This window comes from Erythrolamprus reginae, chromosome 2 (assembly GCF_031021105.1).
Source record: "Erythrolamprus reginae isolate rEryReg1 chromosome 2, rEryReg1.hap1, whole genome shotgun sequence".
NCBI lineage: Eukaryota > Metazoa > Chordata > Lepidosauria > Squamata > Dipsadidae > Erythrolamprus > Erythrolamprus reginae.
This window is the reverse complement of record NC_091951.1, coordinates 28,081,634-28,153,505: the sequence shown is the minus strand read 5'-3', so window position 1 is coordinate 28,153,505 and position 71,872 is coordinate 28,081,634. Positions and strand designations below refer to the sequence as shown.

The following is a 71,872-nucleotide window of genomic DNA, read 5'->3' as shown; positions in this document are numbered from 1 at the left end:
TTCCAAGTGTCCGGATTTTGATCATATGACAATGGAGAAGGTGCAGTGGTTGTAAATGTAAAACATGGTCATAAGCCCCTTTTTTCAGTGGCAGTGTAACTAAATGGTTGCTGAACAAAACGTAGGTTGAAGGTATATAATGGGGTATTGTAGGATGGGTGGCCTCTACATGTAGCTGTTAAAAAGGGGTGGTGAAAGGCTTGGACTGTGGGGCACCCCAAAATTCTAGGCCCAAGATTAGGCCTCTCATATCTACTGGAACCCGCCATGGAGATTGAAGTAAAATCACCATAATACAGTGGTATACCTACAAACACCTCTGCTTACGAACTTTTCTAGATAAGAACCGGGTGTTCAAGATTTTTTTGCCTCTTCTCAAGAAAAGGCAAAACCCAAGCCTCCAAAACTATAACCGGAAAAGGCAGGGAGAAGCCTCCGTGGGGCTTCTAGGAGTCTCCTGGGAGGAAACAGGGCCAGAAAAGGCAGGGAGACGCCTCTGGAGCCTCTCTAGGAATCTCCTGGGAGAAACGGCCAGAAAAGGCAGGGAGAAGCCTCTGTGGAGCCTCTCTAGGAATCTCCTGGGAGGAAACGGCCAGAAAAGGGGAGAAGCCTCCGTGGGGCCTCTCTAGGAATCTCCTGGAAGGAAACTGGGCCAGAAAAGGCAGAGAGAAGCCTTTGTGGGGCCTCTCTAGGAATCTCCTGGGAGGAAACGGCCAGAAAAGGCAGGGAGAAGCCTCTGTGGAGCCTCTCTAGGAATCTCCTGGGAGGAAACGGCCAGAAAAGGTGGGGAGAAGCCTCCGTGTGGCCTCTAGGAATCTCCTGGGAGGAAACGGCCAGAAAAGGCAGAGAGAAGCCTTCGTGGGGCCTCTAGGAATCTCCTGGGAGGAAACGGCCAGAAAAGGCGGGGAGAAGCCTCTGTGGAGCCTCTCTAGGAATCTCCTGGGAGGAAACAGGGCCAGAAAAGGTGGGGAGAAGCCTCCGTGGGGCCTCTCTGGGAATCTCCTGGGAGGAAACAGCCTCCACCATCCCTGTGGTTTCCCCAATCACACGCATTATTTGCTTTTACTGTACATTGATTCCTATGGGAAAAATTGCTTCTTATAAACTTTTCTACTTAAGAACTGGGTCATGGAATGAATTAAGTTCGTAAATAGAGGTACCACTGTACAGTCCCCAAAGCCAGTCCGGAAGGATATCACATCAGTGATATTGGAACCTGATGAGATGTCTTAGGAGGGCCACTAAATGAAATGTTGTAAGTCATGGAATGTATTGGGTTAAATTTGCTCTTAAAAAAAGAACAGCCTCAGGATATTCTTACAGGTAACAGACTGCTGTTGTAAGTATAAAGCTGGCCAGGATGCTGTTCTGCCAGCGTGTCTCAACCACCCTTAATTACAGGGTAATTAGTCAAGGAAGACACACACCACACGACAAAAAGAAAACCCAAAAGTTTTTATAAACAGAAAAACAGAAACGGCTCCCTTTTTAAATGTCAAAGGGATTTTCTGGTACACACAAGGCACAGGTTAAATGCAGTCCAATTGCTCATCCAATAACTGGGAAATTGAGTCCAATTCTAAAGTCCAGAGAGTCCACACACACAATCATGAACAGCAAAAACCACGATCTTGACGAAACAATAAATCAGATAAACTGCCAGGAGGCTAAAACACCAGGCTGCACTTTTATCTGTAGCACTAATTACAGCAGCCCCACCCAACTACAGGTGGCCTCATTTTCTCTTGTAATAATTCTTCAGTTGTTGTCTCCTATGCATCACTGTACGCATGTGTGGATGTGTCATTAATTGTTGTTCAGAATCCAAGGATGATACAGATGATTGATCTCCTCCTGGGCTCTCTGCCAAACTCCCCTCTTCCCTGTCACTCACGCTTCCTTGGTCAGAGGAGACTTCGTCGGCAGATTCTACTGGGAGCAAAACAGGCCTGCGGCATGTGGATGTCTCCCCCACTTCCACCTCCACATTCCTTGGGGCAGGAGCTGGGCCAGAGCTAACCACAACAGATGCCAACTGTTCAGAAGGAGGGGAATTACTCTCCTGAACTTGTAAAAGAAATATGGGCAGTTTTCAGGTTGCAACAGCAATTGCCATCAGAGTTTCCATTGCTAAGCAATGGTGTTATACAACGTGATGCCATGTGAACATATTGCTTAGCTAGGGCCATCCTGGCTGTTCCAGTTGCCGTTACAACTCCAGGACCTCGTGGGTCATTAAGCGAGGACCTCATTGGGACTGTGATATGGGAAGAGGTAGGAATCCCAGGCAAGCAGACCAGCAAATGAGAGTTGCAGGTGGGTGACCAGACCTCATTCTTTCTGGGGCTGAGAGGGGAATTGGCCCAAAGATCCCCAAATGACTTTATGGGGATAGAGGTTCCCTCTTGGGTGTTCTCTAGGGCTCTCTGGTAGACTCCTCCCAAAAATTCACAGGTACAAATTTCAGAAACACACACGTTTGAAAATTCAAAACAATGTTCTTTATAATGAAAATTCACTTAACCTAAGCCCTCTTTTGGTATAGCAAAGAGCACTCGTCTCCAAACAAACTGGTAATTTGTACAAGTCCCTTATCAGTTCTGAGATACTTAGCTTGCAGCTGTGAGGCAATTCACAGTCCTTCTTTCACAAAGTGAAACACACTTTGCTCTGGTTTAGTTTCAAAGCGGGGAAAATCAGCACACAAAAGGTCAAAGTCAGTAAAGCAGTCACGAAACACAAGGATCAGATAATCCTCCACAATGGCCAAACCCACAGGCTGCTATTTATAGCAGCCTCCCTAATTACCACAGCCCTACCCAACCACAGGTGGCCTCATTTTCTTTGATAATAATATCTCAGTTGTTGTTGCCTATGCATTGCTCTCCGCATGTGTGGCTGTATCATTAACTCTTGTTCCGAATCCAAGGAGGAGCTAGATAATTGATCTCCTTCTGAGCTGTCTGCCACACTCTCCTCCTCCCTGTCACTCATGTCTTCTTGGTCAGAGGAGCCTTCATCAGCAGATTCCACTGGGGGCAAAACAGGCCTGCAGCATGTGGATGTCTCCCCCACATCCACAGTCCTTGGGGCAGGAGCTGGGCCAGAGCTAACCACAACACCATCCCTGGCACCCAGTCACATGAAACTGGCTACTGTTTGATGGAGGACACCCCAAATGTTGCCATTGTTCTTTGCAACACCAAACTCCCAGAGCTGGTACCGCTCTTGTCTATCACCTTGTTGTGAATCCCATTGATGCAACAATACAAATTAGGCTGGGGAATGAATCAAGTTTGAGGCAATCACCAAGTAGACCCAACTGCCTCTTTTAAAACCATATTCGGATCACAGAAATCGGTTTGAGATCCCAGATCCAAGCAAAATGATAGGGTTTCTATTTATTTTTGTGTTTGTTTGCTGCGTTTTCCACAACAAGAATCTTGTTTTGCAACTGTACCTGGAAAGCAAAAGGTGCCGTGAGCAATGTACCTTCTAATTTTTTTTCGGTGTGGGCGGAAAAGTATAGTGTCTGAGCGACAGTCCCTTTGGGACTGGGCGGCATAGAATAATAAATGAATGAATGAATGAATGAATGAATGAATGAATGAATGAATGAATGAATAAATAAATAAATAAATAAGAAAAAAATCCCTTTTATTAAAAGAAATTAATAATTTAAAAAAACCAAAATCCATTACAATTAAAACTAAATCAACCAGCAAAACCAAAAACATAACTATTAATAAAAACAGGTGAGGGCTGGTTTTTTTTTCTCTGTTATTATTTAAGTGCTTTTACCATATGCTTTAAATCAAGTCACTTCTCTCTCCTGTCATTCTCTGCCTCAATCATTTTCTCATTTCTCTTTTCTCCCCTTTTTTCTATCATTTCTCTCTATCTCTTCCTTCCACTCTTCTCTCTCTTGCTTTCTCTGTCTCTCTCTCTCACTCTCTTCCTTCCTCTCTCATCTCTCTCTCTCTTTCTTTCTTTCTTTCTTTCTTTCTTTCTCTTTCTCTCTCTTTCCCCCTCTTGGTCTCTTTCTTTTTCTCACTTTCTCCCTCTCTTGCTTTCTCTCTCTCTCTCTCTCTCTCACTCTTTCTTGTTTTCTTTCTCACACTCTTTCTCTCTCTTGTTCTCTCTCTTGCTATCTCTTTCTCTCCCCCCTTTCTCTCTCTCTCTTTCTCACTTTCTCTCTATCTTGCTGTCTGTTGCTCTCACTCACTCTCGTTCTCTCTCCATTCTTCTCAGCGGAGGCTGGTAATATTCAATGTCGGGGGGGGCGCGCCGTTGCGCGCGCTCCCTATCTCCATACCAGGCCACTCGGAACATTCAAAATAAGAAAAGCCTTCGCCGGCAGGCGTTCTCTCATCAGAGGCCGGCGAAGGTGATATTCAATGTCGGGGACGTGCGCGCGGTTGCGCACGCTCCGTATCTCCATACCAGGCAACTCGGAACATTCAAAATAAGAAAAGCCTTCGCTGGCGAAAGTTTTTCTTATTTTGAATGTTCCGAGTGGCCTGGTATGGAGATAGGGAGCGTGCGCAACCTGCCCCGCCTCTCCTGCAACCCCCTTGCTGAGAGCCCGGGATGAAAGTGCTCTCAGCAAAGGGACTGAGACGGGCAAGGCGTGCGTTCCGGGTGTGGAGGAGCCGCGCCCAAAGGTAGGAGGCGGCGGCGGAGCAGAGGGGGCGGATTGGGCGGGGGGCAGTGACGAAAGGCCGAGGGGGCCGGAAGCAACATGGGGAGGCAGGGGCAACTGCGCCTCCCTTCCCTTCTGCTGCCGGCGCCTCCCTGCCCCCGCCCCGTGGGACTGCGTGCCCATGGAAAATGGGGACTGCACGCCCATGGAAAAGGGCGCGCGACCCGGTATTTTGGAGAGAGCGCACGCGCACATGCGCAGCCTACAGGGAACGGTGGCCGTGAGAGTGCAATGGAGACAGAGATTGCACAGCTGCCCCCCTTCCTTTCTCTCCTTTTCTCTTCTCTCTTTTTATTTCTCTTTTTTCTCCCCCCTCTCTCCTCCCTCTTCTAGGTGGCACTGCAGCCTCACTGCCTCCTCCTGATCCTGGAGTCCACTCTAGGAGGTTTAGCTCTATGGCTTTTACACTATTGTGCTTCACTTGGGCAATCCAGTTCTCAAGGATGGAATTACATCTTTACGGAGTAACAGAGTTTCAAGGGACCATGTATAGGTCATCTAGTCCAACCCCATCGCCCAAGCTGGCCTATGTCATTTCTGACAAGTGGCTGCCCAGTCTTTTCTTGAAAACCTCCAGTGATAAAGCTGCCACAACGTCTGAGAGCAAGTTGTTGTTATTATTATTATTTATTATTATTTATTAGATTTGTATGCCGCCCCTCTCCGAAGACTTGGGGTGGCTCACAACAGTAATAAAAAACACAATAGTAATGGAACAAATCTAATATTAAAAAACATATAAAACCCTGTCATTATTTTAAACAACCAAACAGCACATTCATACCAAACATAAAACAAAGTATAAAAAAAGCCTGGGGGAAAGGTGTCTCAACTCCCCCATGCCTGGCAGTATAAGTGAGTCTTGAGTAGTTTATGAAAGACAAGGAGGGTGGGGGCAGTTCTAATCTCTGGAGGGAGTTGGTTCCAGAGGGCCGGGGCCGCCACAGAGAAGGCTCTTCCCCTGAGGCCCACCAAATGACATTGTTTAGTCGACAGGACCCGGAGATGGCCAACTCTGTGGGACCTTATTAGTTGCTGGGATTTGTGCGGTAGCAGGCGGTTCCGAAGGTACTCTGGTCCACTGTTATTGTTCTCACTGTCAGAAAGTTTCTCCTTGTTTCTAGATTGAATATCTCCATCATCAGTTTCCATCCATTATTCCTTGCCTGATTTTCTGGTGCTTTGGAAAATAGGTTGACCCCATCGTCTCTGTGGCAGCCCCTCAAATATTGGAAGGTTGCTATCCTGTCTCCTTTGGTCCTTCTCTTCCCTAGACGAGCCATGTCCAGTTCCTGCAACCGTTCTTTATATGTTGATGCCTCCAGGCTACTAATCATCTTTGTTGCTCATCTCTGCACTTGAGACTCAACTTTTTTATATGGTAGCGAGCAAAACTGGATGCAGCATTCTTGGTGTGGTCTTACTGAGGCTTTATAGAGTGGTATTAGTACCTCACTTGATCTTGAAAGAATTCCTGTTAATGCAATTTAGGTTTGCATTGGCTGTTTTGGCTGCTGCCAAACTATTATTATTATTATTATTATTATTATTATTATTATTATTATTATTATTATTATCATCATCATCATCATCATCATCAGTACAATACAGCAAATGAGATCACTATGCTGGATTTCGTATTTCATCACCAGTCAGGCACTTCCCAAGCACCTAGGACTGTGTGATGTAGTGGCGAATTATGTTTGCCGATCCCAGTAAAGCGGCCTTTTGCAATTGACAGATGGAGATTTTGTCAATTCCGATGGTTTTCAAATGTCCACTGAGATCCTTTGGCACTGCGCCCAGCGTGCCAAGTACCACTGGGACCACTTTCACTGGCTTATGCCAGAGTCATTGCAGCTCGATTTTTAGATCTTCGTATTTCACTCATTTCTCTAGCTGCTTCTCCTCAATTCTGCTGTCTCTTTGGATTGCGATGTCGATGATCCATACTTTCTTTTTCTCCACAATCACAATGTCTGGTGTGTTATGCTTCAGAATTTGGTCGGTCTGAAGTCAGAAGTCCCACAGTAGTTTTGCTTGCTCATTTTGCTTGCTTATTATTATTATTATTATTATTATTATTATTATTATTATTAATAATAATAATAATAATTTATTTATTAGATTTCTATGCCGCCCTTCTCTGTAGACTCAGGGTGTCTCACAGCACAAATCTAATATTTAAAAATATCTAAAAACCACTTATTTTAAAACAAGATATACACACAGACATACCGTACATAAAATATAAAGGCCAGGAGTGACATCGCAATTCCCCCATGCCTGACGGCAGAGATTGGTTTTAAAGAGTTTACGAAAGGCAAGGAGGATGGGGGCAATCCTAATCTCCGGGGGGAGCTGGTTCCAGAGGGTCGGGACCGCCACAGAGAAGGCTCTTCCCCTGGGTCCCGCCAGACGACATTGTTTAGTCGACGGGACCCGGAGAAGGCCAACTCTGTGGGACCTAATCGGTCGCTGGGATTCGTGCGGCAGAGGGCGATCCCAGAGATATTCTGGTCCGATGCCATGAAGGGCTTTATAGGTCCTAACCAACACTTTGAATTGTGACCGGAAACTGATCAGCAACCAATGCAGACTGCGGAGTGTTGGTATAACATGGGCATACCTGGGGAAGCCGATGATTGCTCTGGCAGCTGCATTCTGCACGATTTGAAGTTTCCAAACACTCTTCAAAGGTAGCCCCATGTAGAGAGCATTACAGTAGTCGAACCAAACTGTTGTGTGCGGCGGCAGCTAAAATCTTAAGCTTGGGAGTTTTGTTGCAGCGTGTTATGAAAAATCCACAGCCCTCCCTTATTATTTTCCCACTACTAGTCAATATTCAGAGATACAGTACCTAGCTGCTTGGCAGATTCACTTTTGTTTCTTTCCTGCAAAGTTAAGTCTGCCTGTAAAAGCACTGTGAAGCAGTATACAGTAGAACAAGTCTATCCCAACCTTGGCAACTTGAAGATATTTGGACTTCAACTCCCAGACTTGCCAAGTTTGGGAAACACTGCAGTAGAACCCCTGGTCACGACCATAATTTGGTCCATAACTTTGGTCGCAACCCAATTTGGTCTGACCCAAATCTAATTTTGGAAATTTGACGCTTACCAAAAAAAAAAAAATGGCCCAAGGGGGAAAAAATTATGATTTTTTAAAATTAGAACCAGATTTGGTCATAGTAAGAATCTAAATCGGACAATGCAAAATTGGTATAGGTACATGGTGGACCATATTCAATTTGAAATTATGGATAAAAGGATACATTCGGAAAATGAAACTGAGTTGGGACAGCTGATGGGACGGTGGGACAAGGTAAGACGATATATGACGAGCAGAATCCGAGACCAAGCTACAAGAAATAAATTGGAATCACTCTATAATATGTAAATAGATATATTGCTCTTGGGTCAAGTGGATTATATAAGAAACACCCCCCGATTTGGTGGTGGGGAATGTGTGTGTGTCTGGGTGGTGGGCACATTTCACTATGCACTGTTTTATGTTGTGTGTATATTAAACTTGTTAAAAATTAATAAAAATATTTTTTTTAAAAAATGGTAAGAATCTAAATGCTATTGCTATTGGTTCCCTCCATAATGTTGTGGTTGGCTCTGGGCCAGCTGTTGCCCCAAGGACTGTGGGGGTGGATGTGGGTGAATCCTCCCAGTGTCAGAGACCTTTTTTACTGCCGACTGCTTCGGGCAGCGAAGTATCGTCGGAAGCAGGGAGTGACTGTGAGATGGAAGCCATTCCTCCTCCTCATCTTCACTGGACTCTGATGAGGAAGCAGTTATAGACCCACGCATGCAAAGAGCAATGAATAAAAGAGAGAGCAGCTACGTAGGTATTACAAGAGGTAAGAGAGTTCACCTGCGGTTGGGTATGGTTCAACTAATTAGGGCTGCTGTTAAATGGGCAGTGTGCAGGCAGTGTGGAAGATTATCTGTTTGTGATTGTGAATTTGCCCTGACTCTTTGGATTCTCCAAGGACCCTGTGCTTTGATATCTGGACTCTGAATTTAAATCATAGTTAACCGTGTGAGTTAAACAAAGTCTGAAGGAGAGTAGCTGTGACGACATTCACAGCTTTTATTTTATTTATTTATTGGATTTGTATGCTGCCCCTCTCCGTAGACTCGGGGTGGCTAACAACGATAAAAACAGCATGTGACAATCCAATAATAAAACAACTAAAAACCCTTATTATAAAACCAAACATACACACAAACATACCATGCATAACTTGTAATGGTCTAGGGGGAAGGAATATCTCAACTCCCCCATGCCTGGCGGTATAAATGAGTCTTGAGTAGTTTACGAAAGACAGGGAGAGTGGGGGAAATTCTAATCTCCGGGGGGGAGTTGGTTCCAGAGGGCCGGGGCCGCCACAGAAAAGGCTCTTCCCCTGGGGCCCGCCAAATGACATTGTTTAGTCAACGGGACCCGGAGAAGGCCAACTCTGTGGGACCTTATCGGTCGCTGGGATTCATGTGGTAGCAGGCGGTTCTGGAGGTAATCTGGTCCAATGCCATGTAGGGCTTTAAAGGTCATTACCAACACTTTGAATTGTGACCGGAAACTGATCGGCAACCAATGCAAGCCACGGAGTGTTGAGGAAACGTGGGCGAATCTTGGAAGCCCCGCGATGGCTCTCGCGGCCGTGTTCTGCACGATCTGAAGTTTCCGAACACTTTTCAAAGGTAGCCCCATGTAGAGAATGTTGCAGTAATCGAACCTCGAGGTGATGAGGGCATGAATGACTGTGAGCAATGACTCCCTGTCCAAATAGGGTCGCAACTGGTGCACCAGGCGAACCTGGGCAAACGCCCTCCTTGCCACAGCCGAAAGATGCTGTTCCAATGTCAGCTGTGGATCGAGGATGCCCAAGTTGCGAACTGTCTCTGAGGGGGTCAATAGTTCCCCCCCCCCAGGGTAATGGACGGACAGATGGAATTGTCCTTGGAGGCAAGACCCACAACCACTCCGTCTTGTCTGGGTTGAGTTTGTTGACACCCATCCAGGCCCCAACAGCCTCCAGGCACCGGCACATCACTTCCACTGCTTCGTTGACTGGACATGGGGTGGAGATGTATAACTGGGTATCATTGGCGTATTGATGATACCTCACCCCATGCCCTTGGATGATCTCACCCAGCGGTTAATTGCTTTGAGGTTTTTTTTTTTTTTGCTATTTCACTGCCTTCAAGTCTGGTTTACCCGTGAGCCCTTTGACTACAAAAAGAGGGGTTTGCTTCTATTTTTCTGTGGATAAAGAAAGTATTGTTGACTTTTCCTGTGTGTGTGTCTGTTTTGGCTACTCTTGCATTTAATTAGAGCCTTGTGCCAAGAGCCGGAAGAACACATAATGCCCCTTCTAAAGGTTTTCTTGGTGGTCTCCCATCCCAATACTAAGCAATATCTCAGTATGGTTAGCTTCCTAACCCAGCCAAAATCAACCTGAGCTTGCATCTGTGAAGAAGTCACAAATTGAAACATTCAGAGCAGACCCAGATGAAGAAAATGAATGCAACTGTGGAGGAAGAGAATGAAAGTGTGCATTTTACATCGGCAATAACAATTTTATTTCTATACATTCTTTTCCCCCCCTGCAAATAAGTGCAAAAATATTTTCCCAGGACTACATTATGGTTCTGGGTCTGTTTCCAACATGTTTAAACATTTAGCAAGTTTTGCTTTTCAAACAAGCCCTTTAAAAACATTTCAGTATATTAGTATTACTTATTTTCCCCCCGATGAAAAACAAGACCGTCCATAAATAGTAGGGGGGAAAAAGAGACAAGATTGCAGGCACAACAGTGCAGTCCATGTCCTGCCTGGTTTGTAGTTGCATCTCCTATTTGTTAAGACTCTTCCTGCGGGTCAAGACCAGCCCTGACAGCAGCAAAAATCTTGTGGGCAAAGGAACCTTTTTAAAAAAAAAGTAATCAGGAAGTAGCATGACTAACGTCTGGTCCCAGTTCTCCTCTCATTTTGCCTGCACAGCCAAGGGCTGCCTGGGGAATTCTGGGAATTGAAGTCCACGAATCTTCCACTTGTCAAGGTTGAGAACCCCCCCAATACAGTTTATTGATTTTAAATTGTTTTTATTCATTTCTTGTCGACCGGTTGTTATTTCTTTTGAGAAAAGCCGCCATGCAAATTACGTAAACATAAAATATCACCAAAGAAAATTACTATGTTGGTGTTTTTGTGCCACCTCTCTCTCTCAATGGCCCTGGATGGTATTTTAACCACAGGATTATCTAACCACAGGAGAGATAATCAAGCAGGGCTCGATGAAATTGTGAGGGTGAGGAATGAGTGGGGGCCTATGAGGGCAATTCTACGGGGGGGCGGAATCCCCCTTTGACACTCCACATATTTCCTACTAAATAGATTTTGCTGTGTTAGATTGCAGCTCCTTGCCCAGAGCCTATACATCCCTTATGGAGATCAACCTCCTGATCTATTTTATTTATTTGTTTTATTAGTATCCTGTTAAGTCCTCAACTTCTGACCTCGCCAGAAAAGCCAAGCCGGCATCTTGCGTTCTCGCTAAGTCCTTGACTTATGACCCATCTGGAAGGCTGCGGCTACAACCTAATTGGCTAAATCACAAGAAGCCGAGGAGCATGAAATTAAAGCATTCAGCTGTGGCGAGGGGGGCGTTTGCCCAGGTTCGCCTGGTGCGCCAGTTGCGGCCCTATTTGGACCGGGAGTCATTGCTCACAGTCACTCATGCCCTCATCACCTCGAGGCTCGACTACTGTAATGCTCTCTACATGGGGCTACCTTTGAAAAGTGTTCGGAAACTTCAGATCGTGCAGAATGCAGCTGCGAGAGCAATTATGGGCTTCTCTAAGTATGCCCATATTACTCCAACACTCCGCAGTCTGCATTGGTTGCCGATCAGTTTCCGGTCACAATTCAAAGTGTTGGTTATGACCTATAAAGCCCTTCATGGCACTGGACCAGAATATCTTCGGGACCACCTCCTGCCGCACGAATCCCAGCGACCGGTTAGGTCCCACAGAGTCGACCTTCTTCGGGTCCCGTCGACTAAACAATGTCGTCTGGCGGGACCAAGGGGAAGAGCCTTCTCTGTGGGGGCCCCGACCCTCTGGAACCAGCTCCCCTCTGAAATTAGGATTACCCCACCCTCCCTGCCTTTCGTAAACTCCTTAAGACACACCACTGCCGTCAGGCATGGGGGAACTAAAACATCTCCCCCTTGCCCATGTTGTTTTGCCGTTGATTGATTGACTGTGTGCCTGTTTTTTTATATATATTGGGATTGTTTTATGAAATTACTAATTTTAAATCATAATTAGATTGGTGGGCATTGGATTTGTTATTATGTACTGTGTTTTTATTATTGTTGTGAGCCGCCCCGAGTTTGCGGAGAGGGGCGGCATATAAATCCAATAAATCTAAATCTATTGGTGGGCTGTTTGACAGCTCCACTATACAAGGAGCTGTCAAAGCCAGGTTGCTGTCCGTTTTACTGAGTTGAAGCTGTGGTGCTGAAATAGAGAAATAATGGATCCTGTTTAAACAGAAGCCTTGTCTGTGTCCCTCAGCCGGACTAACCTCTAATCTAACATATCCCATCTTTATTACATTTACAAACAACTCAAGGTGGTAAACATATCTAATACACACCTTCCTCCTCCTATTTTCCCCACAATAACAAGCCTGTGAGTTGAGAGGGTGACACTGGCCCAAGATCACCAAACTAGCTTTCATGGCTAAGGTGGGACTACGATTCATGGTCTTCTGTACCAAGATTTGAGAGGAGTGTCCTTTCTCACCTGCCTGCTATCCCAAAGGTTGAACAAATTACTTCAGTGTGAAATAAAATGCTTCTTTATTACACTTCAATGTATCAATCTTTTTCAAAGCCACCATACTTGTTCTTTACGCTGCCTCTCTGCTGTCTGATGCTTCACCCAAAATGGTAGAATCGTTTTTCAGTATCTCCGAGACTGATGGTAGGCCCAAACACCAACCCCCTGTCCTCCTGCAGCAGTGTTTCCCAACCTTGGCAACTTGAAGATATTTGGACTTCAACTCCCAGAATTCCCCAGCCAGCGAATGCTGGCTGGGGAATTCTGGGAGTTGAAGTCCAAATATCTTCAAGTTGCCAAGGTTGGGAAACACTGCTCCAGGACATTATGGAATGGCTTTTCCTATGTTTACGAAGCAAGGATGAATTTCGGAATATTTCTCTCTCACTGAGCATCTTTTATGGTTTCTCTCCGGGATGAATCCCCTGGCGGGCCACCATTTTCTAATGGATGTTTTCCCACCATGGAAGAAATTTATGGGGCTTCCTGTGCACTACGCTTCCTGAAAGGTGAGCTAGGAACAAAGTCTTTTTGTGTTGTGGGCACCCCTGTGGCCTCTTCTGTGTGGGCTCCTGTGTAGAAACACAAGTTGTGATTCTCTCTAAGCGCTGATACGACTCAATCATCATTTCACCAAGCGTCCTCTCTCCTTGAAGCTTTTCACCAAGATCTAAACAAATGCTTGCGCAAGTTTCTCGCCCTCGTGTGTTTAAAAGATGGTCGATGATCCGGAAACTTGGGAGCATCGGTACCACTTCTCTCCTTCGCATCTTACCCGATGAAACTTTTGCTGCACTTGAGAATAATTTTTCCCGAACGCCTTTTTCCCCGAACGGTTTTTCCACATTCAGTGCATCTGTACAGCTGCAATCGCGCGCAGAACTTCTTGTGTTTAATTGGAGCTGATTTTGTGTTGAAACTTCCCCTGCAGTTCGAAGGTTTCTGCATCTTCCTTCCAGTTTGGATGGTCTGCTTCAAAACCAAACCTTTTCCCGCGTTCTGAACAAACATGATCTTTTCCCCCCTTCCTGAGGGGTTTCCTGCGGAATAAATGTTCTCAAAGAGTATATAATTTATGCAGTTATCCTTTACTTGCATATTCGAACACTGATAGCTCTACGCCATCTCTGATGCCTCTTAATTCCAGGCTTTGGGCCCCGAGGAAAGTTGGCTTCGTTTTAAACTTTGATCGCCATCTTCAAACAGGGACGTTTCCTATCTGGCTTTCTTTGCTGCGTGCCTTTGTGTTCCTGGTGGATCAACTGGCTTATCCTTAATCCTGGAACCCCAGAGAAGTGATCGTTTGACTCCTTGTTAATGGAATCTTCCAAAATCTATTTCTTCAGATCTTCCCACCTGGAAGGTCTTCTCCTTATGAGTTGTCCCGTATCCATCATATTCTGAGAGAAACAGAAAAAGTGTCACAACGAATGTCATAAACCCCCCAAAAAACTCCGTTATAAATTCCAGTGCTGATGGGTCACCTTAAGCAACTAGTCTTCTCTCTTCCATTTGACCTTGTCTCTAAAACAATGATGGCCAACTGGTGGTTCCTGGACCACCGGTGGTCTGTGAGAAAACTTTGCTGGTCCGCAAAAACGTTATTTGCATTTTTTATTGCACTAAATACTATTTACCTTTTTAAAAAAAATCATATTAGTGGTCTGCGGAATTTAAAAATTATGAATTTAGTGGTCCCTAAGGTCCGAAAGGTTGATGACCCCTTCTCTAAAAGACCAGCTTGTCTTCTCCCTCCTGTTTGACTTAGGAAATTCCTAATTCAAACAGAATAAGAGAGTTGGAAGGGACCTTGGAGGTCTTCTAGTCCAACCCCCTTGCTCAAGCAGGAGACCATATATTAGCGATGGCGAGCCTTTTTCCCCTCAGATGCCGAAAACAAATGTATGTGCGCTTCTACCACATGAATCCCAGTGGCCGATAAGGTCCCACAGAGTTGGCCTTCTCCGGGCCCCGTCGACCAAACAATGTTGTTTGGCGGGCCCCAGGGGAAGAGCCTTCTCTGTGGTGGCCCCGGCCCTCTGGAATCAACTCTCCCCAGAGATTAGAACGGCCCCCACCCTCCTTTATCTTTCGCAAATTACTCAAGACCCACCTTTATCGCCAGGCATGGGGGAACTGAGACATCCTCCCCCAGGCTTTTATATTTTATGTTTGGTATGTATGTGTTGTATGGTTTTAAATTGTTGGGGTTTTAGATATGTTTTAGTTTAATATTAGATTTGTCTCGCTCTTATATTGTTTTTGTATTACTGTTGTGAGCCGCCCCGAGTCTTCGGAGAGGGGCGGCATACAAATCTAATAAATAATAATAATAATAATAATTATGCATGTGTGAGTGCCCACACCCATAATTCAATGCTGGGGAGGGCAAAAACTGCCTCCCTCGCCTCCTCCGAGGCCCTCTGGAGGCCGGAAGCGGCCTATTTCCTGACTTCTCGTGGGCCTGGTAGGCCCATTTCTCACCCTCCCCAGGCTCCAGAGGCTTCCCCTGCCCCCTCGGAGGCCCCCAGGAAACCTAAAAGAGCCTCTTCACAAGCAGAAATCAGCTGGCTGGCACACACATGCGGGCAATGGCTCGTGTGCCAACAGATATGGCTCTGCATGCCACCTGTGCCATAGGTTCGCCATCCCTGTCATATATCGCAGTGTTTTTCAACCAGTGTGCCGCGAGACATGGTCAGGTGTGCCGCGGAGAAGGAAGCTCAGGTTCCGGTCTCACAACTTTTTGCTGAGGGCGCGAAGAGCAAAAAGTTGCAAGACCGGAAGCTGAGCTTCCTTCTTCGCGCCTTCCAAGTTTTCTGGCAGCTGCAGCACCCCGCCCGGTTGGAGTTTCCCTGGCGGTGGCGGCAGGTGAGCTTTGGGGGCTGGTGGGAGGGTGCCGGCAGCGGGAGCAGGAGGGTGCCGGCAGCAGTGGCACCGGGCAGTACACCATGCCGGTGGCTGGACGTGTTGCTGGATGCCGTATATGCTGGTGCTGCGGGGCTGGGACATGCCCGCTGGCTGGGCTGGGACAGAGTTGCCAGCCGCACACCCGTGGCCAGTGCAGCGCCACCATATACGACGTCCAACAACACAAGGGGGGGGAATTATTGACCCCCTCGGAGAGGGTCCGCAACTTGGGCGTCCTCCTCGACCCACAGCTCACATTAGAGAACCATCTTTCAGGTGTGGCGAGGGGGGCGTTTGCCCAGGTTCGCCTGGTGCACCAGTTGCGGCCCTATTTGGATAGGGACTCACTGCTCACAGCCACTCATGCCCTCATCACCTCGAGGCTCGACTACTGTAATGCTCTCTACATGGGGCTACCTTTGAAGAGTGTTCGGAAACCAGATCGTGCAGAATGCAGCTGCGAGAGCAGTCATGGGCTTCCCTAGGTATGCCCATGTTACTCCAACACTCCGCAGTCTGCATTGGTTGCCGATCAATTTCCGGTCACAATTCAAAGTGTTGGTTATGACCTTTAAAGCCCTTCATGGCATTGGACCAGAATATCTCCGAGACCGCCTTCTGCCGCACGAATCCCAGCGACCGATTAGTTCCCACAGAGTGGGCCTTCTCCAGGTCCCGTCAACTAAACAATGTTGGTTGGCGGGCCCCAGGGGAAGAGCCTTCTCTGTGGTGGCTGGAACCAGCTCCCCCCTGAGATTAGAACTGCCCCTACCCTCTTATTTATTTATTTATTTATTTATCTATCTATCTATCTATCTATCTATTTATAAAATAAAATAATGAACGAACAAACAAACAAACAAACAAACAAACAAACAAACAAAACACAACCAGCCACCGCCGTCGGTGCCTCCACCCTGGAGCTCCCTCTCGCAGCTGACCACCCTTCCACCACCCCATGGTTACTGCTGCTGTTGCCGACGTGGTGTACGAGAGAGAAAGAGAGAGATAGCAAGATAGAGAGAGAAAGAGAGAGCGAGACACAGAGAGATATAGAGCAAGAGAGAGAGAGAGCAAGAGAGAGGGGAGAGAGAGAGAAAGAAAGAGAGAGAGAGAAAGTAAGAGAGAGAGAGAAAGAAAGCAAGAGAGAGAGTGTGTGAAGGAGAGGAAGGGAGAGAGAGAGAGAAATAAGAGAAAAAGGGGGAGAAAAAGAGAAATGAGAAAATGATTGAGGCAGAGAATGAGAGGAAAGAGAGAGAAACAAAAGAGAGGTGACTCTTGATTTAAAGCACATGATAAAAAGCAACCAAAGAGAGAAAAACCCCCCAGCCCTCACCTGTTTTTGGAAATGGTTCAAGAATGTGAACACACACACACACACACAAGGGTGGGGAGGAGACAGGGATGGAAAAAGAGAGGAGAGCGTCTTAGAGTGTCATTGTGTGTCATTTTGGTTGGTGGTGTGCCCCAGGATTTTGTAAATATAAAAAAAATGTGCCGCAGCTCAAAAAAGGTTGAAAATCACTGATATATCGTTTCAGGCAAGTGGGTGTCCATTCTCTCAAGCATCCTCATTTAATGGTTTTCAGCATCTATCTCCTCATCAAGAAGACTCTTTTTGGAGCTGGCCAAGTTCACATATCACTAAGCAGCCACTGATTTACTTAAAACATTCATTTAAAGCATTCGTTTAATGGGCTCCTTCACCAGCATTTTACATACCAGGGTCATATGGTCCATGCAATGTTCTAAGACAGTAGTTCTCAACCATGTCTTCACCATGCCACGCCTTTAAGTACCTTTTGTAGCCATGGACCACGGTGCGTGGTGAAGACATGGTTGAACACCACTGTCTTAGAATATGGCATCGACCATTTATTTAGCCGCCCCGAGTCTACGGAGAGGGGCAGCATACAAATCAAATAAACAAACAAACAAATAAATAATGTAAAATTTATTTAAAATGTTTAACGTTTATTCGAGCCTTTGCAGACTCCCTTGTGATGACCACAGGACCACAGGTTGAAACCCCCCCCCCCCCCACTGTTCTTTGCTAATCAAACCCACCTTATAACTATGTTCACCTTCCCTAGATGGCCACACTACAGTTCCCAGAATCCTTCATTCTTGATCTGTGCAATACAATAGCAATACAAGAGCTGCAGTGGCGCAGTAGTTAGAGTGCAGCACTGCAGGCAACTTCAGCTAACTGCTTAGCTGTAGTTCAGCGGTTCAAATCTCACCACCGGCTCAAGGTTGACTCAGCCTTCCATCCTTCCGAGGTGGGTAAAATGAGGACCCAGATTGTTGGGGGCTATATGTTGATTTCTGTAAACTGCTTTAGAGAGGGCTATAAAAGTACTACGGAGCGCTATTTAATTCTAAATGCTAATGCTATTGCTATGGGCCAGAAGGCGAAAAGCTCCCCTATCTATAGTAAAGTGGTATTAAGACCAGGGAAGTCTTAATACCACTCTACTACATCCTGGTCAGACCACACCTGGAGTACTGTGTTCAGTTCTGGTCACACTTCAAAAAAGAAATTGAAACTCTGGAGAAGGTGCAGAAAAGAGCAACCAATATGATCAAGGGTCTAGAAACCAAGACTTACGAAGAGAGACTGCGGCAACTGGGCATGGATAGCCTAGAGAAAAGGAGGGCCAGAGCGGACATGATAGCAGTCTACAGGTATACGAGGGGATGTCACAGAGAGGAGGGGATCACTTTATTCTCCAGGGCACCGGACGAGGAACAATGGCTGGAAGCTGACCAAGGAGAGATTCAACCTGGAAATAAGGAAGAACTTCCTGACGGTCAGAGCGATCAACCAGTGGAACAACCTACCAGCGGACGTTGTGAACTCCAATACTCTGGACATTTTAAAGAGGAAATTGGACTGTCATTTGGCTAGGATGCTATAGGGTTCCTGCTTAGGCAGGGGGTTGGACTTGATGACCTGCATGGTCCCTTCCAACTCTAACGATAAATAAATCTTATGCCCGGGTGGAAACTAAATAGCTATGTTGGCGATGGCTGAATGTGGATCCACACCCAAAACAATAATGAGCCGGGGTGGCGCAGCAGGTAGAGTGCTGTACTGCAGGCCACTGAAGCTGACTGTAGATCTGTAGGTCAGTGGTTCAAATCTCATCACCGTCTCAAGGTTGACTCAGCCTTCCATCCTTCCAAGGTGGGTAAATGAGGACCCGGATTGTGGGGGCAATAGGCTGGCTCTGTTTAAAAAAGTGCTATTGCTAACATGTTGTGAGCCGCCCTGAGTCTGAGGAGAAGGGCGGCATAAAAATCGAATGAATGAATGAATGAATAAATAAATAAATAGTTTGGTGGGCCATGAGAAGGACTGCACAATCAACTTGTTCTTACAAAATTTTGGCATTTCCTGGGGATTTCAAAATAAAAGAGCAGAAAACCAGCTTGAATGAAAGCGCTCCATATTTACAATGACTGACAGTCTACAGTCAGAGGTGTCAAACTCGTGGCCCGCGAGCCAGATGCGTCACGCGCCGGCCACACCCACTTCCGGTTTAGCCAAGTCATCATACGTCATGTGATAACATAGTGACAACAAACCGCTCCAAACTTGACTGTAAAAAATATGATTTCAACAATCGAGTTATCGAAGCGTGGAACTCATTGCCGGACTCAATTGTGTCAACCCTTAACCCCCAACACTTCTCCCTTAGACTCTCCACGATTGAGGCCAGTAAGGGGCGTACATAAGTGCACTGGTGTGCCTTTCGTCCCCTGTCCAATTGTCTTTCCCTTCTCTCACTTATCATATATATTTTCTTCCTTTCATATATCCTCTCCTCTAAGTTCCCTTTTACCCTTATATATATTACTACATGTCTATTTTTCCTCCTATGTATTTGTGTATTGGACAAATGAATAAATAAAATAAATAAAATAAAATGTGAGTGTGATTGACACGCCTTACCTAGTCAGTTGGCTTCCTCTTCATTCACTTGCTTTATCTCCAGGGAACCCTTCGCCTTCCCAACCTCCAAGGCCTCTCCCTCCAATTTGGGAGATATTAGTATCGTATAATGCTGGGATTGGGATGCCTGGAATCAAAACACAAGGGAAAGTTGATTTGGTTCAAAGAAGTCCTGCACAAAGCTTCCTCTAGAACAGTGGTTCTCAACCTGGGGGTCGGGACCCCTTTGGGGGTCGAATGACCATTTCCTGGGGGTCGCCTGAGACCTTGGGAAAAGACAAATTTCCCCTGGTATTAGGAACTAAAGCTTCTATTCTGGCATCTTGGAACATATTTTTACAATCCGACCAATCAGGCATTTACAGTGGGGGCGTCTCTCTGACCTTCCAGAGAGCCTCCAAGGGGTGGGGAGGGCGTTTTTACCCTCCTCTGGCTTCAGAGAAGCCTTTGGAGCCTGGGGAGGGAGAAACATGAGCCTACTGGGCCCACTAGAAGTTGGAAAACAGACTTTTTCCGGACTCCAGAGGGAAGCTGTTTTCACCCTCCCCAGGCATTGAATTATGGGTGTGGGCACTCCTGCAAGCGTGATAGCGCACAGGCACGCTCTTTCGGCACCCGAAGAAAAAAAGGTTCGCCATCACTGCCCTATACTTCATATTTTCTTTATAAAAATGTGGTGGTTGTAAATGGGAGGATTTGTCCTACAGTCACTTTTTCACTAATACAGTGATACCTCGTCTTACAAACGCCTCGTCATACAAACTTTTCGAGATACAAACCTGGGGTTTAAGATTTTTTTGTCTCTTCTTACAAACTATTTTCACCTTACAAACCTGCCGCCACCGCTGGGATGCCCCACCTCCGGACTTCCGTTGCCAGCGAACCACACGTTTTTGCGCTGCTGGGATTCCCCTGAGGCTCCCCTCCATGGGAAACCCCACCTCCGGACTTCCGTGTTTTTGTGATGCTGCAGGGGAATTCCCAGCAGCACAAAAATGGGCGCTTCACTGGCAACGGAAGTCCAGAGATGGGGTTTCCCAGCGAGGGGAGCCTCAGTGAAATCGCAGCATTGCAAAAACACAGAGGTCCGGAGGTGGGGTTTCAAGGACTTCGGTGTTTTTGCGATGCTGGGATTCCCCTGCAGCATTGCAAAAACACAGAAGTCCAGAGGTGGTGTTTCCCATGAAGGGGAACCTCAGGGGAATCCCAGCAGCACAAAAACAGCTGGCAAAAGGGGTGAATTTTGGGCTTGCACGCATTAATCGCTTTTCGATTGATTCCTATGGGAAACATTGTTTCGTCTTACAAACTTTTCACCTTAAGAACCTCGTCCCAGAACCAATTAAGTTTGTAAGACAAGGTATCACTGTACTGTTTACTAACTCTGGTTACTAAAAAAGAAGCAGTGACTAAACCAAAGCCACCTCCTCCCAATGGCTTTTGAAATGACCGTACCTGTAAGCATCAGATTGGATATAAACCCTTGAAAATATTCATAGTTGTCTGTGTTTTCAGGAACATCGGCTCCACCGGCGTAGCTGGTTGACGGCTGAGAATCTTGCGGGTTTTGTGTTCCTGTGGATGGGAAGGGCGGAAGGAAAGGAAGCGGAGCAGGGGGAGGAGTAACTTCCTTCAGCAACCCGCTCTGTTTGTTTTCTTTATCATTCCTTTCTTTCTTTTTTCCTTCATATATTTCCCGGTAACATTTTAGGATTTCACACATTTCCCAATGCACCCTTCTAAAACGTTCCTCATCCGGATCCATGCTCTCCAATTCGGATAAAATTTTGTTCACGCTCGAGAAGACACTGGCCAGCCTCCTCAGGCTGAACGCTTTGGGCCGCACCTCGACGACTTTCCTTTCTTCCTTCCTTTCTTCCTTCCTTTCTTCTTTCTCCACCTCTTCTTCCACGATCTTTTGGGCTTCCAGTTCTTCCTTCAGTTCAATTAAATCCTCATTGGACAGCTCCCCTTCCGTATAAGCCACCAGGTTTTTCACGTCCTCGGCGTTGACCTCTAAATTGAGGAATCTCGTGAGCGTCAAGATTTTCCGATTTATTTCATCCAAGCTTGGGATGCGGTGGAATAGCTCAAAATTGTTTGTGAGAGCAACAAAACGTTTCAAACACCTTCTCCAAAACTCTTGCATACTTTTCCCGCTCACGTCCTGCCAGGCAATTGCAACGTTTTCGATACAATGCAGGATATTGTAGTTTTTCCAAAACTCGCGCACCGTCACACCATCATATTCCATCGTGGCTAAGGCTTTGGCAAACACCGCGTGCAGATAGTACATCTTGAATGCCGAGATCATCCCCACTCCCACAGGCTGCAGGAGAGCTGAGGTGTTTTGGGGTAGGTAAACTACCTTTACATCGGGGTGGAGGCTGTCGGAATGTGGGGGATACCCAGGTGATTTATCTAAGACAAGGAGAATTTTAAAAGGAATGCCCCTTTGTTCACAATATTCCTTTACTTGGGGTATGAAACAATTCGTCAACCAATCCTCAAAGAGGACAGGCGTCATCCAGGCCTTCCAATCAAATCGGTAATAAACGGGCAGCGCGTCGTTGCTTATGTTTTCAAACATACAGGCGTGATCTGATTTGAGGATCAGGAATGGCGTTAGTTTGAATCCGGTGACGTTTCCACCCAATAGTAAAGTTACTCTGTCCTTAAATGCTTTACACCCAGGCATTGCTTGGGCTTCTCGATGTATGTAAGTCCGCTCCGGCATTCTTTTCCAATACAACCCGGTCTCATCCACTCGGAATATCTGTTCGGCGAAATAGTTCCCTTCCGCGATGATCCCGTCAAGTTCATTCAGAAAGAGTTTGGCAGCGTCTTCGTCAGCCCTCGCGGCGTCACCTGACGGGTGCGTTTTCTGGTAGTGAAACCTTTGCTGGAACCGCATAAACCAGCCGTGGCTGGCCGTGAATATTTCGGTGCACTCGTCGCCGGTTTGTTCCTTCAGCATTGCAAAAATGCTGCGGGCCTTATTCTGGATGAGGAGGAGGCTCACCGGCAGCCGCTTTTGTATCCGGTCTTCGATCCAGAGGATGAGGAGTTTTTCCATTTCGTGGATGAGGCCTTTCCGCTGCCTTGTTATACTTGTGTTCATGCCCGCCGCGCCCTTTAATGCCTCTCTGATCCTCGCTTTATCTTTCAAAATGGTGGAGATGGTGGAGTGGGCCAAGCCTACCTCTCGTGCTATTTTAGTCACCTTCTTCCCAGCCTCGTACGCTTTGATGATCTTCATCTTCAAATTGAGGTCGATGGCTTTCCTTTGCTTCTTGCTACTCACTTCGGCTGAACCCGGGTGCTTTCTCTTGGAAGGTGCCTTGGTATAAACACAGATTTTTTAAAAAGTGAAAATAAGAGCAGTATATTGTATACTGGATACTAACTTTACAAATACAGTGGTACCTCTACCTAATAACTTTTTTTGCCTCTTCTCAAGAACCATTTTCCACTTACAAACCCGAGCCTCTGAAACTATAACGCAAAAAGGCAGGGAGAAGTCTCCGTGGGGCCTCTCTAGGAATCTCCTGGGAGGAAACAGGGATTGAAAAGGCAGGGAGAAGCCTCAGTGGGGCGTCTCTAGGAATCTCCTGGGAGGAAATAGGGACAGAAAAGGCAGGGAGAAGCCTCTGTGGGGCGTCTCTAGGAATCTCCTGGGAGGAAATAGGGACGGAAAAGGCAGAGAGAAGCCTCTTTGGGGCCTCTCTAGGAATCTCCTGAGAGGAAACAGGGCTGGAAAAGGCGGGGAGAAGCCTCTGTGGGGCCTGTCTAGGAATCTCCTAGGAGGAAACAGGGACGGAAAAGGCAGGGAGAAGTCTCCGTGGGGCCTCTCTAGGAATCTCCTGGGAGGAAACAGGGACGGAAAAGGCAGGGAGAAGCCTCTGTGGGGCCTGTCTAGGAATCTCCTGGGAGGAAACAGGTCTGGAAAAGGTGGGGAGAAGACTCTGTGGGGCCCATCTAGGAATCTCCTGGGAGGAAAGGGCCAGAAAAGGCGAGGAGAAGTCTAAATGGTGCCTCTCTAGGAATCTCCTGGGAGGAAACAGGGCCTCCACCCTCCCTGTGGTTTCCCCAATTGCACGCATTATTTGCTTTTACATTGATTCCTATGGGAAAAATTGCTTCTTCTTACAAACTTTTCTACTTAAGAACCTGATCACGGAATGAATTTATTCGTAAGTAGAGGTTCCACTATAGTCCTTGGCTTACAACCATAATTGAGCCAAAAATTCCTGTCGATAAACGAGACAGTTAAGTGAGTTTTGCCCATTTTACGACCTTTCTTTCCACAGATGTTAAGCGAGTCACTGCAGTGGTTAAGTTAGTAACGCAACTGTTAAAGTGATTCTGGTTTCCCCCATTGACTTTACTTGTCTCAAGGTCACAAAAGGGGATCACATTATTATTATTATTATTATTATTATTATTATTATTATTATTATTTATTAAATTTATATGCCGCCCCACTCCAAAAATTCAGGGCAGCTTACAACATATAAAAACAGTATACATTGAGAATATGAGGAATTAAAATTAAAATTAAGAATTATATTAAAAAAACTAAAAAAGCCTATTGGCATACACACATGTCCATTCAAACAAGCCCACTATACACTCATTGGCCAGGGGGTAGAATCTAATGACCCCAAGCTTGGCGGCATAAATGAGTTTTTAGACTCTTACAGAAAGCGGGATGGGTGGGGGCAACAAGAAACTCAGGGGGGAGCTGATTGCAGAGGGTCGGGCCCCCCACAGAGAAGGCTCTTCCCCTGAGTCCCACCGAGTGACATTGTCTAGTTGATGGGACCTGGAGAAGGCTGACTCTGTGGGACCTAACCAGTCGCTGGGATTCATGTCGTAGGAAGCGGTCCCATAAGTAATCTGGTCCCATACCATGTAGGGCTTTATAGGTCACATGACCCTGGAACACCTCAACCGTCATAAATATGAACCAATTGCCAAGCATTTGAATTTTGAACAGGTGACCATGGTGATTCTGTAACAGTTTTTAGTGTGATTTCCCCCCCCCCCCAGTAGCTTCGAATGGAGACTATACAAATGGTTGTAAGTTGAGGACTACCTGTAGAAGTGACTACCTGTAGAAGGGAAGATGTGATTGGCAGAGATGCTTTGAAATTCATAAATGCACATTTGGATATAATTTTTTTTTAAAAAAAATTAGTGTTGTATTTGTGAACAGTCACTAATTGATGTGGTTGTTAAATGAGGATTAGCTGTACCTAAATCTGGGCATTTTGGTTAAGCCGGTTTGGTCTAATCGTGGTAAAGGCACCAGGAAACTCTGAGTTCTAGCCCTGCCTTTGGCATCAAAAAATTAGCCAGGTGACTTTGGGTAGGTAGGTAGATAAATAGGTAAATAAAGAGAGAGAGAGAGAGATAGAAAGATAGATAGATAGATATGGAGTGAGAGATAGAAAGAAAGAAAGATAGAAAAATAGAAAAATAGATAGATAGATAGATAGATAGATAGATGTTAGATAGTTAGATAGATAGATAGATAGAGAGATAGATAGAGAGATAGAAAGATAGAAAAATAGATAAAGATAGATAGATCGATGTTAGATAGTTAGATAGTTAGATAGATAGAGAGAGAGAGAGAGAGAAAGAAAGAAAGATATAAAAATAGATATAGATAGATAGATAGATAGATAGATAGATAGAGAGATAGAGATAGATAGATAGATAGGGAGAGAGAGATAGAAAGAAAGAAAGAAAGAAAGATAGAAAAATAGATAAAGATAGATAGATAGATGTTAGATAGTTAGATAGTTAGATAGATAGATAGATAGATAGATAGATAGATAGATAGATAGATAGATAGGGAGAGAGAGAAAGAAAGAAAGAAAGAAAGATAGAAAAATAGATAAAGATAGATAGATAGATGTTAGATAGTTAGATAGATAGATAGATAGATAGATAGATAGATAGATAGATAGATAGAGAGAGAGAGAGAAAGATAGAAAAATAGATAGATAGATAGATAGATAGATAGGGAGAGAGAGAGAGATAGAAAGAAAGGTAGGTAGGTAGGTAGGTAGATAGATAGATAGATAGATAGATAGTGAGAGATAGAAAGAAAGAAAGATAGATAGAAAAATAGATAAAGATAGATAGATAGATAGATAGATAGATAGACAGATACATAGGGAGAGAGAGAGAGAGATAGAAAGAAAGATAGATAGATAGATTGATAGGGAGAGAGATAGATAGACAGACAGACAGATAGATAGGGAGAGAGATAGATAGAAAGAAAGGTAGGTAGGTAGGTAGGTAGGTTGACAGACAGACAGACAGACAGACAGACAGACAGACACGGGTGGAGGGAGTCGAAATGCCCATGTGGTTGTAAGCATGGGGAGGCTGCCAAGCCTTGAAGTTTAGATCATGTGATGGCAGGGGACTTAACTTCATGGACAGTTGCAACACTCATTTTTTTCAGCACTGTTGCAACTGGATGATGGGCCCCTGGACGAATGGTTGTCAATCAAGAAATATCTCTTTTAGGCTAATCATTGCCTTTTCACAGGTACAATCCACACTGAAACATAAACTGTCAGGCCGAAGCCATCGTTTGAGTTGTCTAGCCACTGTTGGCTAGTAACCCATTGCATTTCACAACCTTTCACCCTCCGCGTTGCCTCCTCCCCCCACCCTTTTTTTTCCGGCCTTTGGGGATTGGATACCTCCTGGCGGTGCTCAGCATCCTGCGGGCCGAACTGCCTGAACTGCAGGGGCCACTGGCTCCTCAGGTCAGCTTCCTCCATAGATTCCTCCACCTTCACTTTCATGCAGAAATCCAGCTTCTCCCGGTCCATCCAAGCTTTCCCGCTGATGTTCGGATCCCGTTGGAGCACGGATTCCCCTCTGGCTTCCCCAGAAGTCTCCTCTGGAGGGTTTTCCTTAATTCTGCCCCAGGGCACCTGGAAACCTTTGGCATCGTCGTCCAACGGAGGCAGAGCTGCGGGAAGCGCTGCCACCCGTTTCAAGAACTCCTGCCATTGAAAATCCCAGCGCTGGTGGATTTCCTCCTGCGACTCCATCTTGATGTGGGAGGGGCCAACCCCGGCCAGAGAGTCTCCAATGGTCCTGACATGGACAATGAAAGGGTCTCTTCCCCCATTCTCCGTCCTTTCTTCTTCTTTGATCACCACTTGCCTCTGTTCCTCCATCGTTTGTTCCTCCCTGCAGGTTCCAGGAGAGAGAAAAATGGAAAGGAAGAAGGAAATAGTAATAAGGGCCACAGAATGCACCAAGGACAAAAGGAACACTCAATCTGTATAGTCTGGAGGACAGAAGGGAAAGGGGGGACAAGATCGAAACATTTAAATATGTTAAAGGGTTACATAAGGTTCAGGAGGGAAGTGTTTTTAATAGGAAAGTGAACACAAGAACAAGGGGACACAATCTGAGGTTAGTTGGAGGAAAGACAAGAAGCAACGTGAGGAAATATTATTTGACTGAAAGAGTAGTAGATCCTTGGAACAAACTTCCAGCAGACGTGGTAGATTAATCCACAGTAACTGAATTTAAACATGCCTGGGATGAACATATATCCATCCTAAGATAAAATACAGAAAATAGTATAAGGGCAGACTAGATGGACCATGAGGTCTTTTTCTGCCGTCAGACTTCTATGTTTCTATGTAATATTTATTTGTTTGTTTGTTTGTTTGTTTGTTTAGTTAGTTAGTTAGTTAGTTAGTTAGTTAGTTAGTTAGTTAGTTAGTTAGTTAGTTAGTTAGTTAGTTAGTTATTGGACTTTTATTCCACTCCTCTCCGTGAACTTGGGGTGGCTCATAGCATCTACCAAAAACATAACAATACAGTTTGTCCAATTAATATGCTAAAAAGATTCTTTAAAATTCAAACTTTAAAACATTCATTTGCATTCATTCAATAATCACATTAACGACATTTGTTGGTCATGGGGAAGGTCTAATGTCTCCAGGCCTGGTGGCAAAGATGTGTTTTTAAACTCTTTCGGAAGGCAAGGAGGGGGGGCAGTGTGAATCTCCAAGGGGAGCTGATTCCAGAGGGTCAGGGCCTCCACAGAGAAGGCTCTTCCCCTAGGTCCCACAAGCCGACATTGTTTGGTCGACGGGACTCTAAGGAGACCAACTCTGTGGGACCTCACTGGACGTTGGGATTCGTGCGTCAGTACGCGGTCTCGGAGATAATCTGGTCCTATGCCATGTAGGGCTTTATAGGTCATAACCAACCAATATGCACGACTTCTTTAAAATTTGCAAAGATATCCTCTCACTGGAATAAAGATACAATACCAACCACCTTAAACTTTATAAATAAAGTACATGAGTGTGCGGAATTGACCAAGATGACCTATGAACTCCAAGACAGAGACAAAACAGACTTTTATAATGCATGGGATGGATGGTATAATTGGCTAAAGCAATATCAATACATTAAAAGGTAAAAGAAATGAACAAATAATTCAAAATTCTATACAATTTACTCCAAAAAGAAAAATAATTATATTTCAGATAAGAAGAATAGTAAACCCCTTGGTAGATAACTATCCGACAGTTGCAAAATGTAAATATAGCAAAAACAAGTAGAATTTCTTGATGGTATCTAATTTGGAAAGTCTTTATAGTCGACAAATTTGTTGTTTATGTCTGTGTGAAATGTTTTATCAGTCTTTGCTCCTATAATGTTGTTTCTTTTTTTTCTCACGATACCTTGCTATTTTTTTCTTTGTTGTTTTTAATACATTTAATCAATAAAAACTATTTTTTTTAAAAAAAAAAGAACATTTCCCTGCCTGAATAAATGAATGAATTCCATGCCTGAGCCCAGTTGAAGCCACGGGGACTGGTCTTTCAATTCTCCCAGTCTGTTCCAGGGTCCCTCGCAATTTCTCTCTCTCCAAGTTTGGGTGCCTTGACTTACAAAATTCTGTGGACCTGGAATCAACTCCCTGGGGGAAACCGACCTTTCAAAGGGCTAATAGAAGCTTCTTTATTTGATTAGCGATTGAGTGGAGGGCCTGCTCGTTCCACCCTGCCCTTGTTTTAAGTGGTGAGCGAGCAGCCAAGCTAATTTATTTCCTAGAGAGATCGGATAGGGATACGCAGATAGTCCTCTCTTAGCAACCACAGTTCAGGCTGGGAAACTCAGTTGCTAGGCAGCATGGTCGCTAAGCAGAAAAGCAGAAAAGAAAGAGTTTATGATGTCACTTCCCCTTCAATTGTTCAGCCAAGTGGCATGGTTGCTAAGCAGAAAAACCATGTGACTGCTCCTTCTGATTTGACTGCCAGCTTCCCTTATTGACTCTGCGTGTCGCAATGCAATTGTGAAGGGAAGGAATGACTAACATGTGACTCCAAGCACACTGCCACAGTCATAAATGTGGGAATGGGTCACAAAGCACTTCTTTTTTTTTTTCTTCTTCTTCGTTGCAACAAGCTCAAATGGCTGCGGCAGAAGTCATTAAACCCGCCCCCCCCAACCCAGCCCCAGACTTTTCATTGGCCTCAGTCCAATCATTTATGCCTTGGGGGGGGGGGGGGGGGCTCTTGACAATAGTGTGGAGTTCTTACCGAGCTGTATTGAGATGCTCCAGAGTGAATTCTGCTGCTGGCCGGCTGCGATTTTAATGTTGTTAAATTCATTGACCGGTAAGTCCTCAATTTACAACCAGTTTCTTTGTGCCTTTACAATGGATCTTTACAACCTCCATTCACAGCTCCACATCTGCTCCCTCCCCACGATCACATGATCAGCCCAACATTTACAGCATCCCGCAGTCACATGATTGTGATTTATGCTTTTTTTTTGGCCGGAAACCTACGTTTACTTCTTGTTTCCAGCCCCCAAAAAACCCTCACCACCCATTACAGACAATAGATTCCTTTAATGAGTGTTGTAAAAGAAAAAGGTTGTAAAATCCAGTGCAGTTATGCGACGACCCACTTAACAACCAGCATGACATATGACCATAATTCCAGGGTCAATTGCAGTCACACATTTTCTGCTACCTGTATGGATAGTTTTTACATATTAGCCTCTTTTTTGTTTTTTTATTTACTATCAAATGTCTCTAGGCTGCCCAAGTTGCTGAGGCGGCTCTAGGTTTAACATCTTTTTTTAATTATTATTTTTACTTTCTGACAGTCACCAAGGTTGATTAGATGAGATCAGGGCCCCTACAAATCAAATATTGAATAATCACATCATTTTCAGAAGAGCAATTTTGTGAGAGTCGCCGCACAGGTGGGAAAAGGTTATTAAAAATAGTTTGCTTTTTCAAAATAGCTGCTGCACGAATTGGTTGGTAAATGAGGCATAGATAGATTAGAAATAGATAATGATAGATAGGTAGGTAGATAGGTAGATATGTAGATAGATGATAGATAGATAGATAGATAGATAGATGATAGATAGATAGATGTGTAGATAGATGATAGATAGATGATAGATAGATATGTAGATAGATGGATAGATAGATGATAGATAGATGGATAGATAGATAGATAGATAGATAGATGTGTAGATAGATGATAGATGGATAGATAGATCGATCGATAGATAATGTGGGTAGATGATAGATGGATAGATGGGTAGATAGATAGATGGGTAGATAGATAGATAGATAGATAGATAGATAGATAGATAGATAGATAGATAGATAGATAATGTGGGTAGATGATAGATGGAGATAGATAGATAGATAGATAGATAGATAGATAGATAGATAGATAGATAGATAGATAATGTGGGTAGATGATAGATGGATAGATAGATAGATAGATAGATAGATAGATAATGTGGGTAGATGATAGATAGATAGATAGATAGATAGATAGATAGATAGATAGATAGATAGATAGAAAGAAAGGCAGGCAGGCAGACAGACAGACAGACAGACAGACAGACAGACAGATAGATAATATGGGTAGATGATAGATGGATAGATGGGTAGATAGATAGATGGGTAGACAGACAGACAGACAGACAGACAGACAGAGACAGTTAGATAGATGTAGATAGATGGATAGAGGTAGGTAGGTAGGTAGATAGATATGTAGATAGATAAATGTATAGATAGATGGATGGACAGACAGACGGACGGATGGATATCAATCAGTTACACTCAAACATTTCAAACAAAGCTATGAAAATAAAAACTCTTAGCAAACTGACACATTACCATAGTGATACAATAATTGATTTAATTCATTTGGGGACGGGCGGGCGGTCTCCTCCACTCGACACAACCTCGTTGCACGAAATGCAACTATCCCAAACTGAATGAGCGCAAACGGGCACCAGAGACAAGACAAATCGCCACAAGTCCCAGCCGCCTCCTTCAAAAGCCACAACCGGATCAAAACAGCCAAGGGATCCGAGATCTCAGACCCAGGAGGGATTTCCCCCCGCCCTTCTACACCCCCCCTCCCTAATTAAAGTGCTAAAGTGCCGCACCTGCAGCGGGGCAAAGCGTTCAGCCTCGGGGCTGCCCTGCAGGAGTGAATGGGAGCCGAGGGAGAGAAATAAACATAAAGGGACCCCTCGCGGCTCCCCGCTCCACCCTACCTTCTTCCCCGGGAAGCCCCGCGCGCCTCTCCTGCTTTGCCTTCCTCGCTCCCAGGCAGCCGCCTCTCCTCTCAAGCCGGCGCTCCCCCCTCCTCCTCGCCCCGACCTGCCGGCCACACCCCTCCCTTCCAGCTGGGGCTCCAGCCTCGCCGCCCATTCGCGGTCCTCTCCGGACCGGAAGGGGGGGCAAAGACCAGAGCGCCTTCCTCGGCGCTGCCTCTCTGGCCGGCGCAGCTTTGTGGCGTTAACTCTGTCGCGCTTCTCAGCGGGCAGTGCGCACCCCCCCCCTCCCCAGGATGGGTTTTAACTTTACGCCTTGGGGGGGGGGGGGCATTGTTTTCGAGTGGGTGGGACGCCCGCAGTCCTCCTTTGGATCCCTCGCTACCAGCCGAGGTTCCGAGATGCCTGGCTGCCGTGAAGGTCCCCTACTTAGCTAATTCCACCTTCAACGACTACTTCACCTTCAACACATAGAAACATAGAAGATTGACGGCAGAAAAAAGACCTCGTGGTCCATCTAGTATACTATTTCCTGTATTTTATCTTTATTTATTTATTTATTCTTTGTCCAATATACAATACCTATGGAAGAGAATAGACATTAAGTAATATATATAACGATAGAAAGTAAAAAGAAGAGAAGTAGATGGGAGGGAGAGAATATATATGATATATATATATAATACTGTATATATATAGATATAGATATAGATAAGGGAGAGAATATATATGATATATATATATATATAATACTGTATATATATAGATATAGATAAGGAGAGAATATATATGATAAATGAGATAAGGAAAGGACAATTGGACAGGGGAAGATAGGCACATCAGTGCACTTATATACGCCCCTTAGCATGTGTTTCTGCCGGGCTCGCAGCACGAGCCCCTAATTAAATGCAAAGGTAGAAAAAGCAGACGCACACACACACACACACGTGAAAAGTCAAGAATACTGTCTTTATCCAAACAAAAATAGAAGCAAAACACCCTTTTGGTAGTCAAGGGGCTCACCTTCAAAGCAAACAGACTTGAATGCAGGAAAAAAAACAAGAACCAAACTCAAAGCAATTAACAAGTAGCTGTGAAGTCGTCACAGCTGCTCTCCTTCAAAGGTTTTCCAACTCACAGGTTTGCCTATGGTTTCAGAGTCCTGATAGCAAAGCACAGAGTCCTTGGAGAATGCGGAGAGTCAAGCCACATCCACTATCACCAACAAATCATCTTCCACACTGAGAGGCCGCCACACTGCCCATTTAACAGCAGCCCTAATTAGTTTGAACCACACCCAACCACAGGTGAACTCTCTTATCTCTTGTAATACCTAGGTAGCTGCTTTTTTTCTATTCATGGCCCTTCGCCTGCAAAGGTCAATAAATGCTTCTTCATCAGAGTCCAGCGAAGATGAGGAGGGTGAATTGCTTCCTAATGGGCTGTCAGCCATGTCAGTTGGCTGGCATGCACAGGCACATTGGAGCTCAGCTAGGGCAATGGCTTACGTGCCAGCATAAGGGGGGTTGGACTAGAAGGCCTCCAAGGTCCCTTTCTAGCTCTATTCCTGGAGGGGTCTGTAATATGGTAAATGATTTAGCTTTACTAGATAAATGGTCAAAGCAATGGAAACTGCAGTTTAATGTTTCCCAAATGTAAAATAATGCACTTGGGGAAAAGGAATCCTTAATCTGAGTATTGCATTGGCAGTTCTGTGTTAGCAAAAAACTTCAGAAGAGAAGGATTTAGGGGTAGTGATTTCTGACAGTCTCAAAATGGGTGAGCAGTGTGGTCGGGCTGTAGGAAAAGCAAGTAGGATGCTTGCCTGCATAGCTAGAGGTATAACAAGCAGGAAGAGGGAGATTGTGATCCCCTTATATAGAGCGCTGGTGAGACCACATTTGGAGTACTGTGTTCAGTTCTGGAGACCTCACCTACAAAAAGATATTGACAAAATTGAACAGGTCCAAAGACGGGCTACAAGAATGGTGGAAGGTCTTAAGCATAAAACGTATCAGGAAAGACTTAATGAACTCAATCTGTATAGTCTGGAAGACAGAAGGAAAAGGGGGGGACATGATCGAAACATTTAAATATGTTAAAGGGTTAAATAGGGTTCAGGAGGGAAAGTGTTATTATTTGACTGAAAAGAGTAGTAGATCCTTGGAACAAACTTCCAGCAGACGTGGTTGGTACCGTAAAATCCACAGTAACTGAATTTAAACCTGCCTGGGATAAACATATATCCATTGTAAGATAAAATACAGGAAATAGTATAAGGGCAGACTAGATGGACCATGAGGTCCTTTTTCTGCCGTCAGTCTTCTATGTTTCTATTCCAAAGGTGCTCCCCCCCCCCAGAGGCGACTAGACTTTCTTGTCTTTCTTTGAAGATGTTTCGCTTCCCCAACCAGGCAGCTTCTTCAGCCTCGACTGGGTGGTGGGGGAATGGAAGGAATCATCCATCCAGAACTGAAGAAGCTTCTTGGATGAGAATCAAAACGTCTTCAAAGCAAAACAAGTTGGCACTTGAAGAAAAGCACCTTTGGGACGACCATGACCTGGATGACTGACAATCTTTACTTCCAGTTCTATTCTGATTGGGTGGGGTTTTTTTTGACAATACAAAAGAAGAGTTGTTGTTATTGGCTTTCCCCTATAATGGATTCTTCTAAGAGACCAAGCTTTCTGAGACCGCCTTCTGCCGCACGAATCCCAGCGACCGGTTTCGGTCCCCCCAGAGTTGGCCTTCTTCGGGTCCCGTCGACTAAACAATGTCGTCTGGCGGGACCCAGGGGAAGAGCCTTCTCTGTGGCGGCTCCGACCCTCTGGAATCAGCTCCCCCCTGAGATTAGGATTGCCCCCCACCCTCCTTGCCTTTCGCAAACTCCTTAAAAACCCACCTGCCGTCAGGCATGGGGGGAACTGAAACATCTCCCCCTTGCCCATATTGTTTTGGTGTTAGATTGATTGTGTGCTTGTTTTTTTTAATATTCTGGGGTTGTTTTTTTATGAATTTTTTAGCTTAAAATTGTAATTGGATTGGTGGGTATTGGATTTGCTATTATGTATTGTTTTTTACTTTGTTGTGAGCCACCCCAAGTTTGCGGAGAGGGGCGGCATATAAATCCAATAAATCTAATCTAATCTAATCTAACCCAAGAAAGGGATCTTGGGGTTTTTGGTGGACAGCTCAATGAAGATGTCAACCCAGTGCGCAGCAGCAGTTAACAAAGTAAATTCCATGCTTGGCATGATTAGGAAGGGAATTGAAAATATGTCGGCAAGTGTTGTAGTGCCTCTGTACAAATCAATGGTGAGGCCACACTTGGTTCTGGTCACTGCACCTGAAGAAGGATATAATGGAAATGGAAAAGGTGCAAAAAAGGGCAACAAGTACGATCAAGGGGAATGGGGCACCACCCTTATGAAACCAGGTTGCAACGCCTTGGTCTCTTCAGCCCTGAAAAAACGGCGTTTAAAGGGTGACTTGATCAAAGTGTATAAAAATCATGCACGGGATAGAAAAGGTGGATAGAGAAAAAATATTTTCTCTACCACACAATACTAGGACGAGGGGGGCACTCCCTAAAGTTCATAGGTAAGAAAGTGAGGACAAATCAAGGGAAATATTTCTTCACCCAGAGGGTCCTTGGTTTATGGAATTCACTTCCAGAAGAGGTTGTGACAGCTGTCAGCCTTGATAGCTTCGAGGCAGGATTAGACAGATTCATGGATGCCCAGTGTATCGGTGGTTATTGAAACGGATGTCCATGTGCTGCCTCTATGTTGGTTGAGGCAGACAGGATTCCATTGGGTACCATTTGTTGGGGGTCAAGGGAAAAGGAGGGTTTTGCCTTCTCTTTCTGCTCAACATCCCCATGTATTGGTGGGCCACTGTGGAACACAGAATGCTGGACTCAATGGGCGTTGGCCCGATTCAGCATGGCTCTTTTTTATGTTCTTATGTTCTTAAAGGGTTGCTTGGTGGTCTCCCATCCCAATATTAAGCCTAATCACTATGGTTATCTTCTCAGTCCAGCCAAAATGAGCTTGAGCTTTCATCTGCAAGGAATTTGCAGGTTCAGGCATCCAGAAGGGATTTGGAGGACATTGCCAGAAACAACCAAATGAGAACTGAGTGGGAACAGAATTAAAATCTGCATTTGTCGACTAGCACTAACGATCATTTTTATTTTTATATCTTCTTTTTTCCTACAGACTCAGTGCATCAAGAGCAAAATATTTTTTCCGGCCAATAAAAAAAAATATTTTCCTATATTCATTGTCCCAAATCTCAGAAGTTTATTTAGGACTTTTTTCTATCAAAGAAACCTAGAGGATTGACGGCAGAAAAAGACCTCATGATCCATCTAGTCTGCCCTTATACTATTTCTTGTATTTTATCTTAGGATGGATAGATGTTTATCCCAGGCATGTTTTAAATTCAGCTACTGTGGATTTATCAACTACGCCTGCTGGAAGTTTGTTCCAAGGATCTACTACTCTTTCAGTAAAAATATTTTCTCATGTTGCCTTTGATCTTTCCCCCAACTAACTTCAGATTGTGTCCCCTTGTTCTTGTGTTCACTTTCCTATTAAAAAACACTTCCCTCCTGAACCTTATTTAACCCTTTAATATATTTAAATGTTTCGATCATGTCCCCCCCTTTTCCTTCTGTCCTCCAGACTATACAGATTGAGTTCATCTGTTTTTGAATGTTTTTGAATGTTTTAAATGTTTTGATCATGTCTCCCAGGACAGGGATGTCCACAGAGTGTGATCAACAAAGTCAAGATGGCAAGCACAGCAGTGAAGTCAAAGTCCTGCCTATTTTGTAGGTCCATTATTTGTTCAGACTCTTCCTGTCAATCAAGATCAGCCTAAAATTTGCAAGGAACTTGGAGGGGTGTGTGTGCAGGGAATCCAATTTTTAAGAATCTAATCAGGCAGAAGGGAAACATGATGAAAATTTAGTCTCGGTTCACCTCTCATTTTACCTGCACAAACAAATTCTGGGGAATTCTGGGAGTTAAGTCTACACATCTTCAACTTGCCAGGATTAAGAAATACTGATGTACTTTATCAATTAAAATTGTTTTTAGGGTTTTTTTTCTTGTCATCCGGAGTTTTTTTTTTATGAGAAGAGCAATCATATAAATTCTTAAAAATAAAATATATGTCAGCAAATAAAAGAGAATTGTTATCTATTAAATTTCTATGTCATTTGTATGCCACCTGACTCTCAATGATTCTGGAGGGCGCAGTGGTTAGAGTGCAGTACTACAGGCAACTTCTGTTGATCACCGGCTGCCAGCAGTTTGGCAGATCGAATCTCACCAGGCTCAAGGTTGACTCAGCCTTCTATCCTTCTGAGGCCTGACGTAAAATGAAGACCAAGATCATTGAAGACAATATGCTGACTGTATAAACTGCTTAGAGAGGATGCCCTTCATGGCATCGGACCAGAATATCTCCGAGACCGCCTCCTGCCGCACGAATCCCAGCGACCGGCTAGGTCCCAGAGTTGGCCTTCTCCAGGTCCCGTCGACTAAACAATGTCGTTTGGTGAGACCCAGAAGAGCCTTCTCTGTGGCGGCCCCGACCCACTGGAACCAGCTCCCCCCGGAGATCAGAACTGCCCCCACCCTCCTTGCCTTTCGTAAATTTCTTAAGACCCATCTCTGCCGTCAGGCATGGGGGAACTGAGACATCTCCCCCGGGCCTATACAGTTTATACATGGTATGTTTGTGTGTTTGCTTTTAATAATGGGTTTTTTAGTGTTTTTTAAATTATTAGATTTGTTCTTACATTGTCGTTATTGTTGTGAGCCACCCCGAGTCTATGGAGAGGGGCGGCATACAAATCTAATTAATAATAATAATAATAACAATAACAATAATAATAATAATTTTCAAGCACTATGAAGTGGTATGTAAGTCTAAGTGCTATTGCTATTTTAATCACAGGAATTTCTAATCACAGGAGAAATAATCAAGCAGGCCTTAGTAAAACTGTGAAGCTGCTGCACGAATCCCAGCGACCAGTTAGGTCCCACAGAGTGGGCCTTCTCCGGGTCCCGTCAACCAAACAATGTCGTTTGGCGAGACCTAGGTGAATAGCCTTCTCTGTGGCGGCCCCGGCCCTCTGGAACCAACTCCCCCCAGAGATTAGAATTGCCCCCACCCTCCTTGCCTTTCGTAAGCTGCTTAAAACCCACCTCTGCCGCCAGGCATGGGGCAATTGAGATACACTTTCCCCCTAGGCCTTTAAAATTTTATGCATGGAATGTCTGTATGTATGATTGCTTTTTATATACAGTGTTCCCTCGATTTTCGCGGGGGATGCGTTCCGAGACCGCCCGCGAAAGTTGAATTTCCGCGAAGTAGAGATGTGGAAGTAAATACACTATTTTGGGCTATGAACAGTATCAAAGCCATCCCTTAACACTTTAAACCCCTAAATTGCAATTTCCCACTTCCTTAGCAACCATTTATATTATTACTCACCATGTTTATTAAAGTTTATTAAAAAAAATATTTATTAAAGGTAGATGAAAGTTTGGTGATGACATATGACGTCATCGGGTGAGGAAAACCATGGTATAGGGGGGAAAAACCACAAAGTATTTTTTAATTAATATTTTTGAAAAACCGTGGTATAGACTTTTCGCAAAGTTTGAACCCGCGAAAATCGAAGGAACACTGTAATGGGTTTTAACTGTTTTTAGTATTGGATTATACTGTTTTGTTACTGTTGTTAGCCGCCCCGAGTCTGCGGAGAGGGGCGGCATACAAATCCAATAAATAATAATAATAATAATAATAATAATAATAATAATAATAATAGACAATCCTGGGGGAAAAAATTATTTGCTACTCAAATGTTCCCTATTGAATGAGTTTACTGTAATGTGTCAGGTTGCACCTCCACTCCCAAAACTCTATGGAGACCAAATGTAAGAAGGAATCATACTGCCCAGAGCAATGCCCCTTACAGATATCAACCCATTGATCTATTCGGTTCCACCCATCCCAGATGACAAGAACGACCAAGATTATGGGAAAGGGCCGTTTCTAACCTGCCTGCGATCCCAGGGCTTGAACAAAGAACATCAATGAGAAACAAGTCCATTCTAAAAACATTTTAATGTGTCACTATTTTTTAAAAAACCACCGATGTCCCTTACGTTCGTCTCTCAACTGTCTGCTAATATTATCCCTCTGAAACTACTTGTTATGTGTGAGCACCGACCCTGGCTGTCTAGGACAGGGGTCTCCAAACTTAACAACTTTAAACCTGGAGGACTTCAACTCCCAGAATTCCCCAGTCAGCAAAGCTGGCTGGGGAATTCTGGGAGTTGAAGTCCTCCTGAAGTTGCCAAGGTTGGAGACCCCTGGTCTAGGGTGGATGGATTTTCGCGTGTTTATGAAACAGGGAAAAACTACAGAAACTTTTTTTTCACGCACTGAGCGTGTGTGTGACTGTATGGATCTGTTAGCGGACCACCATGTTGGATTTGGCATTCATGCGGCTTCTCTTCGGTTATGTGCCCCTCTCGTGTTTGACGAGGGTGTCTTGACCAATGCAGCTTTTGCCACAGCCAGAAAGCATTTATGTGGCTTTTCTCTTATGTGTATCGAATCCCCCGTTCCCTTAAAAGCGTTTCCACCTTCACTGCATTTGTATGGCTTTTCTCCTACATGGGACGTCTTACGTTCAATCGGATTTTGTGCCGAAGCCTTTGATGCAATTTGAATGTCTGCGACTTCTCTGCTGTGTGGATTCTCGTGGGCTTCATAAGCTTTTGTGTCCCAAGCAAAATTCCCCACGCTCTGAGCAAATATGGTTTTCCTCTTGCTGTGATAATGTGCTTCCCCTGTGGAATAAAAGAGGTTTTGATGAGCATTTCCTCACAGGGAAAATTATGCAGATTGTCCTTTTGGTTGCACATGTAGAGTATCTGGAACATCTCTGGCTCCTCTTAATCACGGCCTTCTTCCCAAACTGAAAATTGGCTTCGTTTAAGTTTTGATCACCTTCGGCAGACAGGAAAGCATCACTGGCATTGTTTCGTGAGTGCCTTTATCCTCCCACTGGATTTATTGGTTTTCCTATAATCTCAGAACCCAGAAAAATAATCTTTTGACTCATCCCAAATTCTTGCAAACGTCTATTTCTTCTGATCTTCCTACTTTTATCTTCCCACAAGGTCTTCTCTTTGGGCATCTGTCATATGTCATATTCTGAGAGAAAGAGAAAAACATTAATTATCCCCAACAATAAATTCTATTTCTGTTCTGTCGGGCTCTCTGGTAGAATCTCAGGTACAAATTTCAGACACGCACACGTTTAAAAATTCAAAACAATGTTCTTTATAATGAAAATTCACTTAAACCAAGCCCTCTTTTGGTATAGCAAAGAGCACTCGTCTCCAAACAAACTGGTAATTTGTACAAGTCCCTTATCAGTTCTGTGATACTTAGCTTGCAGCTGTGAGGCAATTCACAGTCCTTCTTTCACAAAGTGAAACACACTTTGCTCTGGTTTAGTTTCAAAGCGGGGAAAAATCAGCACACAAAAAGTCAAAGTCAGTAAAGCAGTCACGAAACACAATGATCAGATAATCCTCCACAATGGCCAAACCCACAGGCTGCTATTTATAGCAGTCTCACTAATTACCACAGCCCCACCCAACCACAGGTGGCATCATTTTCTTTGATAATAATCTCTCAGTTGTTGCTGCCTATGCATCGCTCTCCGCATGGGTGGCTGTATCATTAACTCTTGTTCTGAATCTAAGGAGGAGCTAGATAATTGATCTCCTTCTGAGCTGTCTGCCACACTCTCCTCCTACCTGTCACTCATGTCTTCTTGGTCAGAGGAGCCTTCATCAGCAGATTCCACCGGGGGCAAAACAGGCCTGCAGCATGTGGATGTCTCCCCCACATCCATAGTCCTTGGGGCAGGAGCTGGGCCAGAGCTAACCACAACAATTTCAAACAATTTCTGTGATGAGTTCCAGTGTTGATGGGTTTCCCCACATGTCTAACCTTTGCCCCTCCCTTTTGACATAAGAAATCCCAAATTCAAGCATCGGACCAGAATATCTCCGAGACTGCCTTCTGCCGCACGAATCCCAGCGACCGATTAGGTCCCATAGAGTTGGCCTTCTCCGGGTCCCGTCGACTAAACAATGTCGTTTGGCGGGTCCCAGGGGAAGTTCTAATCTCCGGGGGGAGTTGATTCCAGAGGGCTGGGGCCGCCACAGAGAAGGCTCTTCCCCTGGGCCCCGCCAAACGACATTGTTTAGTCGACGGGACTCGGAGAAGGCCAACTCTGTGGGACCTTATTGGTCGCTGGGATTCGTGCAGTAGCAGGCGGTTCCGGAGGTACTCTGGTCCAATGCCATGTAGGGCTTTAAAGGTCATAACCAACAACTCAACTGGGACAGGTTTTCAGGTTTTCTTATCCAGTGCAACCTAATCTTTTCAACCAACAATTTTTAGGACTCGAAAATTCTGCAATGGAGACTGGAACCGTTTCTTTCATCAGCTTTCTGGATCATCCGATGTCAAGGACCATACCACCAACTAGTTATGCAAGATGCTGGCACTTCCCTGGTTTCCAAAAGGATCCCACTGGCTCAAAGCACCCAGGAAATGTTTGCAATGATCGACACTTTGGATCCTTACCTGGTGAACTGGCCTCTGCATCAATCTCTTGCTTTATGTCCAGGGGGATCTTTACCTTCCTTATCTCAAAGGCCTCTTCTTCCAATTTGGGAGATTTTAGTACTGTATCCTTTGGGACTCCTGGGGGTGAGTGGGAAAGGAAAATTGGTTCAATTTTGAGAATTCCTGCACCAGGCATTGCTTTCATTCTCTCAGTGATTCATAGCACTCAAAACATGTTGAGGGAGAGGGATCGGTTCTCGACATTTAACACACAAAACCTACTTTTTTGAGCCAACCCCGAAATCTGGATTGACTTTCATGCAAAGTCAGATTCAAAGTAGGTGCAATTTGCCTGCCCCCAATTAAAATATTTTTCTTCCTCCACACTAATAAATATAGAAGTAGCTTCTGGCAGCTCTATCCAAATGGTTGGAGACTCCAGATTCTTTGGGGCTACAATTTTGAACTGAGAGGTGGATGGAGCCCAAAGTAGCCCCCCAAAAGTCGGTTGCAACACTGAAGCATAGCGATGGAGACTCTTCTCTACTGAAACATCTCTAGGATGGAATAGAGCTGGAAGGGACCCTAGAGGTCTTTTTTTAAAATTATTATTATTATTATTATTATTATTATTATTATTATTATTATTATTATTATTATTATTATTTAGATTTGTATGCCGCCCCTCTCTGAAGACTCGGGGCAGCTCACAACAGTAATACAAAAACAATATAACAGTGAGACAAATCTAATATTAAAATAAAAACATATCTAAAACCCCAACAATTTAAAACCATACAACACATACATACCAAACATAAAATATAAAAGCCTGGGGGAGGATGTCTCAGTTCCCCCATGCCTGGCAATAAAGGTGGGTCTTGAGTAATTTGCGAAAGACAAGGAGGGTGGGGGCCGTTCTAATCTCTGGGGGGAGTTGATTCCAGAGGGCCGGGACCACCACAGAGAAGGCTCTTCCACTGGGGCCCGCCAAACGACATTGTTTGGTCGACGGGACCCGGGAAGGCCAACTCTGTGGGACCTTATCGGCCGCTGGGATTCGTGCGGTAGAGGGTGGTTCCGGATGTATTCTAGTCCAGCCCCCTGCTGAAGCAGGAGACCCTACATCATTTCAGACAAGTGTCCATCCTGTCTCTTCTTAAAAACCTTCAGTGATGAAGCACTTATAATTTCTGAAGGCAAACTCTTTCACTTGGTTGATTGTCCTCACTGTTAAGTTTCTCCTTAATTTTATGTTGTTTCTTTCCTTGATGTTGTTTCTCTCCTTGATGAGTTTCCATCCATTGTTTCCTGCCCTACTACCCTTTGGTGCTTTGGAGAATAATTTGACCCCATCCTCTTTATGGCAGCCTCTCAAATATTGGAACATTCTCCAGGTTGTACGACTCACAAGCAGTGTTCCCTCTAATTTATTTGGGGGGTGGGCGGAAAAGTATAGTGTCTGAGCGGCAGTCCCTTCGGGACTGGGCGGCACAGAAATAATAAATAAATAAATAAATAAATAAATAAATAAATAAATAAATAAATGAATGAATGAATGAATGAATGAACGAACAAACAAACAAACAAACAAACAAATCAGAGAATTTCAAAATAAAATACTGTACTGTGTGTCTATAACAGTGAGCTCATAATAGGGCAACTCTATCAATATCAAAATGCCACTTAAATAGTTGAGCTAGTTTCAAACTAGATTTTGATTTTCTTTCTCTCTTCCTTACTCCCATTCTTTTTCTTTCTCTTTTCCTTCCTCTCTTTTTTCTATCTGTTTCTCTCTCTTCCTCTCTCTCTCCTTCCCTCTCACTCTTTCCCTCTCGGCTTCTGGGCAGGTTTGGAAAACTCTGAGTTGGTGATGATTTTTAAGTGAGTGATTGCTCACTGCTCAGCTTAGAGGGAACTATGCTCACAAGGCGCAAATCCTTAACAGCTGCCTCATCTAAAACCTTTGTGGTTTACTGAGTGTTCCCACTCCACATTCTTTTTCAAGGACCAGGTCATTAAGCAAGGGAGTGAGAGTCTGGGCGAGAATAATAGTAGTTTAGGCCTGCCAGTTACTGTGCTTTGCAATTTTAATTCATCTTTCATGTTCCATTTTTAAATCCTTCCCAAAGAGGACGTTTTAAACAACGTTTTACTTAACATCTAAATGTTATATGCAGTTTTTATCCTGCGTGGGAGCTGGGCGATTTCTAAAATTGATACATAAATAAAATAAACATTGTGCGTTCTGCTTCCCAGATCTCTTTAAGGCTAAGATATTAATCAATCAATCAATCAATCAATTAATTAATTAATTAATTAGCGATTAAGATAGAGGCAGTGCTCAGCCTACAACCACAATGGAGCTCAAAATTTCTGCTGTTAAGTGAGACATTTCTAAGATGAGCTTTGCCCCATTTTACGACCTGCAGTTAAGTTAGTAACACGGTTGTTAAGTAAACCTGGTTTCCCGATTGACTTTGAAACATAGAAACATAGAAGTCTGACGGCAGAAAAAGACCTCATGGTCCATCTAGTCTGCCCTTATACTATTTCCTGTATTTTATCTTACAATGGATATATGTTTATCCCAGGCATGTTTAAATTCAGTTACTGTGGATTTACCAACCACGTCTGCTGGAAGTTTGTTCCAAGGATCTACTACTCTTTCAGTAAAATAATATTTTCTCATGTTGCTTTTGATCTTTCCCCCAACTAACTTCAGATTGTGTCCCCTTGTTCTTGTGTTCACTTTCCTATTAAAAACACTTCCCTCCTGAACCTTATTAACATATTTAAATGTTTCGATCATGTCCCCCCTTTTCCTTCTGTCCTCCAGACTATACAGATTGAGTTCATTAAGTCTTTCCTGATACGTTTTATGCTTAAGACCTCCCACCATTCTTGTAGCCCGTCTTTGGACCCGTTCAATTTTGTCAATATCTTTTTGTAGGTGAGGTCTCCAGAACTGAACACAGTACTCCAAATGTGGTCTCACCAGCGCTCTATGTAAGGGGATCACAATCTCCCTCTTCCTGCTAGTTATACCTCTAGCTATGCAGCCAAGCATCCTACTTGCTTTTCCTACCCCCCGACCACACTGCTCACCCATTTTGAGACTAAGAAATCACTACCCCTAAATCCTTCTCTTCCGAAGTTTTTGCTAACACTTTGCTTGCCAGAAGGTCATAACAGGGGATTACATGACCGTGAGTCACTGTAACCATCATAAATATGAATCAGCTGCCAGGCATCTAAATTTCAGTCATGTAATCCTGGGGATGCTGCAATGGTCATAACTGTGAAAAACTGTCACAAGTCACTTTTTTCAGTGCCATGGTTAACTTCAAATGGTCATTAAACAAACGGTTGTAAGTTGAGGACTACCTGTACAGTAAAATAATTGATTACCTTTTTAAAAATCTTTGATTATCATTCTGACAATTTAAAAGGCCGGAATATTTCTTTTAAAGCTTTTGTTTCATTCTATATGCAGATTTACAAATAATGTAACTAGAAAGGTTAAACAGATAAACATTTGGTTTAAATCAGTGCTTTTCAAATAGCGCCGTGCGCCCCCCTCATCATGGAGCGATGCCAGAGCGGTGCGTTTCTTAACTGACACTTATACCGGTACTTCCGTTGTGTTCCTCAGCGTTGTGTCCAGAGCAGCCCGTTCTAAAAGAAAACGTCTCACAAGTTCAATCAAACTTCTCAAATTCACAAGACGTTTTCGCCCTGGACACGACGCCGAAAAACGTGACGGACGTGCCAGTACAAGTGTCAGGTAGGATACACATCTCGTGGTGGGGCGCAATTTGGGGCCTTCTGCCGCACGAATCCCAGCGACCGGTCAGGTCCCACAGAGTTGGTCTTCTCCGGGTCCCGTCGACTAAACAATGTCGTTTGGCGGGACCCAGGGGAAGAGCCTTCTCTGTGGCGGCCCCGACCCTCTGGAACCAGTTCCCCACGGAGATTAGAATTGCCCCCACCCTCCTCGCCTTTCGTAAACTCCTTAAAACCCACCTCTGCTGTCGGGCATGGGGGAATTGAGACATCTCCCCTGGGCCTATACAGTTTATGCATGGTATGTTTGTGTGTATGTTTGGTTTTTTAATAAAGGTTTTTAAAAATTATTTTAAATATTAGATTTGTCATATGCTGTTTTATTATTGTTGTGAACCGCCCCGAGTCTACGGAGAGGGGCGGCATACAAATCTAATAAATAAATAAATAAAAGGGGCGGCATACAAATCTAATAAATAAATAAATAAATAAATAAAAATAAATAAATTTACAGTTGTGGTGGAGAGTTTGGGGGGGGCACAAAATGTTTACTTCTTAATGGGAGGGACGTAACAGGAAATAACCTATAAAGCCCGTCGACTAAACAATGCCGTCTGGCGGGACCCAGGGGAAGAGCCTTCTCTGTGGCGGCACCGACCCTCTGGAATCAGCTCCCCCCGGAGATTAGGACTGCCCCCACCCTCCTTGCCTTTCGTAAACTCCTCAAAATCCATCTCTGTCGTCAAGCTTGGGGGAACTGAGACACTTTCCCCTTGCCTATGTAGTTTCTGTGCATAATATGGCTGTATGTATGTTTTTATATACTGGGGTTTCTTTTTTAGATTTTATATGTATAATTGTTATGTTAGATTGTAATGATTAGATTTGTCATTGTGTATTGTTTTCATTGCTGTTGTGAGCCGCCCCGAGTCTACGGGGAGGGGCGGCATACAAATCTAATAAATAATAAATAATAATAATAATAATTGAGAAGCACTGGTTTAAGGGGAGTCCTCAAACAGTGGATCAGGGTGTCCAGCGAGAAAGCTTTTTGGAATTCCCTGATATTTCCCTGACATTTCCCTGTAACTTTCGATCTAGTTATGGCGCAGTTGTAGATGACATAATACCAAAGAGCTAAGCCATGGAGAAATATTGGTAGCTGAGAAAGCAAATTGTTGCCATAGTTATGCTCATTTTTGCTCCTAGGCAGCGCGATCCGGTTTTTTTCTTTACATGATTTTTCCCTGACTTTTAAACATTTTAATAGTTTGGTTTTTCACAAATTCCCTGGTAATTCCCTGATATTTCCCGAACCGCCAATTTCCCTGATAATTTCCCCGTTTTCCAGGTTTGCTGGACACCCTGTATGATGTTGGTGAATGAGAGCGGATTTACAACCCTACTCAAAAGTTCAAGGTGCCACAGTGTTCGTGCAGTTAGAAGATCATGATCTGCGCAACTTTACCTGAGGTCTTTCTGTAAGCCAGCGCTGCTCAAATACCGGGGAGGGGGGCATGTCTTACCTGACATTTATATCAGTACCTCCATCTCGTTCTTCGGGGTTGTATCCAGGGCAGCCAATTTAAAAAAAAAACGTCTTGCGAGTTCAATCAAACTTCTGGAACTCATGAGATGTTTTCGTTTAGACTATTATTATTATTATTATTATTATTATTATTATTATTATTATTATTATTATTATTATTATTATTATTACAGTGGTACCTCAAGATACGAACCCCTCGTCTTACGAACAACTCGTGATACGAACCCGGGGTTCAGAAAAATTTTGCCTCTTCTTACGAACTTTTTTCGAGTTACGAACCGGCGTTCGGAGACTGCTGGGAAGCCGCACGGCTGTTTTAAAAGGTGACAGCCAGGCGGCGGGGCTTCCCAGAAGCCTCCCGAACGCCGGTTCGTAACTCGAACAAAGTTCGTAAGAAGAGGCAAAATTTTTCTGAACCCCGGGTTCGGTTCGGGAGGTTGCTGGGAAGCCCACCAGCCCGGCTGTCACCTTTTAAAACAGCCACGCGGCTTCCCAGCAGTCGCCGAAAGCCGAACGCGGAAGTTCGGCTTTGGTGTTCGGCTTCAGGAGACAGCTGGGAAGCGGCGCGGCTGTTTTAAAAGGTCGCAGCCGGCCTGGGGGGCTTCCCAGCACCCCCCCGAACCCGGGTTCGGGGTTCGGGGTGGTGCTGGGAAGCCCCCCAGGCCGGCTGTCACCTTTTAAAACAGCCGCGCGGCTTCCCAGCAGTCGCCGAAAGCCGTTTTTTTTACGGGGGGTTTTTTGGTTGCACGGATTAATTGACTTTACATTGTTTCCTATGGGAAACAATGTTTCGTCTTACGAACCTTTCGTCATACGAACCTCCTCCTTGCACCAATTAAGTTCGTATCATGAGGTATTACTGTATTATTATTATTATTATTATTATTATTATTATTATTATTATTACTATTATTATTACTATTATTATTATTTATAAGATTTGTATGCCGCCCCTCTCCAAAGATCGGAGCGGCTCACAACAGCAAAGCACAGTATAAATCCAATTATTAAAACAGTTTAAACCCTTAATATAAAAACAGTCATACATCCCAAACAAACTACACATAAAACGGGACAGCCAGGGGGAATCAATTTCCCCATGCCTGGCGGCAGAGGTGGGTGTTTAGCAGTTTGTGAAGGGCAAGGAGGGTGGGGGCAGTCCTGATCTCCGAGGGGAGTTGATTCCAGAGGGTCGGGGCCACCACAGAGAAGGCTCTTCCCCTGGGTCCCGCCAGACGGCATTGCCGAGGAATGCAACGGAGGTACCAGTATAAGTGGCAGGTAGGGCGCGCGTCTCGCGGTCCGTCCAACCTGCCACCCACAAATTGCACCCTACTACAAGATGTGTGTTCTACCTGACACTTGTACCAGTACCTCTGTCGGGTTCTTCAGCATTGTATCCAGGGCAGCCCATTCTAAAAGAAAACATCTTGTGAGTTTGAGAAGTTTGATTGAACTCGTTTTCTTTTAGAATGGGCTGCCCTGGACACAACGGCGAGGAACGCGATGGAAGTACCGGTACAAGTGTCAGGTAGGATGTGCGTCTTGTGGTGGGGCGCAATTTGGGGACTATTTACAGTCGTGGTGGAGAGTTGGAAGGGCATGAAATGTTCACTTCCTCCTGGGGGGGGGGGGCGCGTAACAGAAAATAAGAATAAAAATTGGGAAGCACCGCTGTAAGCAAAGCCAGTAAGGAAGTTGGCAGGAAATTTCCCGCCAATTTTCTTCTGAGGAACCCTACTACGGCTAGTCCTCAATTTACAACAGTTCATTTCATGACCGTTCAGTTAAAATGGAACGGGGAAAAAAGGAACCTAGGGCCATCTTTCATGCGTCGCATGATCCCCCGTGATCAAAATTCAGATGCTTGGCAAATGACCCATAAAGATAGTCCTCGACTTATTACCACAATTGAGCCCAAAACTTCCGTCATTAAGTTAGACATTTAAGTGAGTTTTGCCCCATTTTACGACCTTTCTTCCCTCAGTTGTTAAACTGAATCACTACTGTGGATTATGTTAGTAACCGGGTTGTTGTTAAACTGACTTCCCAATGGACTTTTCTTGTCGGAAGGTCGCAATGACCCTGGAACACAGTAACAGTCATACATATGAACCAGTTGTGCCAAGCATCGGGATTTTGATCACCTGACCATGGGGATGTGGCAAAGGTTGTAACTGTGAAAAATGGTCAAAAGTCACTTTTCATATGTGGTGGTTATGTCTTGAAGCGAGAAGATATTGGCCCAAAATACATAAATGGCTACAGGAAATAACTAAAGTAACAACAGAATTCACACCGGAGCTCCTTTCTTTGGGAATATTTAAAAATAACCACAATAAGAACACTAAATACAGCGGTACCTCGGTTCTCTTCCCAGGGGAAGAGCCTTCTCTGTGGCAGCCCCGGCCCTCTGGAACCAACTCCCCCCCAGAGATCAGAACTGCCCCCACCCTCCTTCCCTTTCGTAAATTGCTCAAGACCCACCTATATCGCCAGGCATGGGGGAATTGAGACATCTCCCCCGGGCTTATATAGTTTATGCATGGTATGCTTGTGTTGTATGATTTTTAAATGATGAGGTTTTTAGATAATTTTTAATATTAGATTTGTTACATTGTATACTGTTATTATTATTGTTGTGAGCCGCCCCGAGTCTGTGGAGAGGGGCAGCATACAAATCTAATAAAACTTATAAACTTAAACTTATTCTGCAATGGCTGTAAGTGTGAAAAAATCCATCCATCCATCCATCCATCCATCCATCCATCCATCCATCCATCCATCCATCCATCCATCCATCCAATCATCTATCTATCTATCTATCTATCTATCTATCTATCTATCTATCTATCTATCTATCTATCTATCTATCTATCTATCTATCTATCTATTAGATTTGTATGCCGCCCCTCTCCATAGACTCAGGGCATCTAACAACAATAATAAAACATCATATGACAAATCTAATATTTAAAATAACTAAAAAACCCTTATTAAAAATCAAACATACACACAAACGTACCATGCATAAATTGTACAGGCCTAGGGGGAAAGGAATATCTCAATTCCCCCATGCCTGACGACAGAGGCGGGTTTTAAGGAGCTTACGAAAGGCAAGGAGGGTGGGGGCAATTCTGATCTCTGGGGGGAGCTGGTTCCAGAGGGTCGGGGCCGCCACAGAGAAGGTTCTTCTCCTGGGTCCCACCAAATGACATTGTTCAGTCGACGGGACCCAGAGAAGGTCAACTCTGTGGGACCTAACCTGTCGCTGGGATTCGTGCGGCAGAAGGCGGTCCCGGAGATATTCTGGTCCGATGCCATGAAGGGCTTTATAAGTCAGGGTTTTTTTCAATGGCGTAGTAACTTCAAACAATCCCTAAAATTATAAGTCGAGGAACACCTGTAGTCCTTGTTTTGGGGCAACTTCATTTAGCAACCATTCACACTATCATGGTAATGAAAGCATAATCTTACTTTATATTAATAAATCCTTGTATTTATGACCTTTGGATCTCTGTAAAGGCAAAGAAAAGCTGGAGTAGGATGGTAAGCACATTACCTATCCTAAAGATTTCCTTTGCTTTACAGATCCGTGAATCTGTAAATACATTGAATACAAGAATTGGTTGCAAAACTATTTTTTTTCATCTTCGCTGTAACTGCGGTTGTTAAGCGAGGCAGTTGCTAAGTGAAGACCACCACCTGAGCAAATCAGATTTTACAGTTACAGTACCTGCATACATAATATTGGATATAAATCCCTGAAAATATTCACACTTTTCTGCCTTTTCGGGAAGAGCGGATCGGCTGGCATAGCTGGTTGACGGCTGCGGATCTTCCGGGTTTTGTATTCCTGTAGACGCGGCGGGTAAAAGGAAGGGAGGTGGAGCCGGAGAAGGAGTAACTTCCTTCCGGAAGCCCCTCTGTTTGGTTTCTTTATCATTCCTTTCTTTCTTTTTCCCTTCATATATTTCACGGTAACATTTCAAGATCTCACTCATTTCCCAATGGACCTTACTAAAACGCTCTGCGTCTGGGTCCATGCGTTTCAATTCCGATAAAACTTTGTTAACACCCGAAAAAACACCTGCCAATCTTTTTAGACTGAACGTTTTGGGCTGGACTTCTACAACTTTTTCTTTCTCCTTCTTCTCTTTCTCTTTCTCCTTCTCTTCCTTTTCTTTCTCTTCTTTTTCTTTTTCTTTTTCTACTTCTTCTTCCACCACCTTTTGGGCTTCCAGTTCTTCTTTCAGTTCAATTAACTCGTCGTTCGAAAGCTCTCCCTCCGCGTACGCGATCCATTTTTTAATATCTTTAGCATCAACCTCCAAGTCAAGGAATTTGGCGAGTGTCAAAATTTTCTTATTCATTTCATCCACGTTTTGGTTTTGGTCAAACCCTACCGAATTATTGACAAGGAGAGGAAAACATTTCAAGCACTTTCTCCAAAACCCTTGCAAGCATTTCACATTAACGTCCTGCCACGCTGTTAGGAGGTTTTCGGTACAATGCAGGATATTGTAGCTTTGCCAAAACTCGCTCAGCGTCACGCTGTCGTCTCCCACCGAGGCGAAGGCTTTGGCAAGCACGGCGTGCAAGTAGTAGGCCTTGAACGCCGAGATAACTCCCTGGCCCACCGGCTGTACGAGAGCGGTGGTGTTTTGGGGTAGATAAACCACCTTTACATTAGGGTGGAGACTGTCGAGATGGAGGGGGTGCCCAGGTGCTTTGTCTATCAACAGCAGGATTTTAAACGTTATTCCCTCTTGCCAACAATATTCCTTTACTTGGGGTATGAAACAATTCGTAAACCAGTCCTCAAAGAGGACCTGCGTCATCCAAGCTTTACAATCAAACCGGTAATAAATGGGCAGCGTCTCTTTGCTTACGTTTTCGAACATATAGGCATGGTCTGATTTGAGGATCAGGAATGGCGTCAGCTTGAATCCGGCGACGTTTCCACCCAGGAGTAAAGTTACTCTGTCCTTAAATGCTTTACACCCAGGCATTGCTTGGGCTTCTGTGTGTATGTAGGTCCGTTCCGGCATTCTTTTCCAATACAACCCGGTCTCGTCCACTCGGAAGATCTGTTCGGCGAAATAGTTCCCTTCCGCTATAACGTTATCCAGTTCATCTGGGAAGTGTTTGCCGGCTTCTTTGTCAGCTTTACCTAATCTCTGTGTTTTCTGGTAATGGAACCGTAGCTGGAATCGCATAAACCAGCCGCGGCTGGCGGTGAACGTTTCGGTGCATTCGTCGCCTGCTCGTTCCTTCAGCGTCGAAAAAATGCTGCGGGCCTTATTCTGGATGAGGAAAAGGCTCACCGGAAGCCTCTTCTGTATCTGGTCTTCGATCCAGAGGATGAGGAGTTTTTCCATTTCGTGGACGAGGTGTTTTTGCTTCCGTATTATGCTGGTGGTCATTCCCGACGAGCCTTTCGTGGCCTCTTTGATCCGTTCCTTGTCCTTCAAAATGGCGGAGATGGTGGAGTGGGCCAGGCCTTCCTCCTGAGCTATGTTCGTCACTTTCTTCCCGGCCTCGTACGCTTTGATGATCTTCATCTTCAAATTGAGGCTGATGACTTTCCTTTGCTTCTTTTTACTTCCTTCGGTGGTACCGGAGCTCTTCCTCTTTGAAGACATCTTGGGAAATAACAAATGCAGAGAAACAATTAAAATAAACAAAGTCACATTAAGAGCAGGTTAACATACATAATAACGGATAAGTGATTACGAAACGAAGGCCGCAACAGATGCATCGGTTGCTAAATTAATTTTCAGATGCAGAAGTTTGATCGTAAAAATATGTTTTTATACTGCTTATTCCTGATATCTTTGCAAATACAGTGGTACCTTGGTTCTCGAACGCCTTGGTTCTCGTGCATTTTGGATACCAAACAAAATTTTCGGCAAAAATTTGCTTCGGTATCTGAACAAAAATTCGGATACCGAACAGCCACAGAAAATTTTATTTATTATCCGAAATGCTACAAGATCTGAGGGGACAGGGTGAGACGGAATGGGAGTTGGAATCCGACACGCCCATCCTGGCCGCCCATTTAACAGCCTCACAGTCTCTAGTCTAAGCGCTCCAAGCTGTAGGAAGAGTGGGGGCGGCTGCAATACCAGCAGCTTGGGGGGGGGGGGGGCTCCTTTCCTCAGTGGTTCATCTTGTTACCTGTAGGCAGCTGCACCAACTTTCTCCGCGACGGCGGCGGCGGCTTTCCTTCGAGCAGCAGCAGCGCCGGGAACGTCAGCGGCTTCCCTTCCTCATGTGACGTTCCCGGCGCTGCTGCTGCTTGAAGGAAAGCCACCGCCGCCGGGAAGGAGAAAGTTGGTGCAGCTGCCTAAAGGTACAAGACAAACCACTGAGGAAAGGAGCCCCCCCGAAACTGCCGGTATTGCAGCCGCCCCCACCCTTCTACAGTTTGGAGTGCTTAGACTATCGAGCTCCTCAGATCTTTATCCCATAGGAAATAAAGGAAATAGGGGCTAAGAACCAATTAAATCCCTTTCCATTATTTCCTATGGGATAAATGACTTCGGTACTCGACCAAATCGGTTCTCGACCACACTTCTGGAACGGATTGTGGCCGAGAACCGAGGTACCACTGTAGTTGCTCGCCTAGGTAGAAGTCAAATGAAGAGCAACTATATTGTGGCTTGTGCAACTGGAGTTAGTTGTGAGAAGTCAGCCAATGATTTATAAGCAAGGGGAACCACTCACAAATGGAACAGTAATAAACAAAACGAATCATTTTACAATCGATGTATGCAGGTTTCTGGGCCTGATGACATCCACCAGAGAAAGAGTAATTGTTTGTATTGTTGCCAGAGAAAAGTTTATCTGAACGAAACAGCAGCTACCAGAGATCTTTGCAGCATCTCTTGATCACATGTTTGTTTAGCAACCATTTCACTTCCTATTTAAGGGAGCGATTGCAGTTACTAAACAGGAAAGGGTGTTTGCGTAACTTATTAAACCCAATCATTTGAACCATATACTGATGGCTGAATGTGATGACTTGCCTTGGGCAAGTTGCCAGATAAAAGTGGGGCTCGTACAATATGCTCAATCAAGGAGGAGGAGGAGGAGAGGAAGAAAGAACATAAGAAGATAAGAAGAGCCATGCTGAATCAAGCCAAAGTCCATCGAGTCCAGCATTCTGTCCCCCACAGTGGCCCACCAAATGTCCATGGGGATCTTGAGCAGAAAGAAAAGGCAAGACCCTCCCTTTCCTTTGACCCCCAACAAATGGTACTCAAGGGAATCCTGCCTGCCTCAACCAACATAGAGGCGGCACATGGACATCCGTTTCAATAACCACTGATACACTTGGCATCCATGAATCTGTCTAATCCTGCCTTGAAGCTATCCAGGCTGACAGCTGTCACGACCTCTTCTGGAAGTGAGTTCCATAAACCAACAACCCTCTGGGTGAAGAAATATTTCCCTTGATTTGTCCTCACTTTCTTACCTATGAGCTTTAGGGAGTGCCCCCTCGTCCTAGTATTGTGTGGCAGAGAAAATATTTTTTCTCTACCCACCTTTTCTATCCCCTGCATGATTTTATACACTTCGATCAAGTCACCCATTAAACGCCGTCTTTCAAGGCTGAAGAGACCAAGGCGTTGCAACCTGGTTTCGTAAGGGAGATGCTCCATTCCCTTGATCATTCTTGTTGCCCTTTTTTGCACCTTTTCCAGTTCCAGTTCAGTCCAGTTCCAGTCCAAGAAGATGAAGAAGAAAAACAAGGAGGGAAAGAAGAAGGAGAAGAGGTAGTTGCTAACAATGCATCAATGAAACGATAGAAGTCACAGAATAACAGGGAGGGACCTTGGATGTCTTCTAGTTCAAGCTCTTGCTCAAGCAGGAAGCCCTATACTATTTCATACAAATGACTATCCAATCTCTTCTTAAAAACCTCCTATATTGAAGCATTCTGTAACTTGACTACTATAACGCTCTCTACATGGGGCTACCTTTGGAGAATGTTTGGAAACTTCAGATCGTGCAGAATGCAGCTGCGAGAGTAATCATGGGCTTTTCCAAATATGCCCATGTTACTCCAACACTCTGCAGTCTGCATTGGTTGCCGATCAGTTTCCGGTCACAATTCAAAGTGTTGGTTATGACCGATAAAGCCCTTCATGGCACCGGACCAGGATATCTGCAAGACCACCTTCTGCCGCACGAATCCCAGCGACCGGCAAGGTCCCACAGAGTTGGTCTTCTCCGGGTCCCGTCGACTAAACAATGTCGTCTGGCGGGACCCAGGGGAAGAGCCTTCTCTGTGGCGGCCCCGACCCTCTGGAATCAGCTCCCTCCAGAGATTAGAACTGCCCCTACCCTCCTTGCCTTTCGTAAACTCCTCAAAACCCACCTCTGTCGTCAAGCGTGGGGGAACTGAGACATCTCCCCCTGCCTATGTAGTTTTAGTGCATGATATGACTGTATGTATGTTTTTTATATTGGGGTTCTTTGCTTTTAGATTTTTAAATGTACAAGTGTTATTTTAGATTTTGAATTATTAGATTTGTCAATGTATATTGTTTTTGTCACTGCTGTGAGCCGCCCCGAGTCTGCGGAGAGGGGCGGCATACAAATCTAATTAATAATAATAATAATAATAATAATAGTAATAATAATAATAATAATAATAATAATAATAATAATAATTATTATTATTATTATTATTATTATTATTATTATTATTATTATTATTATTCTGACCTCTGGAGACAGTAAATTAGTCAACACCTGACAAAGTGAAACTATGGGTGCAGATATGGGAAATATAACAAAAATACAGCTTGGCTAAAAAAGATGGATAAAACAAAAAAAGAAGCTGAAATGAAAGAACTTTTAATAACAACAGTAATGGTGGAGAAAAAACAAGGAAGGTCCGGGATTGGTCAGCACCTGTTGAAGACCTCACCTACAAAAAGATATGGACAAAATTGAACGGGTCCAAAGACGGGCTACAAGAATGGTGGAAGGTCTTAAGCATAAAACGTATCAGGAAAGACTTCATGAACTCAATCTGTATAGTCTGGAGGACAGAAGGGAAAGGGGGGACATGATCGAAACATTTAAATATGTTAAAGGGTTAAATAAGGTTCAGGAGGGAAGTGTTTTTAATAGGAAAGTGAACACAAGAACAAGGGGACACCATCTGAAGTTAGTTGGGGGAAAGATCAAAAGCAACGTGAGAAAATATTATTTCACTGAAAGAGTAGTAGATCCTTGGAACAAACTTCCAGCAGACGTGGTTGATAAATCCACAGTAACTGAATTTAAACATGCCTGGGATAAACATATATCCATTGTAAGATAAAATACAGAAATAGTATAAGGGCAGACTAGATGGACCATGAGGTCTTTTTCTGCCGTCAGTCTTCTATGTTTCTAAGATGAACTAACTGCATGGGGTTTGGCTTAAACATGTGACTGGCCTATACCCACTCATTGTTAAACAATTTAACAACAAACTGCAAAGCAGTAAGTTGAAGATTGGTTAATTGGGAAAATTGTTAATTGGTTATTAGGTAAAGCCTACCTAATAATAAAAGATCCAATAAAAGGGCAGTGCTAGGCAATTACAGGCCAATTATCTGTTTGCCGAGAACTGGGACAAGTATAAAAAAGTGGAAAGAAGGGAAAATAACTAAAGCAGAATACCAACAAATAGCCCGAGCCTGTAAAGAAGAAGTAAGACCCTAAGAAGAGCCATGCTGAATCAGGCCAAAGCCCATGGAGTCCAGCATTCTGTGTCACACAGTGGCCCACCAATTGTACATGGGGATCTTGAGCAAAAGGAGAAGCCAAATCCCTCCCTTTCCCTTGACCCACAACAAACGGTACTCAAGGGAATCCTGCCTGCCTTAACCAACATAGAAGCAGCACATGGACATCCGTTTCAATAACCACCAATACAGTTGGCATCCATGAATCTGTCTCATCCTGCCTTGAAGCTATCCAGGCTCACAATGAACAAAAGCTTGCGACAGAAGTAAGAAGTAACAGAAAAGGCTTCTTCCAACATATTAAAAACAAGAAAAAAGTCAAGGTCCATTGCAGGGAAAAAGTGGCAAAAGGGTGACAAACAACAGGGAGAAGGCAGAGCTACTTAACTTTTTTTTTTGCATCTGTCTTTACACAAAGGGAAAAAGCAACCTATCAAAATCAACATCACAAAATACATATCAGGAACACAAGCTAAAATAGGGGAGAGAATGGTAAGTGAACATCTGTCTACCCTATACAAATTTAAATCATCAGGACTAGATGCTTTACACTCCAAAGTTCTGAAGGAACTGGCAGAAGAAACATAGAAACATAGAAGTCTGACGGCAGAAAAAGACCTCATGGTCCATCTAGTCTGCCCTTATACTATTTTCTGTATTTTATCTTAGGATGGATATATGTTTATCCCAGGCATGTTTAAATTCAGTTACTGTGGATTTATCTACCACATCTGCTGGAAGTTTGTTCCAAGGATCTACTACTCTTTCAGTAAAATAATATTTTCTCATGTTGCTTTTGATCTTTCCCCCAACTAACTTCAGATTGTGTCCCCTTGTTCTTGTGTTCACTTTCCTATTAAAAACACTTCCCTCCTGGACCTTATTTAACCCTTTAATATATTTAAATGTTTCGATCATGTCCCCCCTTTTCCTTCTGTCCTCCAGACTATACAGATTGAGTTCATTAAGTCTTTCCTGATACGTTTTATGCTTAAGACCTTCCACCATTCTTGTAGCCCGTCTTTGGACCCGTTCAATTTTGTCAATATCTTTTTGTAGGTGAGGTCTCCAGAACTGAACACAGTATTCCAAATGTGGTCTCACCAGCATTCTATATAGTGGGATCATAATCTCCCTCTTCCTGCTTGTTATACCTCTAGCTATGCAGCCAAGCATCCTACTTGCTTTCCCTACCGCCTGACTGCACTGTTCACCCATTTTGAGACTGTCAGAAATCACTACCCCTAAATCCTTTTCTTTTGAAGTATTTGCCAACACTGAACTGCCAATACAATACTCAGATTGAGGATTCAGAAATATTGAACTATATCTTTCAAAGATCCTGGAGGACTGGGGAACTGCCAGAGAACTGGAAAAGAGCTGATGTAGTTGGGTTTGTAAGGTGAAAATAATTTGAAGAAAGAGGCAAAAAAAATCTTAAACCCCAGGTTTGTATCTCGAAAAGTTTGTATGACGAGGGGTTTGTAAGACAAGGTATCACTGTAACACAATTCACAATTTTGATGGCTTTTTGCAAATCCCATGTATTTCCCCCACCCCCACCTTTCCCTCTTTTTCAGCCTTTGGGGAGTGTATACCTCCTGGTGCTGCTCAGCATCCTGAGGACCGAACTGCCTGAGCTGCAGTGGCCACTGGCTCCCGAGGTCAACTTCCTTCAAAGTTTCTTTCACCTTCACCTTCATGCAGAAATCCAGCTTTTCCCTGCCCGTCCAAGCTTTTGCACTGACATTCGGATCTCTCTGGAGCACAGGTTCCCCCCTGGACCACCCAGAATTATCCTCCTGCGGGTTCTCCTTGTCTGTCCCTGTGGTGGCCTGGGAGTCTGTGGCGTTTTCCTCCAAGGGAGGCAATGCTGCGGGAAGCACAGCCACGCTTTTCAGGAATTTCTGCAAGTGGAAGTCCCAGCATTGGTGGATTTCCTCCTGAGGCTGCAGATTAATATAGGATGGGCCGTTGCTGGTCAAGGAGTCCCCTGTGGTCTTGACTTGAACAACAAGGGGGTCTCTTCCCTCGTTCTCAGTTCCTGCTTCTTTGGGTCCCGCAAGCTTCTGTTCCGCCATCGTTGTTTCTCCCTGCAGATTTCAGGAGGAAAAAAAGAAAGTAAGAAGCAAACATAGGGGTAGTGATTTCTGACAGTCTCAAAATGGGTGAACAGTGCAGTCAGGCGGTAGGGAAAGCAAGTAGGATGCTTGGCTGCATAGCTAGTTGGGGGAAAGATCAAAAGCAACATGAGAAAATATTATTTTACTGAAAGAGTAGTAGATCCTTGGAACAAACTTCCAGCAGACGTGGTAGATAAATCCACAGTAACTGAATTTAAACATGCCTGGGATAAACATATATCCATCCTAAGATAAAATACAGAAAATAGTATAAGGGCAGACTAGATGGACCATGAGGTCTTTTTCTGCCGCCAGACTTCTATGTTTCTATGTTTCTATAATAAGCAGAACGAGGGAAATTATGATCCCGCTATATAGAGTTCTGGTGAGACCACATTTGGAATACTTTGTTCAGTTCTGGAGATCTCACCTACGAAAAGATATTGACAGAGTTGAACGGGTCCAAAGACGGGCTACAAGAATGGTGGAAGGTCTTAAGCTTAAAACGTATCAGGAAAGACTTAATGAACTCAATCTGTATAGTCTGGAGGACAGAAGGAAAAGGGGGGACATGATCGAAACATTTAAATATGTTAAAGGGTTAAATAAGGTCCAGGAGGGAAGTGTTTTTAATAGGAAAATGAACACAAGAACAAGGGGACACAATCTGAAGTTAGTTGGGGGAAAGATCAAAAGCAACATGAGAAAATATTATTTTACTGAAAGAGTAGTAGATCCTTGGAACAAACTTCCAGCAGACGTGGTTGGTAAATCCACAGTAACTGAATTTAAACATGCCTGGGATAAACATAGATCCATCCTAAGATAAGGTACAGAAAATAGTATAAGGGCAGACTAGATGGATCATGAGGTCTTTTTCTGCCGTCAGTCTTCTATGTTTCTATGTTTCTATTAATAAGGGCCATGAAATGTGCAAGGAACAAAGGGATGTTTTTCTATATCTCTTAACATCCATCACTTAATAATAATTTAATAATAATAATTTATTTGATTTGTATGCCGCCCCTCTTCTTTAAAACTTGCAGAATATTCTCTCATTCAGAACAAAGATTCTAATTTTTATTTTTAAAATAAGCTTTATTGCCCATGTTACACCAACACTCCGCAGTCTGCATTGGTTGCCGATCAATTTCCGGTCACAATTCAAAGTGTTGGTTATGACCTATAAAGCCCTTCATGGCATCGGACCAGAATACCTCCGGGACCGCTTTCTGCCGCACGAATCCCAGCGACCGGTTAGGTCCCACAGAGTTGGCCTTCTCCGGGTCCCGTCGACTAAACAATGTCGTTTGGCGGGTCCCAGGAGAAGAGCCTTCTCTGTGGCGGCCCCGACCCTCTGGAACCAACTCCCCCCGGAGATTAGAACTGCCCCCACCCTCCTTGCCTTTCGTAAAGTTCTTAAGACCCATCTCTGCCGTCAGGCATGGGGCAACTGAGACATCTCCCCCGGACCTATAGAGTTTATACATGGTATGTTTGTGTGTATGTTTGCTTTTAATAATGGGGTTTTTAGCGTTTTTTAAATTATTAGATTTGTTCTTACATTGTTCTTGTTATTGTTGTGAGCAGGGGCGGCATACAAATCTAATAAATAATAATAATAATAATAATAATATACATTAAAAAAGACAAACAGAACATATATAACAAAGAAAAAAGAAAGAAAAGGGGGGGGAAAGTAATAAACAATTTCCATAATGTAATTATACGTGGTACACATCATAAAAGAAAGAGTAATGCGACTATATGGTTATTTTTGCAATACATCGAGTTTGATGTGGTGACTTATCACTGTATAGTCAGTATACGTATAAATATAAATTTATATAATTTTTAATTTTAAAAGGATGCTAGGATGTAATAAATAAATAACCTGGTGCCTGGGCTCAGTTGAAGCCACGGAGGGTGGTGCTTCCATTATCCTCCGCTAATCTCACTTGGCTTTTCCCCTCTCCCCACAGTTTTGGAGCCACTCTTGCTCGGGGATGAGGCTCTGCAAATTTATATCCTTGATATCTTCTGAGCCTAAAATAAAATCCTTTCCCCCCCCCCCCTCTGGGGAAAACTGGCCTTTCAAAGGGGTATCAAAAAAACCTCTTTCTTTTGATTAGCAGGTTTAGCCATCCCATCCTATTCTCCCTTAGCTGCAAGTGAACATTTACAATCATTTCATGCTGAGAAAGATATACTGTAGATCCTGCAGGGAGTCCTTGCTTAGCAACCGGAGTTCGGCCTGGAAGCTCAGTTGCTAAGCAACCGGGGGCACTAAGCAGGAAAAAAAAAAGAGAGACAGCAACCCACCACATGACCTTGACAGCGTTATGATGTCACTTCCCTTCAATTGTTAAAGAGCAGAGGCAGGTTGCTAAGCGCAAGATCACAATTTGAGCGCCAGCTCCATGTTGGCTGGTTTGAGAAGACAGAAGGGGCTATTGTGTGATTGCGATAAAAAAACTTTGCAAATTGAGAGGATTGGGGACAAAAATGCAAGGCCCCGTGGCAAAACTGGTTTTATTTTCCCATGGTCGTAACTTTGAATGGGGATTGCCCTGGGCATTATGCCCCCACCCACCCACCCAGATCTTCAATTGGTCCTGATTATCTCTGGAAATTTAGGAAAGTCCTGTTTATTATTTATTTATTAATCAAATTTGTATGCCGCCCCTCTCCGCAGACTCGGGGCGGCTAACAACAGTAATAAAACAATATAAACAAATCTGATATTTAAGTTAATTTTAAAAGAAACCCCAATTTAACAGACCAATCATACATACAGACATACCATGCATAATTTTTTTTTATAAGCCGAGGGGAAGGGAATATCTCAATTCCCCCATGCCTGACAACAGAGGTGGGTTTTAAGGAGCTTACGAAAGGCAAGGAGGGTGGGGGCAACTCTGATATCTGGGGGGAGTTGGTTCCAGAGGGCCGGGGCCGCCACAGAGAAGGCTCTTCTCCTGAGTTCCGCCAAACGGCGGTCCCGGAGATATTCTGGTTGCACTCCCATTCTTCCTGGGGGGGGGGGTGTTCGGAAATTGATGGGGGCTATATTGCATATTCTGCTGCCAAGACTGTGATTTCTTCGGAGAAGGGCAGCATACAAATCTAATTATTATTATTATTATTATTATTATTATTATTATTATTATTATATTTTAATTTTTTTAATGATGATGGATGGATGAAATGGGGGCTACAAATCAAAACCATTAAGGTTTTTTAAAAATGGTTTTAGGTTTTTAGATTGATTAATTTAAGCTACAATGTTCCCTCGATTTTCACGGGGCATGCGTTCCGAGACCACCCGCAAAAGTTGAATTTCCGCAAAGTACAGATGCGGAATTAAATACACCATCTTTGACTATGAACAAGCCATCCCTTAACACTTTAAACCCCTAAATTACCATTTCCCATTCCCTTAACAATCATTTACCATTATTACTGGTACTCACCATTGAATAAGACACTTAGTGATCCTGATATTTATAAACATAATTATTTATTAATAATATGATCTCATCGGGTGAGAAAAACGTGGTATAGAAAAAGTATATTTTAATTAATATTTTTTATTAATAGGTATAGGCTATTCGCAAAGTTCGGACCCGCGAAAATCGAGGGAACATTGTAATTGGATTTGGTATGTTATATTGTTCCTTTATATACTGTAAGCCAGCCTGAGTCCTCGGAGAGGGGTGGCATATAAATCCAATCAATCAGAGAAACATAGAAACATAGAAGACTGACGGCAGAAAAAGACCTCATGGTCCATCTAGTCTGCCCTTATACTATTTCCTGTATTTTATCTTAGGATGGATATATATCTATCCCAGGCATGTTTAAATTCAGTTACTGTGGGTTTACCAACGTCTGCTGGAAGTTTGTTCCAAGCATCTACTACTATTTCAGTGAAATAATATTTTCTCACGTTGCTTCTGATCTTTCCCCCAACTAACCTCAGATTATGCCCCCTTGTTCTTGTGTTCATTTTCCTATTAAAAACACTTCCCTCCTGAACCCTTTAACATATTTAAATGTTTTGATCATGTCCCCCCTTTCCCTTCGATCCTTCAGACTATACAGATTGAGATCATCAAATCTTTCCAGATAGGTTTTATGCTTAAGACCTTCCACCATTCTTGTAGCCCGTCTTTGGACACGTTCAATTTTATCCATATCTTTTTGAAGGTGAGGTCTCCAGAACTGAACACAGCATTCCAAATGTGGTCTCAACAGCGCTCTATACAGCGGGATCACAATCTCCCTCTTCCTGCTTGTTATACATCTAGCTATGCAGCCAAGCATCAATCAATCAATCAATAAAATATACAAAATAAAAATCAAATATATACACACCAATGCAAAGATGGTATAAAATGATCAAAAAAAAATATTTTTTTCCAGAATGATCACTGCATGAGGCAGTCGGTAAAGGAGGCATGTCATTTAAGGTGCCTTAAACATGATCTAAGTACTGCCCACAAGATCATATGCTGCAATGTCCTGCCTGTCGGCGACTACTTCAGCTTTAACCACAACAACACAGATTTAAACTTAATATTAACCGCTCCAAACTTGACTGTAAAAAATATGACTTCAGTAACCGAGTTGTCGAAGCGTGGAACTCATTACCGGACTCCATTGTGTCATCCCCAAACCCCCAACACTTTACCCTTAGATTATCTATGGTTAACCTATCCAGATTCCTAAGAGGTCAGTAAGGGGCGAGTACAAGTGCACTGGAGTGCCTTCCGTCCCCTGTCCAATTGTCTCTCCTATATTTTATATATCTTTTCCCCCATTCATATATCCTTTCCTCTACTCTTCATTGATGTACAGTATTCTATTCTCATATGTCTTCTTCTATCCCTTCCCTGATATTTGCTACTACACGTTTTTATTCTCTTCAACTTTCAATTTGTATTGGACAAAATAAATAAATAAACTGAACACAGTAATTCCAAATGTGGTTTCCCCAGCAGGATCACAATTTTCCTCTTCCTGCTTGTTATACCTCTAGCTATGCAGCCAAGCATCGATCAATCAAATATACAAAATAAAAATCAAATATATACACACCAATGCAAAGATGATATAAAATGACCAAAAAAAAATTTTTCCCCAGAATAATCACTGCACGAGGCAGTCGGTAAAGGAGGCATGTCATTCTCTGGGGGAAACTCCAGTCAGGGACTCAATTAAAAATCCGGCAAATCGATATATTTGATAGGGCTTGAATGATTGGTTTTAATCAATGGGGGAAGAAGCGGGGGGGGGGGAGATATTTCCAGACAACAAAGGTCCCCGTGGCTTGTGTCTCAGCTACCAACCAACTGGGCTGCCTCAGCTGCTGCCCCCTCCGGCATCTCCCCACTTTGCCCCGAATTGCGGCTCCCCCAAATTGGATTGGTTGAAAAGGGGCAAGAGACCAAGACGATCGCCAGAAGATACAAGCGGATCAAAGCAATCGGGGAGAGGGAATAAAGAACCCGAGAGCTCAGATCCAGGAGGGGTTTCCCTCCTCGCCCCCCCCCCCCGGGCCCCGATCCCGAATATAAGTGCAAAAATGCCCCTCGAACTGCACCTGCAGGGCAAAGGTTCAGCCTCCGGGTTGCCATGCATGTGTCTGCGGGGGGGGGTGCGGGCAAAACAAAACGAGATCCCTCCCCCGGCTGCTCCAGAGGCCTCCCGGATCCGGAGGGGGGGCCCTACCTTCTTTCTTCCCCGGGAATCCCCGAGCCCGCCTGCTTTTCCTTCCTTCCAGGCAGCCACCCTCTGCCGCGGGAAGAGCCGCCCCCTCGCCTCGCGGCCTGCGCTCCTCGTCGCCCGGATCTGCCGGCTGCAGCCTCGCCGCCCATCTCCGGACGGGAGGCGGGGGGAAGAGGCCTCGGCGTCTCTTTGGAGGAGGAGCTCAGGTTGCCTTTTGCCCAGGTTGAGCTGGGGATCCGTCGCTGGTTGGAGGCAGAGAGGGCGATGCCTGGCTGCGAAAGGGCCGGATCTTACCTACAGGAGGAGATCCTGCCTATCTAAGGGCCTGGACTCATCATCATCACCATCATTTCGACTCTTCGGAGAGGGGCGGCATACAAGTCTAATAAATTATTATTGTTGTTGTTGTTATTGTTATTTTTGTTATTATTATTATTATTATTATTATGTCAATACAACACAGCAAACGAGATCACTATGCTGGATTTCGTATTATTATTATTATTATTATTATTATTATTATTATTATTATTATTATTATTATTATTATTATGTCAATACAACACAGCAAACGAGATCACTATGCTGGATTTCGTATCATCATCATCATCATCATCATCATCATCATCATCATTATTATTATTATTATTAACATAGAAACATAGAAGACTGACGGTAGAAAAAGACCTCATGGTCCATCTAGTCTGCCCTTATAGTATTTTCTGTATTTTATCTTAGGATGGATATATGTTTATCCCAGGCATGTTTAAATTCAGTTACTGTGGATTTACCAACCACGTCTGCTGGAAGTTTGTTCCAAGGATCTACTACTCTTTCAGTAAAATAATATTTTCTATTTTTAATATTATTATTATTATTATTATTATTATTATTATTATTATTATTATTATTATTATTATTATATCAATACACACAGCAAACGAGATCGCTATGCTGGATTTCGTATTTCATCACCAGTCGGGCGCTTCCCAAGCACCTAGGACTATGTGATGTAGCGGCGAATTATGTTTGCCGATCCCAGTAAAGCGGCCTTTTGCAATTGACAGATGGAGATTTTGTCAATTCCGATGGTTTTCAAATGTCTGCTGAGATCCTTTGGCCCTGCGCCCAGCGTGCCAAGTACCACTGGGGCCACTTTCACTGGCTTATGCCAGAGTTGTTGCAGCTCGATTTTTAGATCTTCATATTTCACTAATTTCTCTAGCTGCTTCTCCTCCATTCTGCCATCCCCTGGGATTGCGATGTCGATGATCTATACTTTCTTTTTCTTCACAATCAGGATGTCTGGTGTGTTATGCTTCAGAATTCGGTCAGTCTGAAGTCGGAAGTCCCACAGTAGTTTTGCTTGCTCATTGACCACTTTTTCGGGCTTATGATCCCACCAGTTCTTTGCCACTGGTAAATGGTAGTTCCAGCACAAGTTCCAGTGGATCATCTGTGCCACAACATCATGTCTATGCTTGTAGTCAGTCTGTTCGACCTTTTTGCAGTAGCTGAGTATGTGATCGATTGTTTCATCTGTTTATTATTATTATTATTATTATTATTATTATTATTATTATTATTTTAGCCTTTGTCTACCCACTTATTTATTATTTTATTGTTTTGCCAAGTACATATGGATGGTATACAAAAATATAACGATGTTTATATACATGATACTAGTAAAAGAGAAACATTAGGATGGGATGGAAGGAACTCTGGTGTACTTATGCACACCTCTTGTGGACAGCCGTGGGCTTCTAGCCGGAACGCTAAATTGGGCTCGCCACAGCAGCTAGTGAGTGCTTGCGAGGCCAGCACGATTTTGCTTCTGTACCTGTGGAAGTAGCAAAATCACGCATGGAGACACAGGTGAGATATTTTTTGCTTCTGCGCATGCCGAAACACGGGCGCACCTACGGATCCGTGCACGATTTTGATACCTCCACAGGTGCAGGAACAAAATCGCGCTGGTCCCGCAAGTACTCATGAGCCGCTGCGGCGAGCCCAATTTAGCGTTCCGGCTAGAAGCCCACCACTGCTTACGGACCTCTTAGGAATCGGGATCGGTCAAGAGTGGACAATCTAAAGGTAAAATTTTGGGGGTTAGGTGATGAAATTACAGAGTCTGGTAGTGAGTTCCATGCATCAACTACTCGGTTACGAAAGTATTTCCTGCAGTGGAGTTTAGAGCGGTTTACTTTAAACTTGTATCTGTTGTGTGCTCGTGTGTTGTGGTTGAAGCTGAAGTACTCATTGACAGGAAGGACATTGTAGCAGATGATTTTATGGGCTATGCTTAGGTCGTGTTTAAGACGACATAGTTCTAAGCTTTCTAAACCTAGGATTGTAAGTCTAGTTGTGTAGGGTATTCTGTTGCGAGTGGAAGAGTGGAGGGCTTTACTTTTAGTAAAGTAGCTCTGGGCATTTTCTAGAGTGTTCATGTCTGAAATGCGGTGTGGGTTCCAGACAGATGAGCTGTATTCAAGGATTGGTCTGGCGAAAGTTCTGTATGCTCTGGTTAGTAGTGTGAGATTACCGGAGCAGAAGCTACGTAGGATTGAAGCATTTTGGGTTATTGCAGTGCATAACCAAAACCAAAACATTATTATATTGTAATACAGTATTATAATAATATTGCAATAACATTATTATTATTATTAGCCACCTCGAGTCTACAGAGAGGGGCAGCATACAAATCTAATAAATAATTATTATGTTATTGCAGTGGGCTTTGGCCAGAAGCATCACGGTTCAGTTCTTTGCTATTTCAACACCAGCCCTGCTGGTGAAATTTAACTACCCCTCAGGCCGAACCTGAATCTGGCCCATGGGCTTTGAGTTTGACATCCCTGCATTAGACCAATATCCAAGAGGACAGATTGGTTTCTTATTGAAACAACTGAGCCAGCCACCCTGATTATCTCTACATCATTCAAAACATTTTATATACTGAAACAAAAGCCATGGTTGCCTTCTTCATTCATTCCTTATCAAGCAATACTAACCTAAAGTGACTGCTCAAAATTACATGGCACTGAAAAAACGTAACATAACTGTTTTTCACATTTAGGACTGCTGCGGCATTCCAATGGTCATGGGATCAAAATCCAGACACTTTGCAACCGATTCATATTTATAGAAACATAGAAACATAGAAGACTGACCCCAGAAAAAGACCTCATGATCCATCTGGTCTGCCCTTATACTATTTTCTGTATTTTATCTTAGGGTGGATCTATGTTTATCCCAGGCATGTTTAAATTCAGTTACTGTGGATTTACCAACCATGTCTGCTGGAAGTTTGTTCCAAGCATCTACTACTCTTTCAGTAAAATAATATTTTCTCATGTTGCTTTTGATCTTTCCCCCAACTAACTCCAGATTGTGTCCCCTTGTTCTTGTGTTCACTTTCCTATTAAAAACACTTCCATCCTGGACCTTATTTAACCCTTATTTATGATGGTTGCAATGTTTTTGAAGCCAAATTCATTTAGCAACTGCCCTGCTAACTTTTTAAAAATGCAGTGATTCACTTAACAAAAGTGTCAAGAAAAGTGTCAGACTAATCTCATTGATTTCTTTGACTATGTCACAAAGGTGTTGGATGAAGGTGGTGCCGTGGATATTGCCTACCTGGACTTCAGCAAAGCCTTTGATACGGTTCCACATACAGAGCTGATAGATAAATTAGTGAAGATTGGACTTAATCCCTGGATAGTTCAATGGATTTCAGCTGGCTGAAGCGTAGATATCAGAGAGTTATTGTTAATGGCGAGTATTCTGAGCAGAGTCAGGTTACAAGCGGTGTGCCACAAGGGTCTGTTCTGGGTCCTATTCTTTTTAATATGTTTGTGAGTGACATAGGGGAAGGTTTGGTAGGGAAGGTTTGCCTATTTGCCGACCACTCTAAAGTGTGCAATAGGGTTGATATTCCTGGAGGCGTCTGTAATATGGTAAATGATTTAGCTTTACTAGATAAATGGTCAAAGCAATGGAAACTGCAGTTTAATGTTTCCAAATGTAAAATAATGCACTTGGGGAAAAGGAATCCTCAATCTGAGTATTGCATTGGCAGTTCTGTGTTAGCAAATCCTTCGAAAGAAAAGGATTTAGGGGTAGTGATTTCTGACAGTCTCAAAATGGGTGAACAGTGCAGTCAGGCAGTAGGGAAAGCAAGTAGGATGCTTGGCTGCATAGCTAGAGGTATAACAAGCAGGAAGAGGGAGATTATGATCCCGCTATATAGAGTGCTGGTGAGACCACATTTGGAATACTGTGTTCAGTTCTGGAGGCCTCACCTACAAAAAGATATTGACAAAATTGAACGGGTCCAAAAACGGGCTGCAAGAATGGTGGAAGGTCTTAAGAATAAAACGTATCAGGAAAGACTTAATGAACTCAATCTGTATAGTCTGGAGGACAGAAGGAAAAGGGGGGACATGATCGAAACATTTAAATATGTTAAAGGGTTAAATAAGGTCCAGGAGGGAAGTGTTTTTAATAGGAAAGTGAACACAAGAACAAGGGGACACAATCTGAAGTTAGTTGGGGGAAAGATAAAAAGCAACATGAGAAAATATTATTTTACTGAAAGAGTAGTAGATCCTTGGAAAAAACTTCCAGCAGACGTGGTGTATAAATCCACAGTAACTGAATTTAAACATGTCTGGGATAAACATATATCCATCCTAAGATAAAATACAGAAAATAGTATAAGGGCAGACTAGATGGACCATGAGGTCTTTTTCTGTCGTCAGACTTCTATGTTTCTATGTTTCTAAGGTTGGAGAATGGGGCAAAATGCACTTTACAAATATCTCGCTTAACAGTTGGGCTCAATTGAGGTCGTACGTCTACCTGTGTCTGAAAACTCTACCATTCTTTTCCACCTTTCTAAATAGTCTCTTTTAGGCCACTGTGTCATCGCCACACAAATAGAATAGAATTCTCCTCAATCTCCAGGTTTTAATAATTAAGAGAATCCCAATAATAATAATAATAATAATAATAATAATAATAATAATAATAATAATTTATTAGATTTGTATGCCGTCCCTCTCTGAAGACTCGGGGTGGCTCACAACAATAATAAAAAACAATATTATAGCGAAACAAATCTAATATTAAAAAAGAAGCATATAAAACCCTATCATATTTAAAAACCAAACAACACATACGTACCAAACATAAAATATAAAGAGCCGTATAGGTGGGTCTTGAGTAGTTTACGAAAGACAAGGAGGGTGGGGGCAGTTCTAATCTCTGGAGGGGAGTTGATTCTAGAGGGCGGGGGCCGCCATAGAGAAGGCTCTTCCCCTGGGTCCCGCCAAACGACATTGTTTAGTCAACGGGACCCAGAGAAGGCCAACTCTGTGGGACCTTATCGGTTGCTGGGATTTCTGCGGTAACAGGTGGTTCCGGAGGTATTCTGGTCCAATGCCATGTAGGGTTTTAAAGGTCATAACCAACACTTTGAATTGTGACCAGAAACTGATCGGCAGCCAATGCAGGCCATGGAGTGTTGTAGAAACGTGGGCGAATCTGGGAAGCCCCACGATGGCTCTCGCGGCGGCATTCTGCACGATCTGAAGTTTCCGAACACTTTTCAGAGGTAGCCCCATGTAGAGAGCGTTGCAGTAATCGAACCTCGAGGTGATGAGGGCATGAGCGACTGTGAGCAATGACTCCCGGTCCAAATAGGGCCGCAACTGGTGCACCAGGTGAACCTGGGCAACAATCTAACAATCTAACAATCCTGGGCCTAGAAAGCCTAGAACTACGGCGCCTAAAACACGATTTGAGTATTGCCCACAAGATCATATGCTGCAATGTCCTACCGGTCAATGACTACTTCAGCTTCAACCACAATAACACAACAGCATGCAACAGATTCAAACTTAATACAAACCGCTCCAAACTTGACTGTAAAAAATATGATTTCAACAATCGAGTTATCGAAGCGTGGAACTCATTACCGGACTCAATTGTGTCAACCCCTAACCCCCAACATTTATCCCTTAAACTATCCACGATTGACCTCTCCAGGTTCCTAAGAGGCCAGTAAGGGGCGTACATAAGTGCACTGGTGTGCCTTTCGTCCCCTGTCCAATTGTCTTTCCTTTCTCTCACTTATCGTATATATTTTCTTTCTTTCATATTTCCTCTCCTCTAAGTTCACTTTTACCCTTATATATATTACCACATGTCTATTTTCTTCCTATGTATTTGTGTATTGGACAAATGAATAATAATTAAAAAAAAAAACGCCCTCCTCGTCACAGCCGAAAGATGATGTTCCAATGTGAGCTGTGAAAATGATTCCTGTACCTGTGCAGCTGTCTAGCCACTAGTTACTGTTAGTTGCAACACTTTTCACAGGCTAGTACTGTATTTTATGGCTTTTTTTGAATGCCTTCATATTGCCTCCCACCTCCTTTCTGCCTTTTTCAGCCTTGGCCCCCTTGCTGAAGGTTGGGCTCTGCAAATTTTGGGCCTTTTAGGTACAAAGTGCTGTGAGATTGCAATGTGCTCCTATTGTCCCTAGAGAAATCTGACCTTTCCTAAAGTCATAAAAATCTTTCTTCCACCGATTATTTCAGTTTAGGGCCTGGTCATTCCACCTTCCTCTGCTTAGCAGACAGTTTCAAGGGAAGACCCTGTTTTGTATAGGGAATTATAATAAGATAGAAAGATGGAGGACAGAAGGAAAAGGGGGGACATGATCGAAACATTTAAATATGTTAAAGGGTTAAATAACGTTCAGGAGGGAAGTGTTTTTAATAGGAAAGTGAAAACAAGAACAAGGGGACACAATCTGAAGTTAGTTGGGGGGGAAATCAAAAGCAACATGAGAAAATATTATTTTACTGAAAGAGTAGTAGATCCTTGGAACAAACTTCCAGCAGACGTGGTTGGTAAATCCACAGTAACTGAATTTAAACATGCCTGGGATAAACATAGATCCATCCTAAGATAAAATACAGGAAATAGTATAAGGGCAGACTAGATGGACCATGAGGTCTTTTTCTGCCGTCAGTCTTCTATGTTTCTATGTTTCTATATAGCTCCATGTGCCACCTGTGCCATAGGTTCACCATCACTGGGTGAGACTGTCTGGCAATTTCCTATAAAAGGGCTGGCTGTCAGGGGGTTGTAAATAGTTGCCAAATAAAGACCTGCTGTTTTGAAGCCACTTTTTTCTGCCTCTTCCACTCACCCTATCTAACAATAACAATTGGAGGGAGGGAACAGCTTGTGGTAAATGCTTCCATTTATGACTGTCACAACACCCCACAGTCACTTCATTGTGCCCAAACCAGGGAAAAAAACCCCTGTGGTAGATGGTTGCATTTATGACAGTCCCTGCACCTAACGGTCACCTAATTTTCCCCAATGCGGTCAGTGGAGAAGCCTGCAATAAAATTGGGACAATTGTATAATTTTCCTCTTAGCAACCAAGGGGAAGTAAACTCCTAACTATGTCACAGTTATGTGATTTTTCTCTCTAGCATGCAGTTTCTGATTGTTATTATTTTATTTAATTTATTTATTTATTTATTCATTTCATCCAATACACAATGAGGGTTTTAGTGGGTATATATCTATATACACATAGTAAAATACATGATGAAGGTTATAGAGGAGATACTCATAGTAAAATATATCTAAGAAAGAATAGAAAAGAAGATATAATAATAGAACATATCAATGAAAGAATAGAAGAAGAGATATAGGAATAGAAGAAAGGTATAGGAGATATAGGAGAGCAATAGGACAGGGGACGGAAGGCACTCTAGTGCACTTGTACTCGCCCCTTACTGACCTCTTAGGAATCTGGATATGTCAACCGTGGATAATCTAAGGGTAAAGTGTTGGGGGTTTGGGGATGACACTATGGAGTCCGGTAATGAGTTCCACGCTTCCACAACTCGGTTACTGAAGTCATATTTTTTGCAGTCAAGTTTGGAGCGGTTAATATTAAGTTTAAATCTTTTGTGTGCTCTTGTGTTGTTGTGGTTGAAGCTGAAGTAGTCAGTTTCAGATCGTGTCCCCTTGTTCTTGTGTTCACTTTCCTATTAAAAACAGTTCCCTCCTGAACCTTATTTAACCCTTTAACATATTTAAATGTTTCGATCATGTCCTCCCTTTTCCTTCTGTCCTCCATGATGTGGCTTTGTACAGATTCGGACACGTAATTGCGGCTTTGCTTGAACTGCTTAACGTTAA

General features: G+C 43.7%; 2 protein-coding genes across 3 annotated transcripts; both read right to left on the bottom strand.

Moving 5' to 3' along the window:
- Window positions 1-12,844: 12,844 nt before the first annotated feature.
- Window positions 12,845-31,306, bottom strand: LOC139163018 (tigger transposable element-derived protein 1-like). 2 transcript variants are annotated; one of them, XM_070743919.1, is made up of 5 exons: window positions 31,025-31,306; window positions 26,152-26,650; window positions 20,885-22,769; window positions 19,430-19,556; window positions 12,845-13,961 (listed from the first exon to the last, which is right to left on the bottom strand). In XM_070743919.1, exons 2-4 carry the CDS (start codon window positions 26,635-26,637, stop codon window positions 19,450-19,452), a joined length of 2,478 nt encoding a protein of 825 aa, XP_070600020.1. In that variant the 5' UTR covers window positions 26,638-26,650; window positions 31,025-31,306; the 3' UTR covers window positions 12,845-13,961; window positions 19,430-19,449. The 2 variants fall into 2 exon arrangements, with proteins under 2 accessions (XP_070600020.1, XP_070600021.1); XM_070743920.1 differs by lacking the exon at window positions 31,025-31,306 and adding an exon at window positions 29,029-29,249.
- Window positions 31,307-38,155: 6,849 nt separating this feature from the next.
- Window positions 38,156-63,847, bottom strand: LOC139163016 (tigger transposable element-derived protein 1-like). Its single transcript, XM_070743917.1, has 5 exons — window positions 63,644-63,847; window positions 57,386-57,880; window positions 49,775-51,683; window positions 40,722-40,841; window positions 38,156-39,272 (listed from the first exon to the last, which is right to left on the bottom strand). Exons 2-5 carry the CDS (start codon window positions 57,866-57,868, stop codon window positions 39,259-39,261), a joined length of 2,526 nt encoding a protein of 841 aa, XP_070600018.1. The 5' UTR covers window positions 57,869-57,880; window positions 63,644-63,847; the 3' UTR covers window positions 38,156-39,258.
- Window positions 63,848-71,872: the final 8,025 nt, after the last annotated feature.

What these genes read in the sequence shown, in the direction of transcription:
- LOC139163016 (XM_070743917.1), bottom strand. Translation starts at nt 57,868, where the DNA reads ATGGCGGAACAGAAGCTTGCGGGACCCAAAGAAGCAGGAACTGAGAAC. An exon ending in ATGCTGAGCAGCACCAGGAG is followed by an intron (nt 51,684 to 57,385) that starts GTATACACTCCC and finishes TTATTTCCCAAG; the next exon opens with ATGTCTTCAAAGAGGAAGAG. An exon ending in ATCCAATATTATGTATGCAG is followed by an intron (nt 40,842 to 49,774) that starts GTACTGTAACTG and finishes ACTCACCCCCAG; the next exon opens with GAGTCCCAAAGGATACAGTA.
- LOC139163018 (XM_070743919.1), bottom strand. Translation starts at nt 26,637, where the DNA reads ATGGAGGAACAGAGGCAAGTGGTGATCAAAGAAGAAGAAAGGACGGAG. An exon ending in ATGCTGAGCACCGCCAGGAG is followed by an intron (nt 22,770 to 26,151) that starts GTATCCAATCCC and finishes GTTTATACCAAG; the next exon opens with GCACCTTCCAAGAGAAAGCA. An exon ending in ATCCAATCTGATGCTTACAG is followed by an intron (nt 19,557 to 20,884) that starts GTACGGTCATTT and finishes TTTTGATTCCAG; the next exon opens with GCATCCCAATCCCAGCATTA.